General features: G+C 34.9%; 5 protein-coding genes, 2 long non-coding RNA genes and 1 pseudogene across 7 annotated transcripts; 4 read left to right on the top strand and 4 right to left on the bottom strand.

The window, feature by feature from the left end:
• Positions 1-1591, bottom strand: part of LOC142616637 (ethylene-responsive transcription factor RAP2-3-like) — a 4992-nt pseudogene extending 3401 nt beyond the window's left edge.
• Positions 1592-2962: 1371 nt separating this feature from the next.
• Positions 2963-6253, bottom strand: LOC142617589 (uncharacterized). Its single transcript, XR_012840994.1, has 2 exons — positions 6060-6253; positions 2963-3157 (listed from the first exon to the last, which is right to left on the bottom strand). It is a non-coding gene; the product is annotated as an uncharacterized LOC142617589 (long non-coding RNA).
• Positions 6254-19929: 13676 nt separating this feature from the next.
• LOC142615658 (hydroquinone glucosyltransferase-like) lies at positions 19930-21561 on the top strand. The gene has a single exon (XM_075788398.1). It carries the CDS (start codon positions 19996-19998, stop codon positions 21400-21402), a length of 1407 nt encoding a protein of 468 aa, XP_075644513.1. The 5' UTR covers positions 19930-19995; the 3' UTR covers positions 21403-21561.
• A 3473-nt stretch (positions 21562-25034) lies between these two features.
• Positions 25035-26606, top strand: LOC142615062 (hydroquinone glucosyltransferase-like). The gene has a single exon (XM_075787744.1). The coding sequence runs from the start codon at positions 25116-25118 to the stop codon at positions 25830-25832; it is 717 nt and encodes a 238-aa protein (XP_075643859.1). The 5' UTR covers positions 25035-25115; the 3' UTR covers positions 25833-26606.
• Positions 25911-26483, top strand: LOC142616636 (hydroquinone glucosyltransferase-like). The gene has a single exon (XM_075789449.1). The coding sequence runs from the start codon at positions 25911-25913 to the stop codon at positions 26481-26483; it is 573 nt and encodes a 190-aa protein (XP_075645564.1).
• Positions 26607-39314: 12708 nt separating the features above from the next.
• On the top strand, positions 39315-40994 carry LOC142615657 (hydroquinone glucosyltransferase-like). The gene has a single exon (XM_075788397.1). It carries the CDS (start codon positions 39449-39451, stop codon positions 40844-40846), a length of 1398 nt encoding a protein of 465 aa, XP_075644512.1. The 5' UTR covers positions 39315-39448; the 3' UTR covers positions 40847-40994.
• Positions 40995-50931: 9937 nt separating this feature from the next.
• LOC142617674 (uncharacterized) lies at positions 50932-52865 on the bottom strand. The gene is made up of 3 exons (XR_012841019.1): positions 52551-52865; positions 51217-51383; positions 50932-51141 (listed from the first exon to the last, which is right to left on the bottom strand). It is a non-coding gene; the product is annotated as an uncharacterized LOC142617674 (long non-coding RNA).
• Positions 52866-57509: 4644 nt separating this feature from the next.
• LOC142614545 (ubiquitin C-terminal hydrolase 12-like) lies at positions 57510-62749 on the bottom strand. The gene is made up of 6 exons (XM_075787079.1): positions 62706-62749; positions 59092-59221; positions 58842-59011; positions 58331-58616; positions 58060-58220; positions 57510-57892 (listed from the first exon to the last, which is right to left on the bottom strand). The coding sequence occupies exons 1-6, from the start codon at positions 62728-62730 to the stop codon at positions 57744-57746; spliced, it is 921 nt and encodes a 306-aa protein (XP_075643194.1). The 5' UTR covers positions 62731-62749; the 3' UTR covers positions 57510-57743.
• Between the last annotated feature and the right edge of the window lie 9340 nt (positions 62750-72089).

The raw sequence follows: 72089 nt of genomic DNA, 5'->3' as shown, positions 1-72089 counted from the left end.
TTCAGTTTAGATTATAGTTTTTTAATTTATTTTATTATCCCCTCTCAATCTATTATTATTTGATAATTTTACTAGAGGTTCAAGAACTATACTTTTTACATGTGAATATACAATGTATTAATTTATGTTGAAAATGATTTATTTTAGATCATTTTTTTTTTATTTGAAAGATTACTAAAGACCAATTTTTTTACACTTATTTATGCTTTATTATTTTCTATTAATCTTATAAAAATGGTAAAAATTCAAGTGAAAGTTGTTTAATTTTTTAAAACAAATTTCTAGTAAAATTTTGTTATTGTTTGTCATTTTAATACATTTATTTGTATTTTTTTTATTAAATTAATTATGACATCATCACGGTTCGACTGAGGTTCATTAAAATTTTGTTATTGTTTGTCATTTTAATACATTTATTTGTATTTTTTTTATTAAATTAATTATGACATCATCACGGTTCGACCTTGGTTGAACCTCGATCGAACCTTAAAAACTTTAAACCTCTCTCTTTTTTGGTTCATTAAACGATCCGGGTTTGAAAACCATGTTGGGAACTAAAAAACTTTCACTCTTCATGAGCCATTTTTGGCATAAATCTTTGACATCATATACTTTTGAAAAGTCATTCTAGATTTAATTTTTATTCATGGTTTTCCAACTTATAAACTATGAACCTAACAAAATTTATGCTACCAAAAGCCTTTTAGCACAACTGGTATATTTTAATGTTTCCAATGTAGATATTCAATGTTCTAATCTCTCCACTTCAACTATCAATTTATAAAATATAAAAAATTATTGATTCCATTATTTAAACAAACTAGTCCCTAACTCATGTGATGCATGGAAAATAGCTATTGGATCAGTTTAAGGAAAAAAAAAAGTAATGTTGTTTTATTTATTAGTTTTTTATGAGAAGAAATAAGAGACATAATGTTGCATTTCTAGTTTAGTTTGTGTTGTATATATAATATTAAAAATATATTAAAGGTGTTTTCAAAAAATATATATATGAAAGGTGTCTATTGACAAAAAAGGTGGCTATTTAACGAAAATGTGTCTATTGGCTAAAAATGTGCTTATTGAACGAAAAAAATGTCTATTAATCGAAAAGACACCTATTGAACAAAAATGTGCTTATTGACCCAAAATGTGCTTATTGAATGAAAAGATACCTATTGACTAAAAGGTGCTTATTGAATAAAAATGTGTCTATTGACAAAAAAATGTGTCTATTAACCTAAAGTGTGCCTATTGAATGAAAAATGTGCCTATTGAAGGGTCATAATTATTTGGGTATAAAGAGTGATTCATATTCATTTGGTAACATCTTCTCAACTTCTTCTCTTTCATCTTTCTTAGAAATTCAAGAAACCTATGCGTTTTCCCTAAAATTGTTATTTGTAAATCGGGTTTTTTGTTTTTTTGTTTTGTTAAATAGTGAAAAAAGTCCAGGAATCAATAAAATCCGTAAAACATTGTCTAAAAAGATTGACCACTCTCTTGGTTTTCAAACTTCTGTATTCCTTCAATTGCGCATAAATTTAAACTATTAATTCTAGCAATTACTTTCGGTAATCATTTCTTCCATCTCCTTGTGTTCATTTTCTTTAATTTGGAAACAAACTGAAAAGCAATCTAAGCCATTGAGAACGTGCAAAGGAACCAAGGAGGCCACCGACCAAAATAAAATTCATCAGATTTGAACTCAAATCTTTTCTTCGTTACTCTACCATCATACATTACTAAAATCATTGTCCATTATTTCATTTTGTTAATATTTGAAGAGGACATGTGAAATGTGTCAACCACTCAATACAAAAACCCAACAGGTATGTTATGGTTTCCGTTTATTTATTGTTCAATACAACATTACAAAGTCAATCATTCTACAAATGTCTCAAATCTACTTATGCTACGCAAATAAAATAAACTTCTATTTATTTATATATATATATATATCTTATGTGAAATGGTGAGTAGATATTGAAATTTAATGGGCAAAATGAAAATGCACAACTGTTTAGAGTTTTTAAATGTATATGTAGCATAAATTTCAATTGTCATGTGGTGCAATAAGGAGTGGTTAACAAAAACTGAAACGTGTTGGCTTTATATTATGAGAAATGCTAACGAATGCCCTTAGGGCATTAGTTAATCATCCATTTAAAGAAAGTTTTTATGGGAAAAGGAAATAGAGCAATTAATGTTTTGACAACTTTTTTCATTTCCCATCAAAGTGGTGTTAAAAGTTTTCTAAAATGGATTGTTAACCAATGTTTTAAGGGCGTTCGTTAGCATGCTCATATATTATATATAAATATAGATTAATTTAAGTAGTCATATGGTGCAATAAGAAGCAGTTAACAAAATGTCAAAAGGTACCTATTGACCGAAAATGTGTCTATTGGTTGAGAAGGTATCCATTGAATGAAAATGTGCTTATTAACAAAAATTGTGTGAAAAATGAAAAGTCACAATTGTTCGTGTTTTTAAATATATACGTGACATAAATTTATGTAGTTATGTGGCGTAATGAGGCGTGGTCAACAAAAAGTCAAACGTTTCGGTTATTAGTTATTACTAGTATGTAACTCGTGCATACGCACGGAAACATTTGAAAAATATTGATAAAAAGGGAAAAAAAAAAACACTAAAGAATTTTATCAATTATCTCTATGTCCTTATCAACTTCAAAAATTCTTGGAAAAAATGTTGACGGAGTGATTTCATTATAACACGTCCTCGTCTTTTTACACATTTATCTCTATATCCTCTTGAACTTCAATATGGAAATGTTCACACCTCAGCTAATCACCTAAATGTACAACTTGCCCTCAATATGAAAAATTTAAATAATAATAAATAAAAAAACAACAACAAACAAACAAAAAATAGTGTCAAGGTTTTCTTGAGAGAGAGAGAGAGAGAGATTGAAACAGATATTATATAAATCACAATCTAGTCTTGGATTTTGACATGATTTTTTAATTGAACACGTATGTGTTACAATGGCTAAAAAAAATTTGTTTACAATCACAAACAAATCGAAGTAACCCCACATAGTTATGAAAATTTCACCTTCAGAGCATTGGGGCCAAGGTCAAAGAAATTAATTGTATCATCCTTAAAGAGGTCCACAACACCACTTGCCTCTCTGAAATTACAAAACGCATATATCAAGTTTCATATGCTTTTAACTATGGCATTTAAGAAACCAAGAACAGAGGACATTCTGTTGATGACAAATTAATACAAACCTTTGACTTTGATTAAAATTTTGAATGACAATTTTCTATTAAATTGGATAGAGACAAACTATTCACGTATAATGAATTAAACAATTGCGCATAAGCTATATATCACGTGGCTAGATTTAGAAGATTCATTCTGAGTGACACTTCCAGTGGCTAGAAGATGCATTAGAAAACATGTACTGCACTTTCTGTCAAAAATTTTATTAGATATTTTGCATTAAAATAGGCTTCATGACAAAATTCTTATACATGGGTAGGAGCTGTTAGTTAACAATTCAACCACTGATACCTTCAGTTAATTTTTTATGAACACATGGAAGAAGAACAATTGAATGTGAAACCACATGACAAATCCAATTGAAACTTCTTGTTTTGATGTTGATGCCGCAACTAATGATTATGGTTGTGATATTATGATGTTTTATTGTTCTAAATGCTCTGAAACTCGCATGAAAAAAAATAGATTTGCGATGCAATCCTCCACTCTATTTACCATTCTAGTTATCCAAAACAATTCCATTAAAATTTTATGAATATGAATAAAACGGATAGTCCATCAATTAATCCAATTCAAAACACAAACTAATATCTCAGTGACTCAAATGTCCCCTATTTCTGGTAGTTTCAATATTATGACACCAATAATTTGAGTCACCGACCACCCTTTTACCACTGCAGTGCCAAATCCCACACACAAATATTAGATTGTGTCAATATAAATAAAACTAAAGCATTGAAGTTGCAAAGATCGTTAATTGACACAAACCCACCACTATTTCAAATAAGGGAATGAAAACTAAATGAGAAAATGAAAGAGATATGAACCTTAGTGACAATAATATTGAATAAAATCCATCCATGCTTTTGAAGGATAAATGTTATACATAATGGTCAGAAGCAGAACTGATTGAGTGATTGTGAAAATTTTGCAGATATTTGACAGATTCACCAATAAATTGTAAATCATTCCTTGAAATTTTCATCTTTTTCAATAGTTATGACAGAGATTCATAGACTGAATAGTGAAACCCTTTTTAGACATCCTTCAAGAAGGTTTTGTGATGGCCAACTATCATATATTTTATACATAAGTAGGCTAGAAAAGAAAAAAAAAAAAAAAATCGGAGGAAAGTAGCAAATCTTGGTGGTGGCGTTGATAAAAGGCAAAGATTGTGGGGGTGGACTATAGCGTGCGATTGAGAGAGAATGAGCAACGATCAATCTGATAGTCTCTATGAATTTTAAGCAATCTAACAATAAGAATCCAATTTTCAGCCAACATTCAAGAAACATTAATAGAAGAGACCATTATGTTCAAAACTCTAATCATTAAAAAATCAGACCTACTATCAATGTCCATTAAACTTTTAAATTGATAGTCTCAAAGGCCATTATGATTCAATTAATCTCCTTTCTACTATATGAACCTATCTCAACATCACAACCGATCTCAATTTCTAACATATTAATCATAAAGAATTCAAACATATAGCTCAGTTTCCACTAAACAAATTCAAATTTATTAAAGTTTTTGTTTCATGAGACAACTAATGATAACCAAAACAACAATAAATTAAATTTTCCAGTAGTTAGAAGCACCAACAACAAACAAGCAAAAAAATTTCAAAGTTTCAATTTCATACTCTTATTCAAAAGAATTATAAGAATTGTAGAAACATCATAATTGCTTTGACTCTAATTATATCTCTGTAATAGATTCTTCCACAATCTGAGAAGTTTTAAACTATATTTTATGCAAAGAAAAAAAGTGACTCAAGTGAGCAGCATCTTAGCCTCATACAATTCTCCTTTTTCTAGTTCATGAATGCAAAGTCAAAGCATGAAGAATGCGAGTCCAAAGTAAGTGATTTTCCTTCACAATAAGATACAATTAAGGACCAAAATGGGTTATGTATGAACTCCATATGCCAATCCAAGAATATGTCCCATCATGCTTGTTTCCTAATGAGATTGAGTTAGTTGAGAAGATATTTGCTGAGTATGTTCACTCAAAATTAATAAAAGTTTCTGCAATGACATTTGTGGCTTCATTAGAATAATCATTATTGATCTCCATCACATGAAATAGTATCTACACAGGGATAGAGTAGAAGCACTGCCACTCAAGTAAGCAATGTCTCCCCCATGTCACCTAAGCTATCAACAGCAAAACCTGTTTGTCTTAGCATTGTATCCATCAAGTAATACAAACCTAATTGATGTCAAATAATTACTCTTTTTGTATCTTTTTTGTGCTACACGCAGTTCAAACTTCAAATTTAAAAGTTAACCTGATGAAGAATCAAATATGTTGTTTACTACTGAGAAGTAAGACTTCCCACTGGTTTATGAGAAAGATCAACTCAGAGAGCAACAAATCAGAGGGTGTACATGATGTTAAAATTGAGCTTAATGCATCTAGTATTGATTAACCTTCCATGATGCTTGAAGTGACAAAGCTTGATTGTGTGATAAGCAAGAACTATTCCAAAACCAAAGACTCATCTAAACTAAAACTCAATCAAATCTAGAATACAAAACATACACATGAATACCCCTAATATCAGCATAAATTTCAAAATCACAAAATTATCCAACACATAAAATTCATTGGAAAACAATACTAAAAAAACCCATTCTGGGCCTCTTTTCGTTTTTCTCATCATTCAACCTTAATCAAAACCAATAACCCAAATCCCTAAATTAAAGACCATCAATCCAATAACCCAAACACCTAACACTCAACCCAAAATAAACAAACTTAAATCATATTTAACACCAATTTTTCATGTCTAAAAATACCTGCACTGCAGTGGTTCCGATGGTATATGGGTGGAGGCTAGGCTAAAGGTGGGGTGATGGTTTGACATAGTGGTCTTTGGTTTTAAGAAAGATAGGGAGCATCTGAAATTTGAATGCGTAAAGGTTCGCATAATACTTATAAGAGGAGTCAGGTAATAGGTCTAGAAAAAAAAATTAAGAGGAGTTGGGTAATAGGTCTGGAACAAAAAAAAAAAAAAAAACTGATTTAAAAAACAGAAAAAAATGCAGACATGGAAATTTGTGGAGCTTAGCAAAAAAGTTGGGATTTCAAATGGTGTTATTTGGTAAGTTTCAATTGTAAGTAGTAAGTTTCAATTTTGAGTGAGACTTTTTGTTAGACACGTGGAGTACATATTCTAAATGGGAATGGGAATGGGAATGAAAAGAATGTTTTACAGCATGAATACAACCAAAAAATTCACCTAAATTAACCACACGACATTTGAACATTGAAAGAATTGAAGAAAAAACTTCAAAATAATCCATAACGAAATTGAAGAAACATTAGTTAAAGTTGAAAAAGCAATCCCTTGGACTTTTCCTTGTATAACAACAACTTTAAAGAAATCAGGAAAGTAGACACATATTTTGTATTTGATTGTAACCCATGGCTTTAATCAAAGAAATTTTATGTAACAATGATCATAGAGTTAGATATGACTGAAGCTAAATTCTTTAATCTTTACAACTTCGATCTTTCACAACAATTCACAACAGGGTATATCAATAGTTATAAAAGATGTTGTCTCCATAGAGAATCATCCAGAATGTCATTGTTATACACTCAAACTGCTAATTAGCAATCCCTTTGCTAAAGTTTAAAGGATCAACTCTAGGCAAAGTAGAAAGCAACATTGAATCTTTTGTTGGAGAGAAAAACAAAATGGAGAAGATTCTAGGAAGGATGGTAACTTGGCAAATTTGTCTCTTTCTCTCACACTCGCTGGTAGGATTTACTAACTAAGACCCAGCATCAAACACCTATCAACCATGAACAAACCCTACTTCACCTATATTGGAACTCAAATAATAATTCACATCAAGTAATTTCTTTGCAAACAAACAGAAACTAAACACCAATTCAATAATTAAAAAGAAAACACAAACAGAAAAAAAGACCTCTCTTTTCGTGAATTACGGATCTCCTCTCTTTGGGTTTCTGAGAAGAGAGAAGATTTACGGGTTTTAATTTTAGTTTTTAGAAGAGAATTGGGTTTTGTTTTGAGGTAAACAGTGTTTTGATGGGTGTCGGTTGCGGTGGTCTAAGTCTGGGCAGAGGCTGGCAATGGTTGGCTGGACGAATCTCCACTATGTCGCAAACGTTTATTTTTTCCTCCTTCCCTTTCTCTGTATCACAGTATTGCTAGGTTTTTTCTTAGTTGCAACATTTTTTTTTTTTTTTACTTTAAACATTTTTTTAATATATACACAAACACTATCAAATGGTGTTAAGCTTGTAAAACAATATAATGTATAGTTTTTTTAAGTTAAATGTGTCCGAATTTTAGATAGGCACTTTTCCTACATGGCATTACCTCATTGATTGTAGGAATCAACTTTCTCTCAACTTCTGCTATTATATATAGTATATGATATAGATATATTAATTGTATTATTTATGAAAGCTCGATAGTAAAACTACTAGAGCTAATTAAGACCCCCAAATTTAAATTATGATTAAATTGCTTTTAATCTACTCTACTATATATGAAATTAGAGTAATTACTGTTGAATTAACCTAGACTACTTGCTAGTGCATGGACACGCATAATTAAAAATTAAGTATAAAAACACAAGGAGTAAGGGAAGAGATATGCAAACATAGGATAACACGATGATGTGTTATCAAAGAGGAAAACCGAAGTACTTGGCATAAAAACCTCTATGCGCTCCAAGCTGAATCAATTCACTAGTGAATAAGTTGGAGTACAATGATTACAAAATAAACTCTCCAAGCCTAGTCTATCCTATATACTTAGACCCTCTAAGTCCCAACTACCAACAGATTTCAACGAGCCTTGTCTTCGCTAGCTTTTTGGGTTCCGCAATTGGCACAAATTGCATCCACAATAGAATGGCTTTACCCAATGCTTCCTAAGACCTCCAAACAACTGACAACACTTAGAATGAGTGAGGAATGTGTTTGAGCTAAGAACCTTTCAATGGATATGGAATTAGAGAGGCAAGACTAGTATGAGGAAAACTAAGAGAAATGTGTAGAGGATTGTAGGTAAGAAATCTCTATCTCTCCAATGGATTTCTAGGGATTTCTCTCTAAAACTCTCCTTACAATTTCATGGGTAATGTGGGTGGGATTTTATAGTGTAGGCAAAGAAATGAAGAAGGCACACAAAATAGGCTAGCAATGCATCTTGCAAGTTAGGTTGCGAGTTGCCTAAGTCGCGAGCCACTAGCAAGATGCCATCCACACTTGAACCTTTGAACTTCCAGCATGTGCTCCTTACATGACCTTTCATGAGTTGCACCACTCACGAGCTAGTCGTGAGTTGCACTATTCTTCATAGTTCTTCGCCAATTTCTCACACTGAACTTGTTAGGTTATAAAAGTTTAGAACAATTGGCAAATCGTGAGTACAAACTTGTCTATGTATAGATCTTAGAGTCTATAGAGTTTATTAAACAATGCTTAAGGTGTTACAAGTCATAACACAAGAACATACAAGCTGTAGAAAGAAGAATTCAAATTCAATGAAATTCGATCGATCGAAAATTAGATCCGACCAATCGAAAATTGAAGCCATGAAATTTCTGCAGAATTTTATTTCAGCCTAAACTCTACTTAAACGCTTTGGGTTTCAAGTGAAACACTTCTAGTATATAAAGAAAAACCCTAACTATGTTTTCAGAGCTTTTTGAAAGACTTTGAAGGTGCTCTTATGAGATCTAAAAGGTATTGTGCCTTCCTCTTTCAAAGTTACTATCGGAAATCATTCTCATATCATTAGATTTGGTAGATCTAAAGTTGCTGTAACAAGATCAACAACTGCTGATAATCTAAACCTTCAAGGGTGGTCTTGGAGTCACAAATTGAAGAGTTTGTGTTGCTAAACCTTTGAATGGGATCTCAAAGTCACAAGCAAGAGTGCTTGCTTTGGTATAATTCTGAGAAAAGAAGGAGTTTGTGGATTTGAAGCTTGCACATGGTCATATCAGTAAGTTACTACATAAGGTAGTAATAGATTTAGGGTTAAATATGATTGTAAAAACTTTGATTCTCTTATAGTGGATTTACTTTACGTTGAGGATAGTTAGGTCAAATCTTTCCTAGGTTTTTGGCTTGAAACAGTTCGTTTCATCGGTTTTCCTAGGTCATCATATTGTGGTGTTATTTACTTTTCCGCCTTTGTACAAGATATGATATATGCTTGTTTAACCTAGATCTGAATAAGAAACCTAATAATCAACTTGGTTAATTAATTAACTTAGATAATTTGGTTTAAGAGGTCTAAACAAGCAAATAGAAGTAATGCCAGGGAAATGAATCCCACAAACATACAGGGAAATGATTGAAGAATTACAATCAAATTTGACATGGAATTAACGCTAGCAAAACATAATTGAAAATAAAAAATTTACATGATATCTTATACGAATTTAGAAGATTAACGTTTGTTCTTATGTAGTAGTTAGGGCTATCCACAAGTTGGGTTGAATTGAGTTTGGGCTTAACTAGCAACCAACCCAACCTAATCGAGTGAATAATAAACTCGACGTCGACTACCGTTAACCATGAGTCAAGTTGGTTTTGGTTCGGGTGGACGACGGTCGATTCCAGGCAAAATCAACAAAGCAACAACAGGCAAAATTAATAAAGCACAAGATTTCAACGGATCTCGACTAATCTGCTCTAGATCTTGGAGAGATCTTGATGGATCTAAAAGAGAGAGAGGAAGAATGAGGGTTAGAAGGAATGTCGGTTTGGCTTCCGTCGAATATCAATACCCAAAACCACCACTCGACCTGCTGTTGATTGCTAGCTGCTCGGATTGAGTTTGTTTCAGTTCGGGTGGCGACAATTCTGGAAGTTCCATTGGGTTGCCGGTTGGTCTGGACAGTCCTAGTAGTCGTGTATAATAAACCACTATTTAAACAAATTACATTATTTAAACAAGTTTAGAAGAGTAACTGTAAAGTTGTGATTTACAACTATGTTTTATGTTGGCTTTATTCCATAACAAAATGTGTTGTATTTGCTTTAATTTGTTCCCTTGTATTTTTGTGGGATTTTATTGTATTGGGTTTAGTATTAAGTTGGTGAAGATTCAAGCTAAATTGAAGATCAGTGGTTTTCGCGATTGTCTCGCTAGTAGCTAACCGGCGAAAGAGTCACATGAGAAGCACATGCTGGAAGCTGAAGCGTCGTGCCAGCCTAGAGGATTTTGCTAGTGTCTCGCGAGTAAAGCCTTCTCGTGAGGCACCCGCGAAACTTTCTGCTTAGAGGATTTTTAAGTGTGACTTTCTTACCCTTCACTCATACTATATATACCCTCATTACCCACAAATGTGTAAGGAGGCCCATTTAGAGAGAAAAACTCTAGATAGATTTTCTACAACACCTACACCCATCTTTTAGAGAGAGAGCTACTAATCCTTAGTGAGAAATCATCCTAGCCTCTTCTCCTTCCTTCTCCTATTGTCATACCTTGAGAGGAGATTTGTACCCAAACACAACCCACATATTTTTAGAGTGTAGAGAGTTTTTTGGAGATTGGGAAGTTTTGGGGATTTTTCAAAAGAAGCCGATGAGGCTTGGCGGATGCAATCGTGCGTATAGCGGGATCCGGAAAGCTAGAGAAGACATGACTCCGTGAAGTCCGTTGGTAGCAGGAGCTTGGAGGGCTCAAGTACATTGGGTAGACTAAGCTTGGAGGGTCTTTTGTTATTCGTGTACTCCAACTTTATTCTTTAGTGGATCAATTACTGCATGGAGGGCGGCGGAGAGGTTTTTCGCTGAGTTCTTCGGTTTCCTCTTCAATAACACATCAGCGTGTTATCTTGTGTTTGCATCCTTCTTCCCTTACTCTTGTGCTTTACTTGTATTGTTTGTTGTTCATGTTTATGTACTAGAGTAGTATCGGTTGTTTGCACTTCATTTACTCTTGTTTCTGCACTTAGATAAGTTAGAGTAAAATCTACCGAGCTATAATTTTTTATTTGGGGTCTAAACAAGCTCTTGTATTTTTAACACAATTCCGAGCTTTCAGTAACGTTAGCACTTACGTCACACTAACACATGCCGGTGTGTTTATGCCAATTAAAGACTAAATAAATAATGTTAAGGACATATTTTATATAATTGGCTAATCCTTTGACAAAACACACTTTATTTGTAATTGAGTAGATCTAAGATGTGTTTAATACTTCAAAAAACATGTTGTTCAAGCCAAGTATTAAAGTTATGAAGATTGGACCAAGAAACAAGTGAAAAAGGGTTGTTCACTAAAGCTGGATAGATTCCCGACAACTCTCGACAGATAGCTATCTATCGAGGTTTAATGAGTCTCGATAGCTCTCGACAGATTCTATCTATCGAGGTCTCGACAGCTGCTTGACAGATACTATCTATCGAGAATTACGAAATCAGAATTTCCAGATCTGATTTTCGGCCCATGCTGACTTGTATGTGTAAGATTTCTTTTCTCACAATCCTAGACATATATAAGGCTTATTTTAAAGGTCGTCACATATGAGAATACAAGGAGAACACATGCAAAAGGCGACTGATGCCTTATTCTCCCTAAAAGAAGCTACTGCGTCTTTTACGCCTTAGGGTTTTGTAACTAAGTGCTTCTTAATCTTCATTGTTGATGAAGTGAAGAACTTTGTAGCCAACATTCTTCTTCCTCAAGTTGGTGAGTAAGTCATGTACTGGGATTCGTGCAAAGGAGTTAGTCATGTACTGGTATCCGTGCATCAAACGGTGTCATTCATATATTGAAGAGTTTAGAGGTTTTGAAGCAGTAGAAGGTTTCTGCGGTAAGTTCATCTACGAGGATTGTAAAGTCTAGGGACAAAGGTTTTGCATTAGATCTGAAACTTTTTTTTACTATGGTGAATTGCTTTTCGAGAAGGTTTCCCCTTAGTTTTATTTATTTATTTATTTATTTTTTTTTTTACTGTGAAACTAGTTTGTTTCATTGGTTTTTCTGGGTCATCATATCTTATCTTATTTAATTTTCCGCTGTGCATGATATTGACATGATATTGATGTTTGTTTGTTTTAACAAGTTTTATTCATAATAAATCTAATTAACATTGTTTAAGATAGAGACAATAACATATTTATTCTTATCAATTTTTTTAGATAAAATAACAATAAGTGTTTTAACAAAACATGCAACTTGCATTTAAGTTTTTGTTGATAGAGACAACAACTTTTTTGTGATTATCTATTTGTTTAAATAAAGTAACAATAAGCGTTTTAACAAAACATGTAACATGCATCTAACTTTCAATTGATAGAGACAACAACTTGTTTTTTAAATAAAGTAATAATAAGTGTCTTAATAAAATATGCAATATGTGCCAAAGACCTTGTAGCTGAATTGACACCTCTCCATGTACAAAGTGCTTGTGGGTCTAGGAAGAAAAGGGTTTGAGCTGCGAGGTAAGCAACATGTTGTAATTATTTCTCAAAAAAAAAAAAAAAATGCAACATGCAATCTGAATCTAACTTTTAGTTGATAGCAACAACTTATTTGTTCTAATTTGTGCTTTAACAAAACATATAAAATTTGGAATTTAAATCCTACTCCAACTATAAATCTATTATCAAAATTTCAAAACTTTATATATAAATATGCACGGCCTAGAGGATCTCGAAGGAGCACAGCTTGGACTACAAATCACTCTCACCATGACTCGTTCACTGCCATCTCTTCATGATGTATTAACTACACTAGTTGCAACTACTTAGCTAGTTGCTTTAGTGGTTGATCCTTTTGGGAATGATGCTCTTGATGTTGCCAAGGAACTCAATGTCTCACCTTACATTTTCTACCCAACAAGTGCTATGTTTTTGTCTTTGGTTTTGCATTTGCCATGACTTCAATTGGTCTCTTCTTCTTCATTTTTTTTAATGAATATCAATGTGGTTTCTCAAAAAAAAAAAAAAAAAAATATCAATGTGAAAATGGATCCACCAAATGTGAGAAAAAAAAGGTATTATTGAATGTGACAAAAGTAAGTAAGATGTGATGGTGGTACTGCCTAATGTGACAATGGAATCATCAAATGTGAGAATAAATAAAGGAACTACTGAATGTGATAAAAATACAGTCACATGTGATGTTGGTACTGTACAATGTGAGGGTGGAATCGTCAAATGTGAGAAAAAAAAAAAAGGAATCACCAAATGTTACAAAAGTACTATCAATGTTATAATGGAACCATCAAATGTGATAATGGAACCATCAAATGTGAGAAAATAAATAAGAGAATTGCCAAATGTGACAAAAGAACAATCACATGTGATATTTGTACTGCACAATGTGAGGATGAAACCGTCAAATGTGAGAAAAAAAATAAGGAAACTACCAAATGTGGCAAAAGTACTGTCAAATGTGATGTTAGAATTGCATAATATGAAGATAGAACCGTCAAATATGAGAAAAAATAAGGGAACCATCAAATGTGACAAAAGAACAATTACATGTAATGTTAGAGCTATACAATGTGAAGATGGAATTGTCTAATGTGATGTTTTGGTAACCTAGTATAGCTGGTTGCCTACTAGCCTACTAGTGGGTACCGTACCCCCTTTTTTGGGGGTACCATAGAATTACCCTATAATTCGATAAAATTCAAGGTTTTGCTTAATTTTTCTTATCTTAAATTAAAGAGAAGTGCTATGTTCATAACATTTTCATAATATTTTACAACAAATCATAAGTTGTAAGTTATTATTGATTCTAATTTGAATTCACGACTTAAATTACTTTTTTTGCAGTCCATAACAACTAATAACAACTTACCACTTAGAATTTGTTGTAAAAGTGTTGTAAAACATAGTATTTCTCTAAATTAAGTTGTGTGAAAATTCCATGCAAATCCCTTAATTTAGGAGGATTGAGTTACCATTTTAAGACTTGAAATAAGAAATACTAAATATCTCATACTAATATATATTAGATTTCTTCCCCATTTATTTCTAAGAATGATGTCCAAAAATTTTGGAGCACCTAATTGTTCCCTTAAATGAGTAGTCTCTCATTCCAAACACACTAGATAATTACAAGAAGAAACCCATTAAGATTGGTCCCGAGATGTTGATTTGAATTTTTTGTTTACATTTAAAGTTACGTCACACTAGCAAATACATGTATGTCTAGGCTATTATTTAAACAAATTTTGAAGTTTTACGTTTTTAGTTATGTCACTTTTTTTTTATATATATTTTTAGAGAGTTTCAACCTATGACATTCTCTCCTGATAGAATTCAGATCTTCTAAAGTTCTTAGAATACTCTACCAAATAGAGTTCTTTTAATCTTGACCTCTCATTTCAAATTCAATGGTTCAAATTACACTATGTTATTAATTCTTAAACAAAACCTTAAAAATAGATTCCACATCAGCTATTAAAATGAACATGTCACATTTTGAATTTATTTTTAGTTTAAAAAAATTTTAAAAGTTAGATCTGAACCCAATCTCTCTGCCATGCCAATACCAACTTTACCAAACTTTTCTCCGGCGAGATCTGAGCTGGGAATGAATGGAGGGGGATGGTTACTCCTATTATAATCCAGATTATTCAAATCTGGCATGTGGTGTCAATGGCTATACTGTTTTCCGTCCCTCAAATGGGCAATGAAAGGAAACTATGACGGAGTATGCCTACGAATTTGTAGGTTCTTGTCCGTTGTAATAATGTAAATGAGGAAATTGTTAGGTCTTAGATTTGGAGTGAGGTTATATTCGTTGACAGGAAAACATTTTGTAAAGAGTGTTTTTGCATTTGCTTCCAGCTATGAAGTAGTTTAAAAATAAGGCTTTTGATATATCCCCTGAGGTTTCTGGTTGAAATGGGCATGAAATTTGCATCACAATAATTTGATCCACATAGTCATCTTGAAAATCCTGGTACCCAGCTCCGCTTAACTCATTCATTCCGGCGCTCAGATCTCACCGGAGGAAAGTTTGGTGTCGTTGGTATTGGCATAGCAGAGAGATTGGGTTTAGATCTGACTTTCAAATTTTTTTAAAACTAAAAATAAATTCAAAATGTGACATGTACATTTTAATAGCTGATGTGGAATATATTTTTAAGCTTTTGTTTAAGAATTAATGATATGGTTTAATCTGAACCATTGAATTTTAAATGAGAGGTCAAGATTAAAAGCACTTTATTTGGTAGAGTACCCTAAGAACTCTAGAAGATCTGAATCCCTCCTGATAATAGTTTTTTCTTATCAGACCAAGACACCAATCAGTTTTTGATGTAGGCGGAGATTGAACTCCAGATCTTTTATATAACCATCAAAGACTTTACCAGCCAAGCTAACTGGAACCCACTAGTTATCTCACGTTAGTAGCATATGAAAGTATATCTGTTCGGAAATTAGAACTTTAGTTGGGTCAAATTTTGCAACTACATTAACTAGTACTTACTAATATTACTAGGCCAAAATGGGGTTTTATTCATTTCTCACAAACTTTCCAGCAAAATGCCCCATGTTTGAAACTATTTGAGATATGCCCTTGTTTTGGAACTCAATTTTTAGAAAATCGAGTTTCAAATATAAGACTTGATTTTTGGACAATTAAGTTATAGCGAAATTGAGCTTAGAAATTATTTTTTTTTTGGAACTTGAATTCCATTCAAAGAACTCGAGTTCCACTTGAATATTTTCAAGGAACTTGAGTTCCACAAATTTTTTTTTTTTTTTTAATTTTCAGTTCGTTATAACTCAATTGTCCAAAAATCGAGTTTCAAAATAGGGGCATTTTTCTAAATAGTTTCAGACATGAGGTATTTTATTGGAAAGCTTTGGCGAAAGGGGCAATTGCCCATTTTGGCCAATGTTACTGCATACAGATCCAAATCCTTTGACACTTCTACTGTGCATTCTATTCATATGGAACGTCCCATCAGTGACTTCAAGAACCTTATTAAAGATTCTCACAGCAACAATTTTCAATGATTTATACGCAACAACTTTACGTTGATCATTGGTCTTTAGATCTTCTACTTTGGTTGACGATATGAGAGAACGTGGCTAAAATACGCAGCTCTCAAAACCTCCATTTGGTTGTTCTTATAATTCCTTTTATACTCTATCAATTAAGCACGAAATAGTAGAGATTGGATGACACAATGAGCCTTAATTGAATTATTGACATGTGATTCCTGATTGATTGACATTTGTTGAGTATGTGTTGAAAATTTAATAACTTCAACCTTCCAAAGCCCCTTAGGGCAGAAATCTTAGACATCACCAAACTCTTGAAAACTCATTCTAGATTTAATTTTAGTTCATAGTTTGCCAACTTATAAACTATGGACCTAGCAATATTTATGCTATAAAAAGTTTTTTAGCTCATCTGGTACTTCTAATGTTTTTGTTGGGTTTAGACCCCTCTAAAAACACTATATTTAACCAATTTTAAAGCCAAGTTTATTATTAGATCTGTTATTGATACTTTAGGTTAAATGCATTATCATCAATATCATGCAAGTGCGGAAATTTAAAAGAGACATGATATGATGACCTAGGAATCTAATGAAACAAAACAGTTTCCCATGAAACCTGGGGGGGGGGGGGGGACTTGAATTTGTTAATCCCAAGGTGAACGAATTCACTATTAGATAGAGATCTACAATCAGAATAACGTAAATCTAACTATACTTACCGAACTGAATACTGAATCTCACAGACGTCTTTGATAGTAATCTTCTACAATGTGAACCTCCAATCCACAACTCTGAGACCACCCTTGTGGGTTTTCTCTAACGTAGACCTCTACTATATGATTTCAAGATCACACTTGAAGCTTTAGATCCAACACTCTTGATGACAGTATGAGGTAACAACTTTCACAACACTAAATCTTGAGTTTCTTCAAAGAATATCACCAGTAGAAGATTTAAGAGAGTTTCGAGTACAAAAATCCTAGATATAGAATGTCATGTGTTGAATTATAGACATGTGATTCTTGATTGAATGATATGTGTTGAAAACTTGAAAAATTCAATCTTCTTGAGCCAGTCTGGGAAAATATCTTAGACATCATCAAACTCTTGAAAACTCATTCCAGATTTAATTTTAGTTCATAGTTTGCTAACATATAAACTATGGACAATATTTATGCTACAAAAAACTTTTTAGCTCAACTAGAACTTCTAATGTTTCTGTTGGGTTTAGACCCCTCTAAAAACACTATATTTAACTAATTTTAAAGCCAAGTTGATTATTATTAGATTTGTTATTGATACTTTAGGCTAAGCACATCATCATCAATATCATGCAAGCATGAAAATTTGAAAAAGACACGATATGATGACTTAAAAAAATAATGAAACAAAATAGGTTCGTAGGAAAAACATGGGGGGGGACTTGACTTCATTAATCCCGAGGTGAACAAATTCACCATTAGATAGAGATTTATAGTTAGAATAATGTAAATCTAACATAGTTACCAACTGAGCACTGAATCTCACAAACGTCTATGATTGTAATCTTCTACAATGTGAACCTCCATTCCACGACTCCAAGACCACCCTTGTGGGTTTTCTCTAATGTAGACCTCTACTATATGATTTCAAGATCACACTTGAAGCTTTAGATCCAACACTCTTGATGATTAGTATGAGGTAACTATTTTCACAACACTAAATCTTGAGTTTCTTCAAAAAATATCACCAGTAGAAGATTTGAGAGAGTTTCGAGTACAGAAATCCTAGATATAGAATATGAGGCACATAAGACAATTTTTTTCTCTTCTAAAAGCTCTCTAGGGTTAGTTTATGTTGTCCTTTAATTACCGTAATAAACAAATCATCAATTGAGCTTGGAACAGACAAGTTATGAACATTTTCACATTTGCTGATTTTTTATGATTCCGTGGATTTTCGACAAGTTGAACACTAATCAAATAGTTTTGACAAGTTGAACACCAATTAAAAAAAAGAAAAAGAAAAAGCAATTCACATCTTTCTTCATCCTGGACTTGTGTCTTTGTCTTGGACTTTGGAAGTACACAATTTAACTCAACAAGACTTACAGTTTGCTATGGTTTGCCAACACTATAAACTTAAATCCTAACAGTTTCCAATTGAGATATCTAATGTACAAATCTTACCACTTGACTATCAATTTATTAAAATAAAATTTTTAAAAATTAAGCCATTAATTAAACAAATGTATTTTTTATTAGAAGAAATTAAACAAATGTATTGATTGCAATATTTAAACAATTTTAGAAGATTAACGTTTCCACTGTAGTAGTAGCATATAATAAGCCATTATTTAAACAAATTTATCGATTGCACTATTTAAATTTTTTAAATAGTGCTAGTGTGATGTGGAAGTCTTGATGATGAAGAAGTAGCTTGGCAAACTCAACAAGAGGGATGAGATGCCCCATCCCTGGACTTGGTATAAGAGCTATATGGGGATTTTGTTCCATATGGACAAATATATAATTCAATTATGTTTTGAAGAGATGGGAATTGAAAGAGAATACCAATTGCGACTTGGGAGCTTGCGTGGTTTATATAGGCGTTAGGACTTAGGAATAAAAGTATTAGATTATTTCCAGCATCTGGAAACTGTGTGGGACAGGAAAGATGTAACCCCTCACCCACTAAAAGACTAAACCCAACCGGTTAGGTTCTTTTCTCTCTCTGGTTTAAAATTTTGGACATAGATTGTTTTCTCTCATCCAATAACGTTTGCACTTACGTCATGCTAACACATGCTAGTGTGTTTATGCTAATTAAGAAATAAAAAACTTCTTTTCAACTTTCATCTTTCCCAATTTTGACTTAGGTCCGTTTAGATAGAACTTATTTTGCTGAAACTGAAAACTGAAAATACTGTAGCAAAATAATTTTTAAATATATGAATAGTTTTGTGGGACCCATTTTTAATGAAAAAGTTGTTAAAAAGTGAAATTTGTGGGACCCATGAACAGTGCATTTGTGCACTGTTCATGGCTGAAAAGTCAAAATAAGCTGCTGGGTAAAAAAATAAAATAAAAAAAAAAAAAAGCAAAAACGTAGACGCACAAAACGGCGGATCCAAACGCCCTCTTAGTTAACTGTACCAGAAGATAAATGGGGTGTTTGATAGAGTAGTTTGAGATAAGATTTTTGTAATTTTTTAAAATACATATGAGTGAAAAAGCGTGTGAAAATATGTGTAATATTTTTTAAAATGTAAAAATATGAATTTGAACTTAGAGACCAAACAGACCCAAAATAATTAGAAAAGAGGAAAGTTGAAAACAAGATTTTTATTTCTTAATTAGCATAAACACACTAGCATGTGTTAACATGACGTAAGTGCAAACGTTATTGAATATATGTCCAAAATTTTAAACTAGAGAGAGAAAAGAACCTAACCGGCTGGGTTTAGTCTTTTAATGGGTGAGGGTCACGTCTTTTCTGTTTGGATACCACTTATTTTATTAAAATTAAAAATTTATTATTATAGATAAAGATAAAAGCTAGTTAAAATAGTACAATAGATCTATAAATAGTGTCAACAAGTACAGTGAGACATATAAATAATAGCAACAATAAACTAAATAAGAAAATAATTTATAATTTTCATGTGTACAGAGGCTAAGTTTTAACGCCTATATAAACCACGCAAGCTCCCAAGTCGCAATTGGTATCCTCTTTCAATTCCCATCTCTTCAAAACATAATTGAAATACATATTTGTCCATATGGAACAAAATCCCCACATAGCTCTTCTTCCTTGTCCAGGGATGGGGCATCTCATCCCTCTTGTTGAGTTTGCCAAGCTACTTCTTCATCATCACGACTTCCACATCACATGCATCATTCCCACAACAGGGTCTCCATCCAAAGCCATGAAAGAAGTCCTTCAAGCTCTCCCTACTAGCATAGACCATGTCTTTCTTCCTCCAGTGAGCTTGGAGGACCTCAAAGGAGCAAAGCCTGGACTACAAATTACTCTCACCATGACTCGTTCACTGCCATCTCTTCGTGATGTGTTAACTTCACTAGTTGCAACTACTCGGTTAGTTGCTTTAGTGCTTGATCCCTTTGGGATTGATGCTCTTGATGTTGCTAAGGAGCTCAATGTCTCGCCCTACGTTTTCTACCCAACAAATGCTGTGGTTTTGTCGTTGCTTTTGAATTTGCCAAAGTTGGATGAGACAGTTTCATGCGAGTATAGAGACCTACCTGAACCAGTGAAACTTCCGGGGTGCATACCTATTCACGGTCGAGATCTTATAGACCCGATGCAAGATCGAACAAGTGAGTGGTACAAAATGTTTCTTCGCACATCAAAACAGGTGCGATTAGCTGACGGTATTGTTATTAATACCTTCATGGAGTTAGATGGAAATGCTATAACAGCTTTGGAAGAAGAAACTAAAAATCTTTCACTTTATGCAATTGGACCCATCATTCAAAGTGGTTCAAGAAATCCGGTTGAAGGGTCAGACTGTTTAAGATGGTTGAACAATCAACCAAGTGGCTCTGTCCTATTTGTTTGTTTTGGAAGTGGTGGAACGCTCTCATATGACCAAATGAATGAGTTAGCTTTAGGATTGGAATCGAGTAAGCAAAAGTTCTTATGGGTGGTAAGAAGCCCAAATAATGAATTGGCTAATGCTGCATACCTTGCTGATCAAACCCTCGACAACAACCCTCTTGCTTTCTTACCAAATGGTTTTATAGAGAGGACCAAAGAACAAGGTCTAGTGGTGCCCTCTTGGGCACCACAAGCCCAAGTCCTTAGCCACAATTCAACAGGTGGGTTCTTAAGTCACTGTGGTTGGAATTCAACCTTAGAGAGTATCATGCAAGGCATACCAATAATTGCATGGCCGCTTTTCGCAGAACAAAGAATGAATGCGGTATTATTAACTGATGATCTGCAAGTGGCACTGAGACCAAAAGCCAACGAAAAAAACCTAGTGGATGGAGAGGAAATTGCAAAAGTAATAAATAGTCTTATGGTCGGAGAAGATGGGAAGAAAATTCGCAACCGTATGAAAAATTTGAAAATTGCTGCTGAGAAAGCACATAGCCCAAATGGGTCTTCTACAAAGGCACTCGCTGATTTAACATCCCAATGGACAAATCAACCTGACTTTTAGAACATGAAACATTTCTTTCTTAATTTTATACTTTATTCATCATTGCTTTTCTGCTTTTTTCCTCTCTTGCTTTTCATTATTCACTAGTTGTCTATTGACTCTATTGAGTCTATTATATCACTTTGCTTTTTTTGATAACAAGTTTCACTTTGCGATGTATTTTTTAACTGTATCATGTCTTTATTATACCGTTTATTTCATAGTGCTCATTTTCGATTTTTTAACTATATCATGTCACTATCCTAATTCCTAAGCTTATTCTCGGCTACTCCTCATTATGTTACTACACAAAAACTACATAAAACATTCGACAGTTGTCAGCAAGGGAACTACCGCATTTAGCCCACTTAACTACAGAACGAAATATCTTCTTTCGTCAAAAAAATAAAAATAAAGAACGAAAGGCTCTAGCCACCTAGCAGCCTCCACAAATGCCCTCAACCATTTTTCCACGCATTATCCCCAATTCCTCATAACATATATAAATCACTCTACAAACAATCTAGAAATAATAAGCATTGAGACTTAGATTTTTGGGATGTTGGTTAGAAGTCTTGTTTTTTCAAATTTCATTTTTCCTTAGATTGCTATTAGGAAAAAAGGGTTACACTTTTTCATTTTCATAGATTGTATTAGGAAAAAGATTAGTTGAAAACTTTCTCGTAGCCATTAACTATAATTCCTAAAAAAAAAAATTAACATGATTACATATATTGAAAATTTAACCACTAAATTTCAAGTTATTTATGTTCTTAACACAAATATTAAATTTCGTGTCAATCGTATACTATTTAATATTCGATCTGAAAACATATTTTTTTTTATATAATTTTAAACTATAAAAACTTGAAATTTAAACATGTAATTAATGCCGTAGTTATTAATCTTTAATTTTCTAAAAATTTCACAAATATGTGCCTAATAATGTTTATGTTACTTATTTTAATGTGGTTTATGTTATAAAGTTATTTTTTATGGACCTGATAATATTTATGTTATTAAGAGTTTTCTAATTCAACTGGTACCTATTAATGTTTCCAATGAAGACATCAAAGAATTAGATCTCTAAAAGCATGCATAGTTGATTCCAAAGATTTTGAACACAGGTGGCAGGTTGTATTAATTATTCTCAATCTTCCTCTTATGAAGATTTAGCTTAGTTGGCAAAACATTCGATTGAGCTCTGTGAGATGTTAAAATCCGTGTGGAGCTATGACTTTAGTTGGGTAAATGTTCCAGCAATTTAGTTTCATTCCATTGTTGATCTAATGATGTGGGTTCATGATAGACCACAGACTTTGGAGTTATTTGCGATCCCTACTTGGTCCGTTTGGAATTATAGGTATAAGAGCACGGTTAATGAATCGGTGGTACCTCAAAATGAGATTGCTGCTTTAGGCAGGAAGAACCTTTCAAACTTCAAACAATCTAACTTGGTACATGCGAAGTCGACTTGCTATGTCAATAAATAATGGATTCTGCTCTCTGGTGACTCCTGCGAAACAAATTTTGATAGGGCAATATTTGAGCTAGAAAGCATTGATGCGGCTACAAGGTCGCCACACTAGAGTCCGACGTGGGGTGCGATGGGCAATGCCGCTGCCTACGCGTCAGTGCCGTGTTAGAATTTTTTTTTTTTTTTTTTTTCGTTTTCGGATTCACGCCGACTAGTGCCGATTCAGCTCCAACGCGTGCTAATTCGTGCCAATTCGGGTCGAATCAGATCGTATCGGCCGAATATCAGTGTGTTTTGGCCGAAAAAAGGAAATCGGCCAAAAAAAAAATACCGAAAATACCAGTGGATATTGATGATGTCGCCGTCATGATTTCACTGGCCTTAACCCCTTTCTTCTTCTTCCTTTTTTTTTTTGCCGGAGTCTAGTCTTCTTCCTTTGCTGAATGCCTTTGTTAACCACCTTTTTTTTTTTTTTTTTGGGTGCCTCTTTGACCAGTGAGCCACATCTTTTTTTTTTTTTTAATGGGAAGCTACTTCAGTACTCCTTCCTTTCTTAAATCATAAATGCCTTGTTAACAACTTTTCTTTATTTTGTTTTTTGTACGTCTTTGACCAAACACGTGAGCCACATGTTCCCTCTTTTTTCTTTTTTTTTTATTATTATTTTGAATAGAAAGCTATACCTATTTTAATACCAGTCACATATATCATTTATTTTGTTTTTGGGCTGACCAAATACATGAGCTATTAGGCCAAGTCTTTTATTTATTTATGGGAAGCTTTATCTATTTTAATACATCTGTTAATAATTCAAGTGTCAAAAACTTTTGTGTACTTATTACTATCTATGTTTTTAATTATTATTATTATTATATAAAAAAACATGCTTAGCAATATATAAAATATATAAATAAAAATATTTTTAATAATTTTTTAATTGCTGCACTCCACTGCATCCACACCCTATTTTTTCAAAAATTGCCAAATCTTGCATCCATACCCGTACCTGCACTCAAATCTAAAAACGCACCCATACTTCTTAGTATTTGAGGAATTTGATGAAGGTGTAGAAGAACAATAGCGGTGATGTTATAGCCTCTTTGTTTGAAAGGATTCCAAAACCACCTCTAGTAGTTACTTTGGAGTTGTTATCAGCAAGAAGAGCAGTGCAGTTTAAGAGAATGGCTTCCATGAGTCCACCTCTGAAGGTGATTCAAAGATCATTATAAACTCTTTGGGACACGTTGATATGCTCCACTTTTATTTTCTTCCTTCATATTTGTAGGTAAAGCAATGCAATAGCACATGCTCTAGCTCATAAAGTAAGGTTTTTTTTTTTTTTTTTTCCTTTTCTTTATTTGGAAGGAGTTTGTTTATCTAAACATAAATAATGTTGTTTTTGCTAATTTACCAGCTATTCAATAAAACTTCTGATGGTCTATCTCTAAAATAAAGAAAAAGAAAAAGAATTTAATTTGTTTGGCAAAGATTATTTTTGCCAACTTATTTTACTATTTTGCTTATTTTTACTATTATTCACAGATCTTACTGCAATTTTTAATATTTTATACTATTTATGAGTTTCACTTTACTATTTCAGCTAACTTTTATATTTATCTAGTGCTAAATCTTTCCAATTCCAACTATTAATTTATAAAATAAAAAAATATTTATGGCATTATTTAAAAAAATATATTCATTTGATTATATATTTAAACAAATTTAGAAGATTAAGGTTTGTACTTTAACATATACTTTTTTTACACAAATTTGGATGAGTAATGCTTGTTGTTACGTCACACTAACGCACGCAATTACGTTTATGTGCCGATTAAAAAATATATATATATATACGCGTTATCTTCTTTTGAACTTTTTTTTTTTTTAATTTTATAAGAGTTATCTTCTTTTGAACTTATCCCTCTAGTTTCCAATTATTTCATTTTCACAGTCAACAAAAGTCAAACAATCAAATTATCATACGCGTATAGTCAGCCGACAACCCCATTAAGCAAATGAATTTTGACAAAAAAATAATAAATGAGCCAAGACTTTGAATTAGTGAGAGAAAGAACCAACCAAGTCCAAGCACCTAATAACTCCAAAAAAAAAAAAAAAGTCCAAGCACCTGTATAAATTATGCAGCCTCCCCAAAATACCAATAAAAAAAAAACATAGTATATACTCTTTCAAAGGCCATCACTTCAAAATCCATATAGAACAAAAACCACACATAGCTATTCTACCAAGCCCAGGAATGGGGCATCTCATCCCTCTTGTTGAGTTTGCCAAGCTACTTATTCTTCACCACGACTTCCACATCACATGCATAATTCCAACAATTGGGTCTCCATCCAAAGCCATGAAAGAAGTCCTTCAAGCCCTCCCAAATAGCATCGACCATGTCTTTCTTCCTCCAGTGAGCATGGAGGAACTCGAAGGAGTAAAGCCTGGAATTCAAATTACTCTCACCATGACTCGTTCACTACCACCTCTTCGTGATGTGTTAACGTCACTGGTTGCAACTACTCGGTTAGTTGCTTTAGTGGTTGATCTTTTTGGGACGGATGCTCTTGATGTTGCTAAGGAACTCAATGTCTCACCCTACATTTTCTATCCAACAAATGCTATGGTTGTGTCGTTGGTTTTGCATTTGCCAAAGTTGGATGAGACAGTTTCATGCTTGTATAGAGATCTACCTGAACCAGTGAAACTTCCGGGGTGCGTACCTATTCACGGTCGAGATCTTCTAGACCCGGTTCAAGATCGAACGACTGAGTTGTACAAATTGTTTCTTCGCAGCGCAAAATGGATGCGATTAGTTGAGGGTATTATTGTTAATACCTTCATGGAATTGGATGGAAATGTTATAAAAGCTTTGGAAGATGAAGAAGATAACAGTCTCATCCTTTATACAATTGGACCCATCATTCAAAGTGGTTCAACTAATCAGGTTGAAGGGTCAGGATGTTAAAGATGGTTGGACAATCAACCACGTGGCTCAGTCCTATTTGTTTGTTTTGGGAGCGGTGGGACCCTCGCATACGACCAAATGCAAGAGCTAGCTTTAGGATTGGAATTGAGTAAGCAAAAGTTCTTATGGGTGGTAAGAAGCCCAAATAATGAATCGGCTCAAGCTGCATATTTTAGTGACCAAACCCTTGGCAACAACCCTCTTTCCTTCTTACCAGAAGGGTTTAAAGAGAGGACTAAAGGACAAGGCCTAGTGGTGCCCTCTTGGGCACCACAAGCACAAGTCCTTAGCCACGGTTCCACAGGTGGGTTCTTAAGTCATTGTGGTTGGAATTCGACCCTAGAGAGTATCATGCAAGGTATACCATTAATTGCATGGCCACTTTTCGCAGAACAAAGAATGAATGCGGTATTATTAACTGATGATCTACAAGTGGCACTGAGACCAAAAGCCAACGAAAAAAACCTAGTGGATGGAGAGGAAATTGCAAAAGTAATAAATAGTCTTATGGTCGGAGAAGAAGGGAAGAAAATTCGTAACCGTATGAAAGACTTAAAGATTGCTGCTGAGAAAGCACTTAGCCCAAATGGGTCTTCTACAATGGCACTAGCTGATTTAGCATCACATTGGACAAATCAACATAACTCTTAGGACATGAAACACTTCTTTTTTAATTTTCAACTTTCTTCATCGTCGCTTTTCTGCTTTTGTCCTCTATTGTTTGCCATTATTTATTAGTTGTCTATTCTGTATTCTTTTGACCCTTCTGTCCTCTATGGTTTGCCATTGTTCATTAGTTGTCTATTCTGTAGCACTTTTGACACTCTATGATACCTACAAACTATATAAAAAGGCCAATAACTCTCCAATAACTCTAGCTACATTACATTTGGTTTATTCAACCTTTGTCTTTTGTAACAAGCCAAAAACGTGAGTTTCGTGAGAATGAAAAATTTTTAACATTACAAAAAATTATGCCTACAACATTTTCATAGTGAATCTTAAGTAACATGCCAGTTATTACTTACTATTATGGGTGAAAAAAATAATTTTAGTGATGAATTCAAATTAGAATCATTAATAACTTACAAAGTTACAATCGAAAATTTGTTGTAAATGTATTGTAGAAATATTATAGACATAACATTTAGTATTTAATGCTATTACCATAACTAAAAATAAAAATATTTTAAAAAAAGGTACACATCTACAACATTTTAATAATAAATTTTAAGTGGTAAATTGTTATTCTAATTTAAACATACCAATGCAATTACTTTTTTGCCTACTAATAACAACCCGTAACAATCCATTACTTATGATTTGTAATAAAATTGTTGTAAATATAGCATTTCTCTTGAGAAAATATTAAGACATCTTGTTGTTATCTCAATATTTTCACAACTGTTGAGGTGTCAATTTTTTACAATTCAAAGTAAAATATAACAAAGTTATAAAAGTATTATGAAAATGTTGTGTCAGTCTTTGTATTTCTAGAAATTGTTTTATTAGTCAATTTTTTGAGCCAAAATTCATTGTTTCATCTACAGTTTTCATAGGTTAATTTTTTGTTTTTTTGTTTTTGTTTTTTTTTTCTTTTTGCACAATTTTAAGTAAAAACACATAGTTTTACACACACACACACACACACAAATTAAATAAAACAAAAAAAAAACTTAGGATTAAAATACTTTTCATCCTTTATGTTTAGGGTAATTCACAATTCCTTTTTAAACTTTAAAATCAAGCAATTTCACTATTAACATTTTGAAAAATAGCAAAAATGTCATATTGCTATTCTCTCAATTAAATCCTAATGAAAGCTTATACTTCTTAAAATATTCCATTGTGTATTGTCTAAAATACTTGTAAGTACACAATTGCGCCTGGACCAAAAAACAAACGTGGGCTCAGGCCCAATAAGCCTTAAACAATAAAATTTGTAGAGTGTGGATTTGAAATCTAGTTTAGCGACGTGGGAAGCTTGATAAACAGACTAGAGTGTTATAATATTTGCAAAAAATAAACAAATATGACAAAGGAACCTCCTCGGACGTAAGCCGAGAACGATTTATGTATTAACTTTCTTTCTCTTTCAAAGATTACAGTTCTTTGTCATTGTCTAGCAAAAATGACTGACCCCCTTTCTTTACTCTCTTCCCTTCTTAAATACTTTTTCTTCTTCCCTCTTTATCCACGTGTTACACAAATCTTACCCTTAGATCCCCCCCCCTTTTCCACCACCTTCCTGAAGTCTTTAAACAATAGCAAGAAGGTGAATTCTACTGTTCAGGGGTCATTTCCCCATTAATGCAGCCAGGGAGGTAGATGCAGGGTCTTTAATGTGGAGGTAGCAGCCTTTTTCTAAGATATTTCTTTCACACCGTTGCGTCTAGAAGGTATTTAGATCCCCCTCTTAACCAACAGTTTGTCCAAAACACTGCCTATAATCTTCTTGGCAAATCCAAGGGTCATCGCGGGTCTTTCCGAGGGGAGATTAGTCCTCGGACGTATCCTCGGACCTTTGCCCTGTGGGCCGACTTACAATCTTAAAGGCCTTTAGTCAAAAACGGTCTGGCACCCGTCAATAAAGCACAAAACCCAAATACTTGCTCAAGTCCCTTTACTCCCCACAATAGTCCCTCAAAACTTTATTTTTCCCCATCCGTGGAGAAAAATGGAGTTTTGATCCGACCAGAATACCCTCCGCACATTTTGCACGTCACCGCGCGTGTGGGGATCCTTCCGTTTCCCAGAAAATGTCGTCTGGTGCTTCGAATTTCAAAATGCGCGCATTTATGACCGCAAGTTACACCACGTTCCCCACATTCAACGGTGAGATGAATATCCAACGGTCCGTGTCACCCCTTGAAAATTTAGGCGGGACGAATCCAATTTCGAGGCCGCCTCCCGCACGTCATGACGCTTGGACATCCGCGCCTTCATTCATTTCTTCAGAGTTTAATCACATCAAAGTATCAGTCATCGTCTTTTCTCTCCAGAAACCCGTGGAAACTCGCACAACTAAACTTTGTAAGTTCTTACTTTCTTTGCTCCTTTCTTCTCAGATTCTGTCCTTGGCTCCCTGCTTAACTACTTTCCCTCTCAAAACTTGCTTTTTCTTTCCTCCTAAATGGGTAGGTTTAAGTGCTTGGTAAACACCGCCGCTGGGATGGAAGGCTTTAGGGCCAAATACCAGATTCCCAATGACGTAGGCTTGAAATACTGTCCGACGGAAGCCGTAGGTGGTTCTAGGAAGACGGGAGAGGTTATCATCCCTATGATTGCCTTCATAGAAGGTGGGATGACCCTCCCTATGAGAAGTGTAACTAGGGAATACCTTCGCAACCATAGGTTGTGCCCAGACCAATGCGCACCCAATGTATTTAGGGTCTTAGGAAGTGTCGACGCTCTAAATGAGCAGATGGGCTTGAACCTCACATGGCATGATGTTGCCTTTATGTACGAATGCCACAAACTTAAGAGCGTAGGCTATTACATTAAATCACGGTCTAGTGTAGTTAGGTTAATTTCTTGTCTGCCCAAGTCCAATAAAGGCATGAAGGACGACTATCTCATCGCCTCAGGCAACTGGCATGACGGCCCTCATTGCCCAGTCGTATGGGGAGACCTAGGTGTGACTCCTTAGGAGTTAGTTTTTCTACCACGTGATTCAATCTCAGTACCGTTTAATACTTTATTTCTTATTGTACATTACCGTTTCCGTTTTTTTTTTTTCACATTCATCGCAGATCTGACCATGTTTGTCTTCTTGGGTGTCTTTTTTCACAGACAAACAGCACGTACACCCGCGATTGAGCCATTACAACGTCGCCGATCTAAACTGCGTTCTCCGCTCAAAAGTCTTTGTAAGTGAAGACCTACAAGTAAGGGCGGCTCATTTGATACTTGGATACGACCCTCTATCCTCAGACTTCCAAGAGATAGAAAACGCGATTATCGCGGGGGACATATGACACCAGAGAATAAACGTAGAAAGGCCGCACTTTCTCGCTGACCACGACATTCCTGACGAACTCAACACCATCCTATACACGCAACCCATCGCGGCGATCCCTCTCTCGGTGCACTCTCAGACAACCGCCGCCCTGGAGGAGCAAGTGTCCTCGTCGCACTCGTTGGATGAGGAGATAGACCAATTTCAGCTCGAGGACGTCGAAAGACCCCGAGGAAACTAGTTTGTCGTACTCTTTGACGAGGAAGACGAGCCCGCCGAGGCCTCCGGAATTACAGGTTTAATAGTTGAACGTCCTAACGACAGTTTCGAGGAGGAAGAGATGGACGTGCTTAAAGGCCTCCTAAATAAGAGAGGCGAGAGAGTCGCCAAAAAAGGAGCGAGGGGGTCTCAAGTTCCTCCGTCCTCGCCACCACCCCCTCCTCCAGCCGATCCTAAGCCTTTCGTCGAGGAGCCCAAGAAGAAAAGAAAGGGAGAGGCCGAGGAGGCTAGTGGCGAAAAACAGAAGAAACTAAAACAGTAGCCACAGCAAGCTCAGTAGCAGAAACTGGACAAAGGCAAGGAACGTGCTCGTTCAGTTGAAAGCGGGGAGATTAGGGACCTAGCCGAAGTGCGCCGAGCACCGGCTACCTGGTCTCCTGAGTTGAGACTGGACAGAGCACCAATCTCTTGCCACTCCAACATTAGGGCGTTCCAACAAGGCCATGCCCTCCACCTTGCCGATGTGTTGGAACGTCCCCTTCTGCTGCCCAAAGATATGGAAGCCTTGGAAAAAATGAGCCAGCCTCAACTGTTCCTTTCTTTAAAAAGGGACTTAGCCCTGGTAACTTTCACTCCTTTTGTACATTTCCTCATTCATGATATCTGACTATTAGTGAATGTTTTCCTGCGTCTAACCCTCTGATACTTTGTCACAGGTCGTTCAAGAGGTCTTTGTTGCCGAGAAGTTCGTGGAGGATTCTCGGAAGAAGGCTGGAATGGAGCAGGAGATTCGGATGGAGACTGAGAAGTCCCTAGGCCAGCCCTCGCAGAAAACGAGAAACTCTCCTCTCAGCTGGCCAACCTAAAAAGAGAAAGAGATGGCGCCGAGGCCAGCCTGAGAACCATGAGAACTCAGGTGGAGGAGCAGCGCAAGCTTCTTCATCAAAAGGATGAAGAGCTCTCCAAAGCTCAGAAGGAACGCTCTGACTTAGAGAAGGAGCTTGCGAAGATGAGGGAGGAAGCTCGCACCTTCAAGGATTCGCTAGAGGCTGCGAAAAAGGCTGGTTATAAGGAAGGAGTGGCGGCGACAGAAGACCAGCTGACAGAGGCGTTCGCGGCTTTGTGCCGAGAATACTGTCAGCAGGTCTGGGGCGAAGCCCTAAACGTAGCAGTGGTTTCTTCGGCTTCCGAACTGAGGAAGCCCAAGAACGTTTGGCTTCCCCTTGACATACAGGAGATAGAAGAGGCTCCTGCTGTCGTACTTGCCCTTGAGATAGCTCCTTTTGCTCTCCCTCCTGCGATCCCAGAGCCCATTCCGGATCCTACAGAACCTATAGGTTCCCATAAAGAGAAGGAAGTGGGTGGAGGCGCTGAGAAGGACCTAAGCCAAAGTGTTGAGCCTATCGTCCCTCCGTCAACTACTGCACACAAAGGGAAACAAGTCCTGTCTTCCTTTGAGTTGGAGTTAAAAAACACTGAGGCTACCAGCACTTCCCAACAAGACCCCCTCCAAAAGCTTAGGGCCGAACCTAGGGCTTCTTTTTTCTTTGTAATTGAGATTTTCCATGTAATGTATATCAAAACGATTAATGAAAGTCAGTTTCGTTTGATCTTCAACTGTCTTCTATTTATTTTATCTTTGTGTTTACTATTAGAGTTCTCATTAGCACACAACAAAAGAATGAATGGAACAACTAACTCCACTTTCAGTAGTTGATCAATTACAACTTTAAACAACAGTACACATACTTGCCTTGTACCTCGCAAATTACATCTTAAGAGTGTAGCAAGCATGACACAAGAACAAACGCCTAACAAGCTAACTTAACTTTTTGCTAAAATCTGTAAAGTAAAGTGTTCAAGAACCTGACAAAAACAAACTTAGTTTAGATAGTAAGTAGTGCCTCACTTTGCAAATCAATGTGATACTTAGAATTTGTAACCTGAAACGTTAATTTTAGTAAAGTGTGGGGTCCGAGGACCATACATTCCAGCTTTCTTCTTGATGCTTAAAAATTTACAACTTAAGACGCTATTTTCCCAAAGTAGAACCTGACATAACTAAGGTTCTGCTTAACAAATGATAAAATATCAATTTCCATAAGGTATATGGTCCAAGGACCATACATCGCCAAGAATCTATTTGATACTTAGTATTATATCAATTTCCACAAGGTATGTGGTCCGAAGACCATGCATTACCAAGTTTTTGTTTGATATTTTGGAACATATCAATTTCCACAAGGTATGTGGTCCGAGGACCATACATCACCAAGTTTCTGTTTGATATTTTAAGAGTTGTAATTTATAAACCCATATACATTCATAATTTAAACCACGAACGACAAAAGTACCTTTTATTAATAATAATACCTTCGAAGGTTGTTTACATTCCACGGGCGTTGTACAACTTTTTCATCTAGATCAACTAGTCGATATGACCCTATGCCTGCTACAGAAGTAATCCGATATGGTCCTTCCCAGTTTGGTCCTAGCTTACCCCAAGCTGGGTTTTTAGCAGTGCCCACAACTTTTCTTAGCACCAAATCCCCGGGCGCGAGGGGCCTTAGCTTCACATGAGCATCATACCCTCATTTAAGTTTCTGCTGATAATAAGCCATTTGGACCATAGCTGCCTCTCGCCATTCCTCAACTAAATCCAGGCTCTTCTCCAGGAGGCCGTTGTTATTTTCTAGGCTAAAAGAACTCGTCCTTAGCGTGGGGAAACCAGATTCTAAAGGTATCACTGCCTTGACTCCATAAGTCATAGAGAATAGCGTTTCCCCAGTGGATCTACACGGCGTAGTTCGATACGTCCATAAAACATGTGGTAGTTCTTCTACCCATCTACCCTTCGCATCGTCCAGCCTTTTCTTAAGTCCATTGACTATGACCTTGTTAACAGCCTCGGCTTGCCCATTTCCCTGAAAATAAGCTGGAGTGGAGTATCTATTTATGATGCCCATGTCACCACAATATTTCCTAAAAGCTCTACTATCAAATTGAACGCCATTGTCCGAAATGAGTGTGTGTGGTACCCCAAACCTAGTGATGATGTTCTTCTAAATGAACTTCTTGGAATCGACGTCCCTAATATTTGCTAAGGGCTTGGCCTCGACCCACTTGGTGAAGTAGTTGGTTCCCACGAGTAGCCACCTTTTGTTTCCTACAGCCCTCGGGAATGACCCTACTATGTCCAATCCCCATTGAGCGAAGGGCCAAGGACTGGAGAGAGGATTAAGGACTCCTCCAGGCTGATGAATGTTAGGAGCGAACCTCTGGCATTGGTCACACTTTCCTGCATAGTCCTGAGCTTCCCTCTGCATATTGGGCCACCAATATCCCTAAGTCAAGGCCCTATGAGCTAGGGATCTTCCCCCAATGTGGCTTCCACAAATTTCCTTATGCAGTTCTTCCAAAAGTGCCTCTGTTGACTCGGGGTGCACGCATAACAAGTATGGTCGAGAGAAGGATCATTTATACAGTTTCTGGTCCTCGGACAACCAGAAACGCGGTGCCTTTCGTTGGATCTTGTCTGCTTCAGACTTGTCCTCGGGAAGAATGTCGTTTTTCAGAAAAGATATCACAGGGTCGATCCAACTAGGTCCAAACCTTATTAAATGGATACGGGATGCACCAACAGTGGCAAGAGCTGGCTCTAGCAAATCTTCAACAAGGATAATCCTAGGCAAACCCTGAGCCGAGGATGTTGCTAAGGTAGCCAAAGAGTCTGCATGTGTATTTCCACTTCTTGAAACGTGCAACAGGATGAAGGAATCGAATTTAGATTGCAAACGTTTGATCTGGGTCAAGTATTCATGCATTCTTGGATCCCTGGCCTCCATGGTCCCTGTCACCTGGCCGACCATTAACTGAGAATCTGAGAGCATATGTACTCCCTTTCCGCCCATCCTATACACCATGTTCATTCCGACCAAGACTTCTTCGTACTCGACCTCGTTATTAGTAGTCAAGAACCCCAACCTTAGAGATTTTTCGAAGACGATTCCCTCGGGGGATACCAGGACAAGTCCGATACTAGACCCTCTCTAGTTAGCTGCTCCATCAACGAATACTTTCCAAGTGGGAGGTCCTATACCTGTGATCACGCCAACTGATTTTTCATCCAGGTGTGATTCCTTCACAGTTTCTTCCAACAATGGTTCAGTAAACTCCGCCATCAAATCCACAAGAACCTGGCCCTTAACCGAGGTGCGTGGCATGTATTTAATATCAAAAGCTCCCAAAATAGTTTCCCATTTAGCCACCCTTCTAGAGTAGTCCGCACTGCGTAACACTGACTTGAGAGGCAGTTGGGTCAAAACTACAATGGTGTGGGACTGGAAATAGTGAGGAAGCTTCCGCGTGGCATGAACTACAGCTAAAAGCACTTTCTCCAAAAGTAGGTAACGCACCTCGGCTTCATTCAAGGATTTACTGAAATAGTAGACCGGTCTTTGCAGCCCACTGTCGTCCCTTATGAGGACGAGGCTGACCGCATGGACGACCACTGCCAGATACGCAAACAGGACTTCATCTACTTCAGGCCGAGACATAATGGGTGGCCGGGAAAGATATTCCTTAAGTTGTTGGAAGGCTATAACGCACTCCTCGGACCATTGGAACCCCCTCCACTTATTCAACAGTTGGAAGAAAGGCCTGCATCTATCAGCTGACCGAGAGATGAACCTGCTGAGAGCAGCGATCATTCCAGTCAATTTCTGAACTTCCTTTGGATTCCGAGGTGGCTGTAAGGTTTGAATAGCTCTGACCTGTGCCGAATTCACCTCTATCCCTCTATGAGTAACCATATAACCTAGGAACTTCCCAGAACCCACGCCAAAAGAACACTTCGAGGCATTAAGACGCAACTTGTACTTTCTAAGTACCTGAAAAGTGTCGTCCAAATCTTTCACTTGCGCAAATATCGTCTTACTCTTAACTACCATGTCATCCACGTATATCTCAATGGTCTTTCCAAGCTGCAATTCAAACATTCTGGTCATCATCCTTTGGTAAGTAGCCCCAGCATTCTTCAATCCGAACGACATCACTTTATAGTGATAATTCCCCGTTGGAGTAATAAAGGCAGTTTTCTCCTGATCCTCTGCCGCAGTGGAATTTGGTGATAACCCTGGAAGGCATCCAAAAAACTCATCCGAGGATGTCTGACCGTGGCGTCCACTAGTTGGTTGATGCGCGGCATCAGGAACGAGTCCTTTGGGTAGGCTTTGTTTAAATCTGTGAAGTCCACACATACTCGCCATTTTCCATTTTTCTTTTTGACCACCACCGTGTGCGCCAACCACTCCGGGTAGAAAACTTTCTTAATAGCCACAGCCCTCTTGAGCTTGCGCACCTCTTCTTTAACGGCATCGGAGTGCTCCTTGGAGGAACGCCGAGGGGGCTACCTTCTAGGAAAAATAGCAGGATTGACGTTCAAATGATGACAAATGAAGCTTGGGTCTACCCCCGGAGCCTCATAGGGATCCCACGCAAAGACATCAATGTTATCCTTCAAAAACTCCAACAACTCCATCTTTTCTTGACAGGGTAAGCGTACGCCAACTTGAAAGAACCTTTCAGGATCATCCACTATTAGAAACTTCTCTAAGTCTTTGCATATGGCCTCCTCTGCTGTCACTACGTCGGGCGCATCCAGAGTCGTTAATTGCTATAAACCTTTCACAGCCGAGGTCGAGGACTTGGTTTCGGCTTGATACAGCACTGCAGCCAATATGCACTGCTTGGCCACTGATTGGCTGTCGAGAATCTCTTCAATGTATTCCCCCGAAGGGAACTTAACCTTAACATGCAAGGTGGAGGAGACAGCACCCAGAGTGTGCAGCCAGGGCCTGACAAGGATGGCTGTGTATGGGGAATATGCGTCGACCACAATAAAATCCACCTCAACCGTTTCCGAGCCGGATTACACGGGCAACCGAATCTGTCCCTTTGGTATGACAGCTTTACCTTCAAAGCTTATGAGTGGCAAGTCATACGGAGTGAGATCTTCCAATTTCAACTTTAGCCCCTTGAATAAGTCAGGATACATGATGTCCGCGCCGCTGCCTTGATCAATCATCACCCTTTTTACATCATAATTCCCTATCCTCAGAGTGACCACCAGGGCGTCATCATGGGGTTGGATGGTCCCAACCTTATCCTTCTCTGAAAATCCTAAGACGGGCACATTCACCTTCAACCTCTTCGGCTTGGAGCCTGCCTCATCAGCCTGGGAGTGCGAAACTGCCATCACCCTAGTGGGACATGAGCCGGTCCTGCCAGGCGCAGCGAAGATAACGTTGATTGTTCCCAAGGGCGGCATAGATGAATTATTCTTCTGATTATTCGAGCCGGACTGACTGCCCTGCCTGTTAGGTTGGTACAGGTGCTGCTTTAATTTTCCTTCACTGACAAGCTACTCCAAGTGGTTCCAGAGGGTCCGACAGTTCTTGGTAGTATGACCCACGTCTTGATGGTACTGACAAAAGAGATTCCGATTCCTCTTCGCGGGGTCCCCCACCATCTTACTAGACCATCTGAAGTAGGGTTCCTTAAGGACCTTCTCTAGTAGCTGGTGGACTGGTTCTCGGAATACAGTATTAATAGCCTGAGTCGCTGTCGAGCAAGACTGCCCGGAGTAATCTCTTCTCGGCTTGCTGTTGTGATATCTGTCCGACCTGAAATCCCTTCTCTCCTGCGGGATAACCTTCGGCTTAGCCTTTCCCTGCTGTTGGTCTTCTTCGACCCTTTTGTACTCGTCAATACGGTATATGAGGCGATGTACACTCCATACGGGCTTTTTGGTCAAGGACTTCCTCAAGTCTTGATCAGTAGGAAGGCCTACCTTAAAGGTATTGCTCGCCACCTCATCAAAATCACCATCTATCTCATTAAACATCTCCTAATACCTGTTGGAGTATGCTTTCAACATCTCGCCCTCCCTCATGGCCATAGATAACAGTGAGTCCAATGGTCGAGGAACTCTGCTGCATGTGATAAACCGTGACGCGAATGCTCTAGTAAGTTCCCCGAACGAACCTACAGACCCCGATTTAAGGCCGTTGAACCACCTCATAGCAACAGGTCCCAAGCTAGAAGGGAAGACCTTGCACATCAAGGTCTCATTGTGAGAATGCACTGCCATTCTCTGGTTAAAGTGGCTCACATGTTCCACCCGATCAGTCCGGCCGTTATAGATGGTGAAGGTGGGTTGGGTGAACCTCCTGGAGAGCCTCCCATTCTCAATCCTACAGGAGAATGGTGATTTGGAGAGTTGGTGTAACGCCCGGCTCATAGCATCGTTTCCCAAGCCCTTGGAGGGGAGCTTCCTGTGCCTACGACCTAGTGGGTCATCCTCTTCGCAAGAGGATGTTTTGCTGGGGGGCGACCATGACCTCGAACTGTAACTACTTCCCTGAGATTCCCCCGAAGAAGTATTAGATGAGGGTGAAGCACGCCTCCGCTTGACGCGACGCAGCTTCTTCTTAAGGTGATTAATCTCCTTCTGCATGGCCTTGGCGTCATCTTCATGGGTGGCCCTGCCTCCACCGTGAGTATGACTTGCTCTAGGATATTCAGTGTGAACGCTACCCTTTCGATCCTCCCGGTGTTCAAGACGTTCGAAAAGATCCTCAGGTTGCGATCCCTGAGATTCTGCATGGTACGAGCCTAAGCCTGCCATGGTGTTCCAGTTCCTCCAACACTAGATTTCCCACAGACGGCGCCAATTGTAAGTGCACAATTGTGCCTGGACCCAAAAATAAACGTGGGCTCAGGCCCAATGAGCCTTAAACATTAAAATTTGTAGAGTGTGGATTCGAAATCTAGTTTAGCGGCGTGGGAAGCTTGATAAACAGACTAGAGTGTTATAATATTTGCAAAAAAATAAACAAATATGACAAAGGAACCTCCTCGGACGTAAGCCGAGGACGATTTATGTATTAACTTTCTTTCTCTTTCAAAGATTACAGTTCTTAGTCCTTGTCTAGCAAAAATGACCGACCCCCTTTCTTTACTCTCTTCCCTTCTTAAATACTTCTTCTTCTTCCCTCTTTATCCACGTGTCACACAAATCTTACCCTTAGATCCTCCCCCCCCCCCTTTTCCACCACCTTCCTGAAGTCTTTAAACAATAGCAAGAAGGTGAATTCTACTGTCTAGGGGTCATTTTCTCATTAATGCAGTCAGGGAGGTAGGTGCAGGGTCTTTAATATGGAGGTAGCAGCCTTTTTCTGAGATATTTTTTTCACACCGTTGCGTCTAGAAGGTATTTAGATCCCCCTCTTAACCAACAGTTTGTCCAGAACACAGCCTATAATCTTCTTAGCGAATCCCAAGGTCATCGCGGGTCTTTCCGAGGGGAAATTAGTCCTCGGACGAATCCTCGAACCTTCGCCTTGTGGGCCTACTTACAATCTTAAAGGCCTTTAGTCAAAAACGGTCTGGCACCCGTCAATAAAGCCCAATGCCCAAATACTTGCTCAGGTCCCTTTACTCCCCACAATACTTCCACTAAATTTTAACATCTCAAAAATTTTCTTCACGTATTTTGGTTTTAGATAATAGTAATGCTTAGGAAGTTGGAATGGTAATATAAGATTTTTTATTTCCTTTCCTTTTGTTATCTCCCCCCCCCCCCCACCCCATTTTCTTGCCTAAAATGGGTGTTCATCAAAAACTGATTAGGCTAAAGATTGCACAACCTCTAGTATGGTTGAAAGTATTTGATTAAAAGTTTCAATTATAGCATATGACATCATTCATTGCCAAAATTTAAATATTGTAACAAGGTTTTAACAAAACTCAATTGCATATTGTTGGGAAATGATGATATTTTTTATCATTCATATAAGTTTTTAATGAGCGGACACCTTTATCAAATAAGTATTAAAATTCTTATACAAATGAGATTAGTTTTGTATGACATACATTTTTTATGTATATAATTTCATTCTTTATCAAATAAAATTTTATCTTAATTTTTATACTCAAGAGGTAGCGCGTGCCTTGCACGTGAAACCCCCACTAGTATTGTTTGACTGCTTCACGTCTTTATTATAATGTCTATTTCATAGTGCTCATTTTCTAATTTGTATGTGACCACACATTATAATACATCTTAATTTTAAAGTACAAGATTGGAGAAGGTGGGGCTCCCCAAGGCAGAAAGATTAACTTGTACGTCAGCATATACGTAACTTTTTTTGACTCAAACAATTATTGACACAACTTGATTAATTATTTAATAAAGACTAATACTCATCTATTTTATTGATCTAAATTATAGAAAACATGTACACACTTTCCATCCTCCCATTCAGAAAGACCCTATATATACAATGTAACCTTACAAGTCCCAACCATAAAAATCTTACTATTCTCTCTGAAAACCCATTTATTCAAGACTTCAAAGCATTATATATATATTTTACATATGGAACAAAAACCCCACATAGCTATTTTTCCAAGTCCAGGGATGGGGCATCTCATCCCTCTTGTAGAGCTTGCAAAGCTACTTGCTCTCCATCACAACTTCCACATCACTTGTATCATTTCCGTACTTGGGTCTCCATCCAAAGCCATGAAAGAGGTCCTTCAAGCCTTGCCCACCAGCATAGACCATGTCTTTCTTCCTTCAGTGAGCTCTGAGGACCTCGAAGGCTTACTACCTGAAGTCCAAACTATTCTCACCATGACCCGTTCATTGCCATCTCTTCGTGACGTGTTAAAGTCTACTCGATTTGCTGCTTTTATCGTTGACACTTTTGGCATGGATGCACTAGATGTTGCTAAGGAATTCAACATCTCACCCTACATCTTCTTCTTGTCAAATGCTTTTGCGTTGTCGTTAGTTTTGAATTTGCCAAAGCTAGATGAGACAATTTCAGGCGAGTATAGAGACCAACCAGAACCATTGAAACTTCCAGGGTGCATACCTATTCACGGTAGAGATCTTGCAGAACCGGTTCAAGATCGAACAAGTGACTGGTATAAAATGTTTCTTCGCACCACAAAACGGATGCGATTAGCCGAGGGTATTATGTTTAATACTTTCATGGAAATGGAAGAAAATGCAATCAAAGCATTGTTAGATGAAGAATCTAAATGTCTCCCACTTTATCCAATTGGACCCATCATTCAAACTGGTTCAAGCAATCAAGTCAAAGGGTCAGACTGCTTAAGATGGTTGGACAATCAGCCACATGGCTCTGTCCTATTTGTTTGTTTTGGGAGTGGTGGGACCCTCTCATATGAACAAACCAATGAGCTAGCCTTTGGATTGGAATTGAGTGAGCAAAAGTTCTTATGGGTTGTAAGAACTCCAAATAATGAATCCGCTGATGCTGCATACCTTAGTGACCAAACCCTTGAAAACAACCCACTTGCTTCCTTACCAAAAGGGTTTGTAGAGAGAACCAAAGGCCAAGGTCTAGTGGTTCCCTCATGGGCACCACAAGTCCAAGTTCTTAGCCACAGTTCCACAGGTGGGTTCTTAAGTCACTGTGGTTGGAATTCGACCCTAGAAAGTATCATGCAAGGCATACCATTAATTGCATGGCCGCTTTTCGCAGAGCAAAGAATGAATGCAGTGCTACTAGCTGAGGATCTAAAAGTGGCACTTAGACCAAAAGCTAATGAGAAAGGCCTAGTGGACCGAGAGGAAATTGCGAAAGTTGTAAAGGGTCTCATGGTTGGAGAAGAGGGGAAGAAAGTTCATAGCCGTATGAAAGATCTAAAGGATGCTGCCGAGAAAGCACTAAGTGCAGAGGGGTCTTCGACAAAGGCACTCACTGATTTAGCATCACATTGGACAAATCAAGCTCGCTTTTAGGACATGATAGCTTTGTTTGGTTTAAATTTCTACTTTTATTCCTTTTTGCTCTTCTGTCTTTGTTCCTCATTTGTCATTAAAATTTTGATTTCTATGCGTTTGGTACTATTCATAAATCATAATATCAACTCCAAATTCTCATAAGAAATGATAATAAAAAGCCGGTCCTAATCAATCGAATCAATAAATATATAAATATATATATATATATATATATAGAGAGAGAGAGAGAGAGAGAGAGAGAGAGAGAGAGAGAGAGAGAGAGAGGGGGTAAAAGCAAACATTTAATACTGGAGTGCATGAGGTTCTACAAAGTGACACATCCTTTGAAATAGTCTTTCAATTTTGTAATAATCTTTTTATTGACTTTCCTCCCACCTTCTCTCATCTCTCCATCTCCCCCATCAAATCCAATTGGCTAACATTAAATTGTCACTAACTTGAAATTGATAACCAATTACTCACGATTAATTCTTTTTCTCAATATTTTGGACTTTCCAAGTTAATTCATCATTCAAAAAAAAAAAAAAAATTCACTATCACTAAATTTACTACTATCTTCCCCACTTTATTCTCTTTTTAACCTTCAGTTGTCTCTTGAAATTTTCAAGAAACCTCAAGTTTTCTAAAACAGTCAAAAAGGACACATGAACGAAATTATCTATACATCACTAGCATCAACTTTTTTCTATTGGTACAATTCCACTTTATGGTAGTCCTTTCATATGTCATATCTAAGAATCAACTCTTATGAGTGATTAGGAAAGCCGTGAGTTTTCATTGTTTTCTTAATTCAACTAGTGTTTAAGGTAAAATTCATCTTTTTAATGAGTCCATTATATAGGTAGCAATCGGTTATGAAGAGTGATTATAAATACTGGGTTAGTGGGTTTGGTTTGAGGGGCACCACAAACCAATATAAGGGGTGAAAAAAAAAATAACCAAAAAGAAAATAGAAAACAAAAAGAAACTGATTTGGCAGATTTCTTCAAAAGTAAAAAATAGCAATTGCGTCACCTCCCACATGATTAGGTAGAAAACATGTGGACTTGCTTTTCAGGTCATTGCACTGCGGGAGAAGGGGACATCACTGGAGTCACCCTCTAGGCCTCCACTTTGCGGAAGGTGCTAGAAAATAATCGTAGTGGGGGGAAAGTTGTTTATTAAAGGCGGAAAAAGTGGCTTTGTAGAGGTTAATGGATTGCTTTAATTTGTTTTATTCAAGTAACTATTCAATTTAACTATTCAAATATTCAAGTAACTATTCAATATTAATAGCTGCTAATTATTATTTTTTATTCCAACTTACAAAAACTATTTTTGCTTAATTTAAGAAAGGACGGATCCAAAGAATACTAGACGGTAAAAGAAAAACAAGAAAAATGGAAATTTAAGTATTAAGGAAATAACTTTCAAAATCGGTAACATTGACCGTAAAATACTCCTCCCCACCCGTAAAACATTTTCCATCTCTATTTTACTTTCAAATAGAAATTTTCCGAATGTGAGCAACAAGTAAAAAATGTATTTTCTATAATATTTTTAAGATCACAACCAAACACTTGAAAATATTTTTCAAAATATTTTTTAAAATGCTACCAAACACCTACAAATATTTTCTTTTTCCGAAAATATTTTCAGCTGAAATCATTTTACACTTGGAAAAATATTTTACACCCAAACCAAACGCACCCTAACAGTAAAAGAAAATAGCATATAACCCATAATACCACCATCACCGAAACAATGACCAGAGGCTTGTTCCTTTGTTGTGACTTTTAATAGGAAATGACTAAAGGTAAAAGGGTTGTTTCCTTTGTTTCCTTTGTTGTTTCCTTTGCTTTTTATTTGTAACTTGTGGCCGTGGTTAACCAAAAAAAAATTTGTGGCAAAATTGCTATAAATTTTTTACCTTTTCTAATGCAAAGAAGTTTCAAACAGCATTTTAGGTGAAAAAAGTTTTTGTATTGCCAAACGTTACTGACTGTGATGTTATTATTATTATTATTATTATTATTATTATTATTATTATTATTATTATTATTATTATTATTATTAAAGAAGTAGGAACATCAATTCCCTATTATTATTAATATTACTTAGTTGAAATTTTAACTAGAGATTAACATATTAGATGAGATAAAGATTTATAAATTTAAACTTTTTAATAAATTATATGAATTTTGGTTATTTATATATATAAATTAATAAAATAGCGGTAAACCCGAAACGGTACACCGGTATTGACCGGTACCCGAAATATATCGTACCGCTGACTAAACCGATACAGCCTCTGGTACGGTATTGACTTCCTTGCTCCTGAATCTTTTTTTTATTTTTTATAATTCTATATTTTATTTGTGTAGTTGGCTCCTCTCTCTCTTCGATCAATCTATTCCTATTTTATTTGGCCAGTCCCTATTAGAAATGAATAATAGGATGAAATTACCCTTTAACTTTAACTCTTGTAATTTTACTTTACTGTTATATAAATCTCCACATGGAACAAAGTCTCACCGAAGAGTTACCCTTTAACTTTAACTCTTGTGATTTTACTTTACTGTTATATAAATCTCCACATGGAACAAAGTCTCACTGAAGAAGAAGCTGGGTTGGTTCTAAGTAGTAATGGAAGCCATGAAAGTAGAATTAATGCATGGATTTTTTTTTTAAGCTCTCTGATTTTTTTTTTTTTTTTTGCTTACTGTGTGGATGTTAAGGACTTAATGTCAAAACTTATTTTGTATAGGTACTATTGTTTTAGTTGTGGGCACAATTTGACGTGTTTTGATATTTGTGTTTGTTGTTCACAAGTAGAGGGATATTGCTCCACTGGATGTGAATGGCGATGTTGGGGAAGATTGTGAGGTACATATCTTTGATATCAAGGTTTCTGATTTCCTTTTATATCAAGTTGTAATAGTTAGTTTCTTTGAAAGCACACAACCTTAGTTTTGTTTGTAGAAAAAAAATTAAGCAAGAGGAGTGCCATATGCAATTTGTGTTTTCCTAAGTCTAACAATTTCTTCTTTTTTCTTTTTTCCTATTTTGTATAGTGACATTTGGTGCTGCCCTATTTAACTAAAAGTGAGTTGTTACTTCCTTTTTTTTGTTTTATTGAAGTTCTTTGTAATTTGTGGAGAAGAAGATAAATGTTACGTTACAAACACCGCCTAAACCCTTATTTTTTTATTTTTTTTTTGTAGTGGTTAATGGAAAATTGTTTTGATGTAGAATGTAACTTCTTTTTCTTTTTTTTCGCTCAGGGATAATTGGTGGTGCCCCTATTTAACTTCAAGTGAGTTTTGTTTTATTGAAGTCATCTACAATTTGTAGAGTTGTGGATAAATGTTATGTTAAATGAAAAATTCTATTGATGAAGCATGTAACTAATTAAAAAATGTCATTGGTATAATTCTAATTGAAAATTCAACTGCAATTTTTTTTTGAAGATAAAAATATGTTCATGTTATTACTTTAACATATGTTCCATATTCTACATAATATTCTCATATAATAGCTTATAACATTATCTGCGCATTGCACAGACCCTCCACTAGTTTTATATAATTGGAATACTTGACCCTTCTGAGAATGTTAGGCAGGCCTGACTAGCTGACTAGTCTTACTTAACCTTTTTAATTTTTCCCGAAATTGCATTTTCCCAACTATTTTATTTTTTAAAGAAGAAAGTTGTAAGTTTTATTAAGTAAGAGTAGCCAAATCAATTAAGATTACAGTATTAAGATATGAAGGAACATTCTCCATCCACACCAAATAATCACTAACATGCTCAACAAGGTTATTAGCAACACCATTAATTTCATGTCTCCAAGTATAACTTGATTAATTATTTGAAGACCAGAGGATAGATGTTTATGTTAGGGACATATTTTATGTAATTGGCTAATCTTTTGACAAAATGCACTTCACTTGTAATTGGGTAGATCTAGGATGGGTTTAGTACTTCAAGAAACATATTGTTCAAGCCAAATATTAAAGCCATGAAGATTGGACCAAGAAACAAGTGAAGAAAAGCTGTTCATTAAAGCTCAAACAAATACCTCAACAGAAACAGTATCTATCGTGATTTAAGAACAAAGCTCGATAGAAGCTGAATCTGTCAAGAACTATGAAATTAGAATTTCTAGATTTGATTTTTGGCCCTAATTGACATGTATGTGTAGGGTTTCTTTTCTAGATCACTGCCATTGAAGAAGTAAAGGACATTGATGAAATTACTTTGACTGAGCTTGTAGGGAACCTTCAAACCTATGAGATAAGATTAGGTTTAATGGGAAAAAGGTGGAAAGAGTGGAAAGACTAGAAACTTGGCTCTTAAGGGTATAGAGGAAGAGATTGGTGACTCTGAAGATGAAGATGAAAGCAATGATGAAGATGAAGATGATGATGAGGATGAGAATGAGGACTTAATGTTCATAGCTAACGAGATTATCAAGCTTCTCCAATATAGGAAAAATGATAAGAACAAAGCCCCTAGAAAATCTGAATCCTCTAGGAAGGGCAAGAATGAAAAACCCTTCATCCAGTGCCATGAGAGCAAAGTTTTTGGTCATATGAGGGTAGAGTGCCCAAACTATTTTATAAAGGAAAAGACCAAGAATTCAAAAGATAAAGTGTTGGTTGCTACCTTGAGTGATTCTGAGAGTGATCTTTCTGCTGAGTATGAGGATGAATGTGGTCATTATATAGCTTTCGCTACCACAACCGATAAGGTGATTGTGGAGAGTGCAAGTGATAGTGAGGATTCTTTTGATGATGAAGTACCCAAGAAGTTGACTTATCAGGAAGCCTATGATAAGCTATGTACTGAATTTATAAAATCTTAAAAGACTTCCCATCTTTGTAGAAAAGAGCTTAATAAGGTAAAAACTGAAAATGATGAACTGTTAGTCAAACTAGATGAGACTACAAGGTTAGTTGAGACTCTTGTTATGGAGAACACCTCATTAGAAGAGAAGGTCAAGAATCTCGAGGTTGAGCTTAGTTAAGCTAGAACTCAAATAGAGAGGATATCTAGTGCAAAGCTTGATGAGGTATTGGGTGCTTAAAAGCCTAGTTCTGATAAGTCTAGCTTAGGATATGCTATTTCCTCCAGCCATTCCTTTTCCATGACTTCTGGATCAAAGACTATCTTTGTGCCCTAATCTTTGAAAGGTGATAAAGGTATGAAATCCAAAACTAATTTGGCTAATTCTAAATTCTTTGTTAGACCTCATTCTAGGAAGTCTAGTAATTCAAAAACTACTCATGTTTGTCACCATTGTGGTGTTTCTAGAGACATTCGTCCTAATTACTTCAAGTTGTATCCTCATAAGCAAGTGTCCAAACGGTTACAGGTTCCCTTTCAAGGTTCAACACCTTTGTTTGGAGAGTTATCAAAAGTTTTGAGTTTTTTAACTCAATTTCAAGAGAATTCTAATTCTTCTATGTCCTTTAGTAGTCATACTAGGACACGTGCCTTTTCATCTTTACGGCCAAAGACTCGTGCTGTGTGGGTTATGAAGGATCCTAAGACTTAATTGTTTGTCCTCTGCTTTAATTCTTTCTATCTAAAGTATGACTTTCTTGCTTGATTTCTTATATCTTTCTGGAATCATGTTTTCATGCATTTGCATCTATCTTCATACTTTCATTTTGTTTATCTATTTTTGTTTAGTTGTTTAGTTTTCAAAATAAAAAAGGAGAAAAAAAATTAGAAAAATACAAAAACAGTACGTGTTTGTGTATATTGGTACTTGTGTATCTTGGATGGCCATTGAAACAAAGTTTCTAAACTTTGTATCTATTGTAGCCAAGATGAGCATTTTAATGCACAACTAAGCAAGTGAGCTTTGTGGCTCGTGTTAGTGATGAGTACGATTAAGTAAAGTTTTATATTTAAGACTCATATCACTCTTTCTGATGGGAGGGACTAGAAAATCCTAAGAGAAATACATAAATAATCATCTCACCACTAAAGCTCGCCAATTATGTATAACAGCTGGGTGATTCGGCATGGCAAAATTGTGATGTTTTGGCTTACATAATTAGGTATTTCTTTTCTCTCTTATATGCCCATGCATAATATGTTCAAAAAGAAAATATACAAAGAATATAAAAAGTAAAAAGAATCAAAATGCTTTTAAAATGATTGTTAGCGTGTTTCTAGGAAATGTGAGAGTTATATGATGTACCTCAATAGTGATAGTCCTCATCAAACAGTAATGATTGTGTGTGAGTGTATTAGATGTTCCCATATCTCAAATCGTCATAATATGATAAACTTGTACACACTCGTTATGTTTTCACACATAGCACGCACACTCTTTGCTACTCTTGATACATGTGCAAGTACAATATGTTTTGGCCATCACAAGGGATACGTGTGTTAATATATACTTGCTAAACTCTCTTAACTTGTTTTTTAAATATAAAATTGGTTAGAATTATTTAGTGTGTTTGTGGATCTAGGAATGCTTTACACTTGTTTGGGTAGCTATCTTATTGCATTCATCTTGTGTGTTTTTGCTTCCTTGGAAAACCTTGCTTCTGTCTTTTCGACAGTTGTTCGATACCTTTTCGACAGCATCTAAACAGCAGCTTGACACAAGTTTCTTCTATCAAGGTTTTTGGTTTTGACCTTGATAGCTAGATCGATCCATCGAGCCAAATTTTTGTACTCTCTGTCTGCTCGATACATTCTCAATAGATTCTCGATCCATCAAGATTTCTGGATAGCTTCTCTATAGATTTTTGACATCTTCTCAATCTGTCGAGACCTTCATGCATGCATTGTTTTTCACATGTTTTGCATCTTTCTATTATCTTGTCATCTATAGCATCTTGTTTCATTACATTCATGCATTCATATGGATTCCTTGTGCCCCCTTGATCATCTTTATGTTTCTTGGGTGAAGTTTTATAACTTCTTGTACCCTTTGTCAATCATGATAAAAAGGGGAAGAAAATGTGGTTTCTTTTTAAGATTATATATGTTAGGGGGAGAAATACATGCCTTTCTAAGGGGGAGTTGTGTTTCATCTTGTTAAGGGGAGTGTTTACCTCATTTGTTGTTATAGGAGCTTCTTTTAGCTTCTTGTACAACGGTCTTGTGACCATCTTATTACATACATTGTACTTTATATATATATATATATGATGATGATGATGATGATGTATGTTTTTTTCACATACCTCTACACATGTTGTTTCTTTTCTCTTTTTATACACACGTTTCTCTATGTATGCAACTTTTATTTCTGTTTCACAAATGATGCATTGATGAGTCTTGTTTAAGTGTTTCAAAAATATAGGTTGTGAAAGTCTACTATGTCATGAACTCTCTTCTTGCAAAGTTTTTCAAGAGTTTGTAGTAGGGTTAGATTTGTTTTGTAATCCAACAAGTGGTTATAAGTCTAGTGATTTAAGACTTCTTTCATGATTCATTTGTTTGTTGTGGTTTTGTCACGGATTGCGAAAGGAGGAGATTGTTAGGGGCATATTTTATGTAATTGACTAATTCTTTGACAAAATGCACTTTACCTGTAATTAAGTAGATCTAGGATAGGTTTAGTACTTCAAGAAACATATTGTTCAAGCCAAGTATTAAAGTCATGAAGATTGGACCAAAAAACAAGTGAAGAAAAACTATTCAATAAAGCTCAATAGATACCTCGACAAAAACAGTATCTATCAAGATTTAAGAACAAAGCTTGATAGAAGCTGAATCTATCAAGATCTACGAAATCAGAATTTCCAGATCTTATTTTTGGCCCTAGTTGACATGTATGTGTAAGGTTTCTTTTCTCACAACTCTAAACATATATAGAGTTTATTTTAAAGGCCATTATACAAGGAGAACACATGTAGAAAGTGACCTAGTACCTTATTCTCTTTGCAAGAAGTTACAGTGTCTTTTGTGCCTTAGGGTTTTGTAACCAAGTACTTCTTGATCTTCATTGTTAATGAATTGAAGAACTTTGCAACATCTTCAAGTTGTTGGTATTAGTCACGTACTGGAATCCATGCAAAATAGTGGCTTTTATATATTGAAAAGTTTAGAGGTTCTAAAGCGGTAGAAAGTTTTTACTGTAAGTTCATTTACGAGGATTGTAAAGTCTAGGAATAAACACTACAAGAAAAGAGTCTACTAGTGAGGGTAAAATGCCCTTGCAAAAATTCAAATATCATCGCAAAAGGTTATTAGTGAGGGCATATAGCCCTCAAAGGCCGTCGTATTTGCTCTTGTTGCTAAAAGAGATTTTGCGACCATACCTTCGCAAATAGATAATTTACGAGGGCAATCCACCATCGTTATTGAACAAATCCGCCCTCACAAATATATTACCAAACGACGAAAAAAATCGACGACTTATTTTTAGCAAAAAAAAGCAATCGTCGTTAACAACTATTTGTGAGGATCTTTATACCCTCACAATTAATTATTTGCAAATTTCAAATTGATGACATACTTTTTAGAGACGAATAGTGTTGTCGTTAAAATTTATTTGTAAGGGCTTTTAACCACTCACAATTTTAGTTAGAAATAATAGTGACGACATTAAGCTATCACTTAAAACGTTTTTGTAAGGGGTTAAGTGGCGTCGCTATTCTATAAATTGCAAGGGACTTTGTTATCGCTGTAAAGTTATTTATGACAAAATTTTTATGCCATCAGTGATAATATTTTATATAATATTTTGAATAATTTATTATTTATTTATTTATAAGTTATTTTATATCATTTTTGTTTAATTATCCTGTAACAATAGTATAAAGATTACTAAAAATTGATCCATCGAAACATAAAAATTCTTATAAGTTCAAACTTTAAAATATATAATATACAAAGAAATCCTGAAATTAAACCATGACATAAAAAATATTGTTTTAAACTTAAACAACTAAAATTATGACAGGATCTATATTACTTTTCCTTTAAGTCACCCTCCAAGTTGTTTTCGACCTCCATGTTATTGTTTAAGTTGTTCTCTTCATCTCTGCTAGTCCTTAAAAAAAAACATTAAACATGAGTTAAAATGAAACAATTAAAGTGAATTTGTATCTGTATCAATATTTCAATAAATAAAGACACATATTACTATATCAAATATAATCATATAATATATCATAAACAACGGTAGTAACTTTTTTTTTATTTTAATTTAACAATAATAATAACTTAATTTGATTACTTAAACCAATATCAAAATTATATATAAATTAAAATAATATAACAATTGTGAAAAATGTAAACCACAAATAATGGTTAGAAAGAGTGCAAGAGAGATAGAGAGAATTTATGACATGTATTTCATTTATACTCACCTTCCATTCTTCATCCATCCATTTATCCACCATCTTTTTTCCAAAAGGGTGTAGGAATGAAGGAAGGACCATTCTCGTAACGATCTTCTTTCTTTGTAAACTTCTTAAAAATAGGATTTTTAATGTGAAACATACAATCAGAATAATGGTGTTTCACATATTCCACAAATGCCTTCTTCACTTAATTGTAACCGCTTTATCTATATGAGGAATATATTTATACACACACACACATACATATATACATACATACATACATACATACATATATATATATATATATATATATATATATATATATATATATATATGTATATATAAAAGTATCCTACTCTTTTCATATAGAATGAAATTTAGACATCCCAAGGATTTTTCAGAAATATATAACATATTCCATTATCAGAAATGACACAACATTCTCTTTATTTGTAGTAGAGATGTTACACCCAACTTTACCATCACAGGATCAAACAACAAAGTTTGGTACCACATATATTTAGTTGGTTATCATCATAATAATCCACATATTTAACACTTCTAGCTATTTCAAATCCGGGTTCTTCAAAACAAACTTTCAATGACTTTCCCAAGTTTCTTTACTCTAATATGCATTTCTTTTGGCCCCCTCAAACTTTTTCTAATAGATTTTTCTTATTAATATATGTTGACATCCAAATATAAATTTCCAAATTATTCCAATCAAAAAATTTTGATTATATTTTACAAAAAAGAAAAAGAAAAGAACAAGATCCCACTTGATAAGCACATTAGAAAGAGCATTTGCATTGGAAGGAACATGAACTATATGACTGTTATCATTAGCATTAACAGCAGCAAGGAGGGCCTCCAGCTTCTCAGGTTTCTCATCATCCTCTTCACCAAAGTCAACGATATCAAGAGCTACACTGTTCTTTTTTAATTTCTTGCCAATTGTCTCCGACGCCTTCTTGTCATATTTGACAGGACTAAACACAGGGTATAAAATAAAAGGTAAGATATAAACAAAAATGAATGAGCTACTCAAAGATCAGATTTTTTACCTTCCCACAAAAATTATAATCCTCTGTTGCTGATGTTTGTTTTGGCGATGCTTAAGAGCCAACTGAGCATAAGTTTTTTACACCCAAAGAACCTTAATTACTAGAACCCCAAGCTAGTAAACTTGTTTCTTTGGTCATTAATCTAGTTCTTGTTCTTGTAATCATAACTATTAAATGAAGGAACAAGTACATTTCATGTTCAGATTTCCAACAACTTGCAGATTATGTCAGATGACACATAAATTTTTTTAAGCAACAAATACAACTTTACATAAAACGCTAACCCCTAAACTTCTCAGGAAAAAAAAATTCATATAATGAGCAATTCAGAAGTAGTTATCCATCTATTCAAATAAAATTCACTAAAGAACAACATATGATAAATCTATAAAGTTTGTAGTAGCTTTCCCTTACCATCCATTTTTGCTTTCTTGTTATCCTTCCACTACCAAAACTCAGAGATCAATGAAACTAAGACTGGGTTAGTTGAAACCTGTAAATCATTAGAAACAAAACGCCGAATAAAAAGAAACTTAAATGCACTTCAAAAGCTACAACTATGTAATACTGAGCGTGTGTTTGGATAACTTGGCGTTTGCGTTTCGATGAAAAATTTCTGCGTTTTTTTTTTTTTTTTTTTTTTTTTCCTTCTGCTGATGCACGATTCAGGAGGGACAGCGGTTACTGTTCATGCTACTGTGCATAAACAGTAGCCGCATTTGCTGACTTTTCAGCACCTCTGTGGGTCCCGTGTACTGTTCACGAGACCCACAAACTTCACTTTACAGAATTTTTTTTATTAAAAATAGGTCTCATGGTACTATTCACACATTTAAAAATTATTTTGGTACAGTGTTTTCAGTTTTCAGTTTTCAGCAATAAGCTCTATCCAAACGGACCCTGATTCTAATAAGCTAGCTTAAAATTTTCAAAACAAATTGCACTGAAAAAAATTTTAAAAAAAGAAAAAGAAAAATAGAAACCTATTTGTTCGTTCAACTCTAAAGTATGATAGGAAAAAAAAAGAAAAAAAAAGAAAAAAGAAAAAACAAAGCATCACATGCTCTACATTACAAAAGAGAGAGCGTTATGGAACATTTCGTCAAACAAATGGTAGGCATAACTTAAACCCACTTTTATTCCTAAATACAAAAGGAGAAAATCGAATTTCTCATTTTCTTCGTGCCCATATAGTGTTGTCCACATCAAGATTAATGCTTTTTAAAAAACTTTTTATCCCAATCGGGTTCTCTGATTTAAACCCACAAATTTTCAGTCCTAAACATAATTTTCCTACCCATAGATTCAAAGAAGAAGAAGAAAAAAGGACTTACCCTCCAACCTTGCTTCACCGAAAGGAGGAGTCTTTTTTCTTGCAAAAATGGTCTCCACCGGTTGGATACTTGGAAGCTAGATACAAGGAGAGAGCTAGTGAGTGCTAGAGAGACTTACCTTGCTTTGGGTAGGGTTTGTGGTTTTGTGTAGTATCTTTGTGCTTGAAATATTGGAAAAGAAATGGTGGGTTTTGAGTAAAGAAGAATAGAGGAGGGGAAGTGGGCTAAGGAAGATCCATGAGAGAGAGAGAGAGAGAGAGAGAGAGGGAGAGGGAGAGGGAGAGAAAATGTGGGCGAGAGGAAAATATCTGAAGTAAAGAAGTGGGAGATCAAAAATGAGAGGCCAAAGTGGTGGGAAGCTGAAAAAAAATAAGTGGGAAGTCTGAAAATTTTTAAGTGGTATGAGGGACTTATTGTGACGAAAATGGAACTTATTGCAGCGGCCAAAACCGCTGTAATAAGTTTGAAACCTATTATGGCGAATTTTTCACTTATTGCAACGAATTTAAACTGCCACAATAAGTCATGAAATTTTCAATTTTTTTTTGAAAATTTTAAAATCTTGGTTTTTTACTTTAGACCTATAGCAACAGTTTTAGAACCGCCGTAATAGCCTCTTAAAACCGCCGTAATAGGCCTTTAGGGATTTTTTTCCCTCCACTAAAAGTAATAAAATATAATTTAATACTAAAAATTTATAAAATATAATTTAATAATTAATAAAAATATAATATGAAACTCTAGGACCAAAATTAATAATATATAATTTAATAATCATTAAAATGACTGAAGTAACCCTAAGACTAAAAAAAGGCAAGATACCCCATAGAGGTTCAACCAAGTCAGATTTTTTATTTTTTGGATACTTACAGTCATTGTGGAAGCTTCCGTCAGATCTTGAGCTTGCATTCCCATTTCTTCTTCTTCTCTTTCTTTCTTTCTTTATGTATTTTTGTTGATTTTGCATTTTTGCTCTTCTGAAGTCTGCTATTCTTTGCAGATGAGATGATGAAGATGAACTTTTAGTTTTTTCAATCACGGTCTCCTATTAGACAGTAAATGCTTGGCTGTCAAAGTGTCAAGTGTCAACACTTACTTCTTTTACTTGTACCAAATGCTTGGCTGTCAACCATTTACTTGGGCCTTGTATTAGAATTCAGCTAATTTTTCAACGAGCAAGTTTGACAATCTTCCAGATTTTACGATTTTGTTTTTTAAATTTTAAATTTCATAAGTAGTTGACCGTTTAAATGGACTTTGGTTGTTGGGAACAACTTAAAGATTAATTTAAATATAGACTTGCACAAAAATGTTAAGGATATATATCCATCTCTTCCTAAATTAAAACAATTTCCATTATGTTATTAACTCCCTTGATTAAGAAACTTGATATCTAATTTATGTTTGCTTATAATTTAATATTTCGTATTTATCTTATGAAAGTTATGATATAAAAAATACATTTGAAAGATAAATTTCAATATTTATTTTGGCTATTTTAGTCATTTTTCTCCTTTTATTAATTTAATATATTTATTTATCTTTTAAAAAATTTAAATTCATTATGATGTCATCACGATTCAACCTTGGTACGACCTTCAAAACTTTAAACCCCTTTCTTTTACGGTTCATTGAATGGTTCGATACTGAAAATTATGCTTAAAATTGCAACTAATTTTCTAAGGATTGTATTGGTAGCTTAACGCATATAGTTCTTGAGCTACTAATTTAACTAAATTTCCCCTACTCGTCCAAGATAGACATTTGTTACTCCACCCATTTAATGTGGATTACATCTTCTTATTTAAAATGTCAAGTCTTTTGTTTTCTTGACTTTCACGTTTTTGAAGAAATAATTTAGTATTTTAAGCATATTTGGATTCTTCTTTCTTTTGATAGTGTTCTTCAATAATTAAAAGTCCAACCAATTAATTAAAACTAGTCCCATATGATATACTGGATAGTTAGCAAATGTTAAATATCTTCACTTTGTTCAATGTTACCATGAGTTAAAAAACAAATGAAAATCAATAATTCTAGTTTCAAAGGGCCAAATGGACCGAATAGGATCGGAGTGGACCAAATAAGACCAAATAGGACCAAAGTGAGCAGAATGGATAGAAGAAGATTGAATGGGGATTGAAGTATACATAATGGACCAAAGTGGACTATATGGGACCAAAGTGAACCGAATAAGATCAATGTGGGCTCAAAAGGACCAAATTCAATTGACTAGAACAAAAGTGGACGGAATGGACCGAATAGAACCAAAGTAGACTGAATAGGACCGAAGTGGACAGAATAGACCTAGTAGGACCAAAGTAAACCCAATAGGACCAATGTGGACTGAATATGATCAAAGTGGACTGAATAAGACCGAATGGACTGAATAGGACCAAAGTGGACCGAAAAGACCAAATGGACCAAACATGACTCAAGTGGACTGAATAGGACTAAAGAGGACCGAAGTACACAACAGAAATATAAGAGAAACATATTTGTAATGGTGGTAAAATTTAGTTTAAAAATCAAATAAATAAAGTAATGATGTTGTGAAGTTTTCAAAGTGTGGTATCAAATATAGATATATAATATATATATATATATATATATATATATATATTTATATGATATTTGTAAGTGCACGATTGCACCTGGACCCAAAGACAACTGTGGGCTCAGGCCCAATGAGCCTTAAACAATGAAATTTGTAGAGTGTGGGAATGAAATCTAGTTTAAGGATGCGAGGGATTTATTGAACAGGCTAAAGTACAATAATAATTGCAAATGATAAATGATTATTGCAAAAGGGCTTCCTCGGACATAAGCCGAGGATAATTTCTTTATTATTTCTCTTTCTTCCTTCAAGGTTACAATGCTAGGTTTCTTCCTTCGTCTCCCCTCCCCTTTTCTTAGGCCTCTACCCATTTTTAAATACTTATTCCATTGGTACTTTATCCACGTGTTTCCCAAATCCTTTCTTGCCTAGAAGGTTCCATTCTACTGCTCAGGGGTCACTTCCCCATTAATGCGGCCTGGGAAGTGGGTGCAGGGTCTTTAATGTGGAGGTAGCAATCTTTTCCTAAGATATTTTTCTACCATTGGCGCCTCTAGAGGGTACAGGGATCCCCCCTTTAACCAACAGTCCTTTTGGAACTCTATCTTGATCATTCTAGCGAGACTCCAAGTCTTCTTGGGCCTATTCGAGGAGAAACTCATCCTCGAATGTATCCTCGAACCCTCGGCGCATGGGCTGATTTGTAGTTTTAACAGGCTTTTTATCAAGAGCAGGTTGGCCCTCCTTGTTAGAGCCCAAAGGCCCAAAAATGCCTACTTGGGTCCTTTCACTCCCCATAATATTAATTAATTCTTATTTAAGCATGCAATTCATGCATCACAAATAAATATAGGACATTTAATGTTTGGTACCTTGTTGTCAGATTAAGTTCAGATATATTTGGCATCATAAAAAGGGTTCATGCAGTTGTTATTGTAGTTGAATTTCTGGTTTGATTTCATGGGCTCCACGCATATTTGGCATGTGAAAATTGGATAAATGGTGTGTTTCTTCTTCTATATGTCTCGTTAATGTTCCACGGTGGGTTTCCCACGGTTTGAAAGTTGAGACTACAACTACAATGTTGTTTAATTTTTCTAAGAGTATTCTTGCTTTTTATATGGATGTATGGGTCAAGTTTAGCTTAATTCTTTTAATTTTATATGTTTTTAGGAGAGTAAATCAACTACACATCCTTTACTGTGAAGGAATTTGTGTTGCATATGAACATGCTTCGGAAGCAAGTCAAAGATTTGCACGCCACTCTAAGAAAAAAATTCCTAATGGGTGTAAATACAAGCTACGTATTGGGTATTAAAAGGAATAGTTGACATTTGATTAGTTTTTGTAAAATAAAAGAATTAAAAAAATGTGTCAAATAAATAAAAATTAAAAAAAAAGTTTATGTGAAAAATTGTGAGGTTACCAAAGTTAACGTGGCATAATATGAAAGAGTCCAAAAAAAAAAAATCAAATGTTTTTGGCTATATATATATATATATATATATATATATATATATATATATATATATATATATATATATAGACACACATAAATGCATTATATAACTAGATAAATTATACTATTTAAATTAAATTAAAAAAGACAACATCATCTGCATAGAATTATTATGTGTCTGCATGTCTCCCATACTTAGAATTAAAAAAAAAAAAAAAAAAACCTATCGGATTTATAATCTTTCAATAAAATTTTACTTAATCTTTTTTGGGACCAACTAAAATTGACTTAAGAAATTCCTATGCATGCATACTAATGATAGTTAGTCTATGATTTTTGGTGCATTCAACCTTTGAAAATTCTCAAATAAAATTTTGAAAAATCACCACCAATATAATTTGTATTAGTTCATTGCAATGTGATCCCAAACTGCATTTGCAAATATGGGATTATGATGTTAATGAATACTAGCCTCATTACATGTGCTCTACACATGCGATGATACTCTTTTATTATTTTGAGTTTAATGTAATTTTTCTATTTAAATTTATCTATTATTAATGGAGTTACATGGAAATGAATTTTTAAGAAATTAAAATTTAGAATTTGAAATATAGTAATCTACTAGGTTTAGTGTGGGCTATTTATTAAGAAAAAAAAATTACGCATGTTTTTTTTTAGGAGCATTTTTGACATTTTCTGAAGGCATAACTAACTTTTTAAATCCTCTAAGTATATAGAGATAAACTTAGATTAAGCATCCCCCCCCCCTCCCCCTCCCTAGATTTGGAATATTTCTTAGCTCCATGCTTGAACCTCTGTAATTTCACTTGAGTAAGTGTTTAGCGATGGTCGTGCAATGTAGTTTCACTCGAGTTAGTATCTAACGATGGTCGTGGAAACTAACGAGGATAGACAATTATGCCAATTTCAATTAGTCACGTCTCATTGACCTCCACCCTCCCTTAGTAGAAAGTTTAAAAATAGAACTCAAACCTAAAAAAGAAACCTCAGACGAGGAAACATAACATTAGGTCCTGAGCCAAATAAACGATGAATATGTACGGTTATTAAGAGAACTTTACTTTACAGTAGACATAACCATAATCTTTGTCCCGAGCCAAACAAACTATAAATATGTAGAACTTTTCATCAAACTATAAATAAATATGTAGAGCTACTTTGCAGTAGACATAACCATAATTTCTGCTTCTACAATCAAGGTATCTTCAACAAGAAACCCCTTGGATGCATCCTCGAGATCTTTTCGTGACAAAAGTTGCGGAAAACCCCAGTCGATACATGAGGCAGAGAACCAGTGTTTAGCTGTGAGGGGAAAAAAATGTTAAGAAAGCTTATAATAGAGGAAAGCAAATAAAAGAGAACAAACAGCACATTCTTTTCTCTCAAAAAAAAAGAAAAAAGAAAAGAAAAAAAAAGCACATTCTTCTCTCAAGAATAAAAGAAGAAAATGACCAATATAATTCATCAACCTCTTTCTTCTGCATGTTTATTGTTAATTTGGTCCCTTATCCGCAGCTTAAAATCCACAAAAAATTTTCGCTCTGGTGCAACACAATCTATTGAGTCGAGGAAAACGGAAATCGCTTTGGGTGCTTCATTATGAAATCCATTGGGATAAATCAGTATTTTCCTGGATTCAATAAAAAGAGTTAAAAAATAATAGTTAATAAGTTTAGCATTTAGCAATGGTAGCTTTCCCTTTTATAACAATAAAATTTTAACTTCTAATAATAAAAATACCATTTTAATTCTCCAACAACGTATACTTGAGAGGCATATAATACTTTATCTTTTTTCGAAAAGTTTTCAATCTTCCAAGTCATAATTCGATTGGGAGGTTCATTTATCATGGTAAGACACTCTCGTTTTGCACTACGTTCATGAACAAAAACCTCCACACCAAATACGCAACAATCATTGACAAGGTATCCATTTGAAATAACATTGAAAGAATCAAGAGGGAGAAATTTGTCGAAACCCCATTCAGTCTTTATATCATGGAATCTTCTAATTGCCCCTTCAACATCTACAAAATTAAATATATGGCAATCAATTAGTCTTGTACCAAAACAAAATTCTTAATTTTTTTTTTACAACCGTAGTTAATGTGAAAGTGATATTATACTTAACTAATCTATCACCCTCAACATGTTATGAAAAAATTTACGAAAATTGTTGATTTGGTAGAATTTTTTGCATAGCAAACACGCGTGCATGTTTATGCATGTGTATAAATTATTAGAGAGAAAACCTTGAATGATCAAGAACTTGTCCCGTATCTGATCATATACAAACAATTTGAAGCTGGCATTAACCTCCCATCCGAGAGGAGATTTTTCTGTACCAACAATTGACAAATAAATGGAGATGTGACCAGTCCCATTCATTTTCTCATTTCCTTTTGGATAGAGAGACAACCTCCTACAAAAGAAGATATGGTAGATAATGAGGCTCAAATTCATATTTTAAAGAACATAGAATATTGAGGCATTAGAACCCACCATTTGTGGCCGCCAACTTCAAAAACACCAGAGTCATACTTTTCAACCCCAGTCTCACACAGTAAAGAGTATGACTGTATTTTTAGTAAGTAATGAGCTGGCCGAAAATGTCTTGCTATTCTTGTGATAGCTGCAATACATTAAGATTATTTAGACACAATTCTAGTAAATATTGGGCAGCCAAAGTATGATTGTTTCTATTAATTTAAGAATGAGAATTATACAAAAATTCAAGAATAAATTAATAAATAAAAAATAAAATTGGTGGTTTATTCAGTGTTAAAAATAAATTATAATAAAATAATCGATACGTTTTTTGTGTCTTAACACATTTCAACTCAATCATCAATCAAAACGTAACTTGATATCCCATTAGGTCCTAACATTCATTTATGATTGAATTTGTATTAAATTTTGCAGAAATGTCTCTCAACTCTAAATTCAATTACTACCCACCACCGCACATCTTTGATGTGATGGTCATTTCACAAGTATAAGTACTTGTGGGGTGTGGGGGGCAAATACCGAGGTTCAAGGTTCCAAGAGGAAACTTCACACACATATACACTTAGATTAGGTTAGAGTAGAATACTATATTGTATACAAAAAAAAAAATTCAATTACTATCCTAAATTATCCAATTTGAATAAAATTATGATGTTTTATCCCATTTAACACCTATTTCCAAACCCCCAAAATCAAAGAGAGAGAAAACCTTAAGAATTAAAAAATTAATTGTTAAATGACATTGACAGAAAGATATAATTTTAAGAAAATACAAAACCAAAAAAATAGCTCTTTTAATTCAACTTTGCCGAAATTTTTTAAGATTTTTTTTTTACTCACCATATTTACAGAATGAAAAAAAAAAAAGATTTTAAGAGAATGTTTTGTTTCTCATTTTTCTAAGCCATATTAGCACCCAAACATACAGACATCTTATAAGTGAAATTAGTAAAATAACTAGTAAAATCAGGAAAATGAAAATAAAATTAACTCTTCTGAAAGTTTAAATATCTTTCTAATCAAGAAAATAAAATTATTAAAAAGATTTTTCAAAAAATTTTATTTTGCACGAAATGAATTCAAAAGAGAGAACATGAATGGATGGGAGCATCTCAAGGTACTGCTGGTTCGTGGATGAGTTGACAACACTTCTTAAGGTGGTTAACATTTTCGTTATAATATAGCAAGACTTGATTTTAGGTAATTATTATTATTATTATTATAATTATTTGTTTTGGGGGTGAGCCAATGTTGTGGATTAGTTATTTATTTCCATTTTTTTATATCTTCGGATTAAACTTAATTCTTGAGAGGGACTTAGGAGTAACTTTTGGAGACCAAACTTTAATTTTAATTACCTCTACTATTGAAAGAACTATGCATACAATATGAAAAAAAAAAAAAAAAAAATTAGAGGTTGGGTGCCATGGCCCTTCTTGGTCTAACACTACAAAAAACGCATTTTTGGGCAGCGTTTTTTAGCCGCGTTTTTGTAAAATGCAGCTACAGACAGGGATTTTGAACCGCATTTATGAAAAACGCAGCTCGAGGAAAAACGTATAGCCGTGTTTACTAAACGCGGCTATAGACCCGCTCTGAAGTTGCGTTCTTGGGTGTTGAGGCTGCGTTTGGCTGGTAGGACTTAAGCCGTGTTTTTAGAAATGCGGCTCCAGGGATTTTTTTAAATTCTTTTCATTATTTCTGGAGCTGCGTTTAAAAAACGCAGCTCCAGACATGTTGAAGCTACGTTTTACTAAACGCAGTTATAACTGGGGTTCTGTCCAAGATTTTTTATCTCTTTCTTTAATCGTCCAACTTGAAATCACAATGAATCCATCCAATACTGTGATAAAACTTAAAATTTCAAAGTACCATATTTGTGAGTTACACAATTCCAAAATCATTTATTAAATCCAAAGTTGAACCATTTTCCATTAATAAACGGGTCTTAACTTTACTCTTAGATCTACCAAAAAAACCTTATATTTTTAGAGATAATAATAATAATAATAATAACTTATAGGATTTAAGATTGTTGCTAATGAAATCTTACAGATTTTCTGGTTTCAAATTAAATATCGAACTTTAAAAGTATATCAATTTAAAATCTAAACTTTTTAGGTTTGATCATACAATTTGATTGAGGGTATAAATTCATACAATTTTAAAAGTATAAAATTCACTTTGAAATTAATTAGACTTAGGGTTTAATATATCAATATTTATATATATATATATATAATTTAATTCCTGAATTGGAATTTTGGCACATCATACTTTCTTTAAATGGTAGATTATATAGTTTTATATACAAACAAGATCATAATAAATGGTTACAAATATTTACCATAGTTATCTAAATTTCATATCTAGACAAAATAAATAAAAAATAGAAAAAAATTATATTAAGTTAAACTCTTCCATCATGGCTGGTTACCGACTACTGTTAATGTATAACTACACTATGACACTATAAATCCGTTTGGTTGAAGGGATGAAAAATTGAGAGGATAGAAAATGGTAAAATGATTGAAAATTGGGAGGATATAAAAGATTTTAATTTTCCTTATTTTTGTTTGGTTGGGAGTGGAAAAATGGAGGGATGAAAAAAGTGAAATTGTATAAATTTACGCATATACCCTTATTAAAAAATGATGCACAATTAAAACCAAAAAAGTGAACTAAAAAAAATCAATCACCTAAATTTATTAAAAAAATAAAAATCATGTCCATAAAAAAATCACATCTAGAAAAGAAAAAAAAAAAAAAAAAACCCACAAAAGAAAGCAAGAGAAAAAAGAAAATACTGGACAAGCCTGGCCAATAAATCAAAAGGAAGAAGAAGAACAGGCAGGCAACGCCTGCCAAAAAAAAAACCAGGCAACATCCAAGAGGAAACAAAAAGAAGAAAAATAATGTGTGAAGAAAAGCAACGTGGATGCATTTTCGTCCAAAAATGATGCCCAAAGTATATGAATTTCCTTAATTTTACTCTACGGTTGTACTCAACCGTAGAAAATTAAGCTTTTATTTACATTTTTTAATGACTGTAGATATAAATATGTTGAAAAAATTCGAGTTTGTTGTAGTGTTCTCTCCATTTTGAAAATAAAACTTTTTTGTGAGCCTAGGGAAAAAACACATGGGTCACACAATTTATTTTCCTTCCTTTCCACCCAAACAAATACACTCAAAAAAAAAATTTCCTTACCGTTTTCTCTCCAAAGTTTTCCATTCACCCTACTTTACCTTCAAACAAATGCACCCTATCTGATTATATCCTTTCATTAGTGATGCTGGCGAAGCAAAAGATTGAAGAAAAATTATAGTTCTTCTAATTGCTTATTCTTTAAGAGGAGAAGTTAGGATTTAAATATAATAATAATAAAATAAAAAAAAAAGAACATGAACTATACAATCATTTCATGGATTTGGGTTGGGGTTTCGGAAGGTTTCTTTTCTTCCATTCAGGCCCTATGCCATCAAAGAGCTCCAACGTAAAGTAGGCAAGAAAATATGACAATATATATGTGTACCTTTATATTAAAATAAAATAAATAATAAAAAAAAAGTGTCAAATAAACATTCAAGAACGAAAAAGAACATACCGAATTCGCCGGACTTGTTTTCCATGAATTTGGGTTTTGGTTTGTCAAAATCCTCTTTATTTAAAGCTATTGATAATATGCACTATTTATAGAGGAATGTCAACAGGCTTGTGTGCTCCACAACAATACCATACCACTTTCCACACGGAACAGTACGTGTGGTTGGTTGGAAGGAAAGAATAGAGAAGGGTCGAGATGCAAGAAAAAAGAAGGATCTAAGCTTAATTTGATTGGAGAGGGGAGAAGAATTGGAGAATTGGGTTTTCTTTTAGTATGCATAAAGAAACTTTTTTTTTAAACAACGATGCATAAAGAAACTATGATAGTACGATGTTTGATCAAAGTTGATTCTAGTGGGTTTCGCAACCTCTTTTTTTAGTCGAGATACCTTTTTTTTTAGTCAAGTTACTTGTTTAAATCCACTTTTTAAGTGCAAGTTGAAAATAACATGAATCAAATTGACTATTATCAAAATATATAGGCCAAATAGATAGTGACTCCAAAATGATATTTTAACCACAAAAAAAAAAAAAAAAAGTTTCAATTTCTAGCTTATGTGTAAAAACGCTTAAGATTTGAGTTTGTTGTATTGGCAGATCATGACATATTGTAAGTCTTTTCCGATTGGTGTTTGAAAACTCAAATAGTGTAAAATACTACAGCTTGTTTAGACCCTCAATTCTAAAAACACAACTTGATTGCTTTTACTCTAATTTATCTAAGTGCAGAACCAAAATAAACTATACGCAATAACCAGAACTACTCTCTAAGCCATAACCACAAGCAAGCAAAAATAAATATAAAGTTTAAAGAGTAAGGAAAGAAAGATGCAAACACAAGATAACACCAAGACATGTTATCGAAGAGAAGACTGAAGAACTCAACGAAAACCTCTCCACGACCCTCTAAGTCAAAATCGATCTACTATTAAATAAGTTGGAGTACAAGGATATCAAAAAGACCCTCAAAGCCTAATCTACTGAATATACTTGAGCTCTCCAAGCTCTAGCTACCAATGGACTTATCACAACCTTGTCTTCACTAGTTATTCGGATCCCGCAATACCACCCGATTGCATTCGCCAAGGCCCACCATCTTCTTTTTGCAAATCCCAAATGCTTCCCAAGCTCAAAAACACTCTCTACACTTTGAATAGGTGTGGGTTGTGTTTGGGTACAAATCTTCTTTCAATGTATAACTATGGGAGAAGGGAGGGAGAAGAGACTACATGGATTTCTCTATTGAGGATGAGTAGCTCTCTTAACAAGGGTGGGTGTGTTGTAGAAACCACTCTAGGGTTTTCTTCTTAATAGTCTCATTACAATTTTATGGGTAATGAGGGTATATATACTAGGTTAGAGAAGAGTAAATGTCACACTTAAAACTCTCTAGGCAGAGAGTTTCATGAGTCACTCGTAACTTGGCTTAAGTCGCGAAGTGACTCACGAAATACAGTCTGTCACTTGACTCTTCAGCTTCCAGCATGTGCTTCTTATGTAAATTTTGCAGGTTGCACCACTTGCGAGCCAAGTCGTAAGATCAACTTCTTGGGCAATCTTTACCAACTTAATACTAAACCCATTACAAACAAATCCTACAAAATAAAAGAAAATAAATTAATCCAATAACAACACTTTTTGTCATGGAATAAGCCAACATAAATGTTATGTGAAAAACCATAACTTAACAATCTCTCCATTTGGCTATTCCGTGACAAAAACACCATATAACAGACTCTAGACTAGGCCTGCTCAGATTTCGCTCGCAGTCGACAAAACTGGCTTGCACCAATCTGAACCGCACCCTACAAAGCTTTGCCGAAGGTGTATGGTGCAGTGGTCAGAGGCGATTTCAAAGAACTAACGACAGTTGGTGCGGCGAACGGTTGTGGATTTTGCATTCCGATGAGTAACCGAACCGACCGCCATATATATGTATGTGTTAGGTTCAAAGAATTTAGGAACTAAATGTATTAGAACTTCACTTTGTATCAACGATTAAAACAATGAGTCTAGATTTAGGCTTGCTCAAAGTTTATTTGTTATAGTTTAAATCGAGCTAAATGCAGATATTTACTATGCAAAATTGCAAAGCTCGATCGATCGAAAGTAAAGCTCGATCGATTGAGAGTCGTATCTGTAGAATTTGAATTAAGCCTAAATAGTAGTTAAAGCCTATTAAGGATTATGGTTTCAGATCTACTTCTTCTTGTATATAAAGGAAACCCTAAGCACATTTTTATAAGGCTTTTCAGAGAGAGAAGAGTGTGCATCTTTTGTAAATCTAGGGTTTTGTACCCAAAAGCTCTCTAAAGTTGTTGTTGAGTTGTGTGATGAATCTTTTATGAGATGAACTTGTGGTTGCTGCAGATCAAAGAAAGAAGTAGTCCGTGGACTTAGAACTGTCACATGGTTGTTGTAGTAAGTTTTTTACTCAAGGTAGCAATAGGATGTTAGTAGACTAAGTTCTATTGTAAAAACTTCAATTCTTTCATCGTGGATCTGTTTTTACCTTGAGCATTGCTAGGTTAAATCATCTCCTGGTTTTTTACTAGCTTGGTTTTCCTGAGTCATTATATCGTTGTGTGATTTACTTTTTTGCTGTTTTGCATGATATGATTGTTTTGTTTTAACCTAGATCTGAATAATAAACCTAAGTATTCACTTGGTTAATTAATTAAGTTAAACAATCTTGTGTTAAGGGTTCTAAAATTTAACAAGTGGTATCAGAGCGGGTTAGCCCTTGATTTAGGTTATTATACCTAGAGTTGATTCTTAATCCTTGTTATCATGGATAATTTTAAGTGTCTTACTGTTTTTAATTGTTTCAGTTGATCTTTTTGAGGCTTGTGAAAGGAATTTGCAGGATTTCAGTATTTCTCAGAAGATTGGTGTAATCTCTCAAATACACTGTGCTTCTCATCGATTTCAACCTACAAAGCCAAAGACTCGTGCTATATGAGTGAGAAAAGACTTGCTAATGTGAGTGTTGTTTACTTGTCCCTGATTTAATTCTTTCAATTGTTTGTGGACATGTTTTGTTTTTGTTTATGGTTGTTTTGTTTTTTAGGTTTTTTTATTTAAAAAAAATTCAAAAACATTGAAAATTTTCAAAAGGACAAAACATTTTATTTAGTGTCTAGTTTTATTTTTCTTGAGGATTACATGAATTATGATCTCTCCCTCTTGATTTAGAACATGCTTAACATTGTGGAGAAATTTGAATAGTATGTATTGCTCAACTAAGTGCATGATTATTTTGAGATAACTATGATTTTGTATGAGTATGTACTAGTTTGTACATGTACTCATGGGTTAATTAAGAAATTGATATTTCTTGTTTGTGTACCCTGTATAACTTAGTTTAGCACTGTCATGCATTGTTTTTGCATTTTATTCATTAAGCATAATGTGTCCCTCTTTATTTTGGTCATAAAATATTTTTTGAAAATCCAAAAAGATTTTGTTTTTGTTTTGTATTACACATCATAAATGTGTAGTTGAGGTTGGCTTTTGAAATTTGGACTTCATGACTATGTACCTTATTTAGCTTGGATGAGCTTATTTTTATGCACTTTACTAGTTTGTGCTATGTAGTGCCTATTTGTTTGAGTGTTTATAGTGGTTAGTCAGATGCTCTTGATTTTGAAGTCACATTCTTTTGATTGTAAGGACTAAAAAATCCTAAGCGAAATGCATAAATAACCATCTCACCGCTTTTTACTAGCCAATCATGAACACCTTAGTGCATCTAAAAAGATTGTGTGCTTGAGAAAGTGTAGCACATACACAAAAAGAAAATAGGGTGTAGCCTTTAAAAAAAAAAAAAATGAAAAGAAAAATAATAAAATAAGACAAAAAAAATAAAATAAACATGATTGCAAGCTTTTTTTCTAGGAGATGTGAGAGTTATATGATGTAACTCTTTAGGTGATAGTCACTTTCAAATAGGGATGGCAATTTAGATCCGGTCCGCAGATACTCGAAAAAAATTGCCATGTTTCAAAATTTTTTTTTTTTTTTTTGTTGGGCTAGATTTGGGCCCAAGAAGATAAACGGGGCCCACGGGGCCTGTGGGGCCCGGCGGGGAGAGTATGGGCCCCGGGAAAAAAACTCGATTAATAATCGGGCCGGGTCCGGGTTTCGGGTCTTGGCCCGTGGGTCAGGCCTGGGTATGCAAAAACCCGGCCCGAACCCGACCCGTTGCCATTCCTACTTTCAAATTTATGTGATGAATAATGTAGAAATTTTGGTTGATTACTATCTACATATCACCTTATATGTATCTCATGCTCTTACTAGTTGCACACACATCACAAGTAAGTCTTTGCTAAAGCTTATACATGAGATTGTGTGTAAACTAGTGTGGCCATCCAAGATTATACTATTTGTGATGTTTGATGCAAAATTTGGTTATGGGTTGGTTCATTTTGTGAGTTGAGAGTTATGAAAAACTTTGCTTTGAAAACTTAAGTTGAAGATAGTGGGTTTTTCAAAACATTTGAAATCATTCACATGCATTTCATTTCATGAAATCCTGTTTTAAAAGTGTTTCTGCAAAAAAAATTTCAAGTTTTCAAAATATTCAAGTTTTTCAAGTCTCGATCGATCGAATCATATATTTGATCGATCGAAAATTTTCAAGTTTTACAGCAAAACTCTTTGCCTGATTCGATTGATACTTGAACGATTGAAACTGAAAAAAAAATTTAGTATTTAAGTTTTTGACCAATTTGTCTTATCATGCATCATTTATGTTTAGGATACACATGCATAGCATTGTTTTCTGTATCCATCTTGTAGTTTTGCAGTCATATCTCTCTTTGTTTACACACATAACATGCATATACTTTGCTGAATTGGGTACTCAACTTAATTTCAAAATTGATTAATTGATTTTTGAGTCCTTTGTATATTTTTGTATATGCTATTTTTCATGGGTGAACTGCAGAAAATATTTTTCTTAAGAGATATGATGATTAATCAATGTGCAAATATTTTCTCTACTCATGCAACTGTTTATGAGTCACATAGTGTCAAGTTTGCTTTTATTGAAAGAGAGAATATATTTCTTCATGTGTATCCTCAACTTAGTTTTTAAGTTTGGTTTGTGTATTTTTTTTCTCCCACCTCCTAAATTTTCCCCAAAACTGTTTTTTCCAAAACATGTTTTGTTTGTCCTATTTTTATAGGGGGAGAAAAGTTTTTTTTTAACCATTGTTGTTCCTAGAGGGAGTTGTTGCTCTTCATAGGGGGAGTTGCCTCTATTTTCTCCATTTTCTCTCGTGTTTATTGTCAATCTACTCTTTGTTTGAGTTGTCTTTGTTAATATGTGACAAAAAGGGGGAAAATAAATGAAATTTGGGGGGATCCTATTTAAAAAGTTTTTTAAAATTTTTCTTTAGGGGGAGATAAAATTGTTTTTGAAAGGAGGAGAAAATAAATTTTTTGATGTATCTAACTTAGGGGGAGAGTTAGTTTGCATATTTGTTATTTGCTTTAGTTTATTTATTCTGGCTTACTTGTATTTTCCACACATGCGTTTATGGTTTGTTTAGTGTTTCAGGAATTTACAAGTTAATTCATTCGAAGCTGCTGTCTACTCTTGCAACTAATAGGTATTAGTTAGTCTGAATTGTATTTTGGGCAACAATGTATGTAATTGGGCTATTTTTTACTTTGAGTATTTTATTTCGTGTAATGTGTTTTGTCATGGATTGCCAAAGGGGAAGATTGTTAGGTTTTAAGAATTTAGGAACTAAATGTATTAGAGCTTCACTTTGTTTATGTTAGTAAACCATGATCAAAAAAATGAGTCTAGGTTTAGGCTTGCTCAAAGTTTATTTGTTAAAATTTGAATCAAGCTGAATGCAGAAACTTACTATGCGAAATTGCAAAGCTCAATCGATTGAAAGTAAGGCTCGATCGATTGAGAGTCATAGCTGCAGAATTTGAATTAAGCCCAAACAACAGTTCAAGCCCATTAAGGATTAGGGTTTCAGATTTACTTCTTCTACTATATAAAGGAAACCTCAAGCACGTTTTTATAAGGCTTTCAGAGAGAGAAGAGTGTGCATCTTTTGTAGATCTAGAGTTTTGTACCCAAAAGCTCTCTAAAGTTGTTGTTGAATTGTGTGATGAATATTTTGTGAGATGAACTTGTGGTTGTTGTAGATAAAAGGAAGAAGTAGTTCGTGGATTTGGAGCTGTTACGAGGTCGTTGTAGTAAGTTTTCTACTCGAGGTAGCAATAGGATATTAGTGGTCTAAGTTCTATTGTAAAAACTTCAATTCTTTCATAGTGGATCTGTTTTTACCTTGAGGATAGCCAGGTTAAATCCTTCCCAGGTTTTTTACCGGTTTGGTTTTTCTAGGTCATCATATCGTTGTGTGATTTACTTTTCCACTGCTTTGCATGATATGATTATTTTGTTTTAACCTAAATCTAAATAATAAACCAAAGTATTCACTTGGTTAATTAATTAGGTTAAACAATCTTGTGTTAAGGGGTCTAAAAACGTGCAGTATGCATAATATTTAACATATGCATATCTGATTTATAATCAGGTTTCAGTTTTAAGAAATTTCCAGAAAGTGAAAGATAGTACCTGTGCAATGTGATTGAGAAGGGAGGCGTGATAACAGAAACTTTGAAAGGGAGAATGAGAGAGGCGTGAAAGGTGAAGGAAGAAGAAGAGGTGAATCTAGGGTTAAGTTAAGTGAGTTCTAAAACGACGTAGTTTCATTAAACTTTTTTTTAAAAAATTGATACAAAACGACGTCGTTTTGGACATAATATTAATTTTAATTTCAACTTCAAAAAGACGTCGTTTTAGTTGGAGTCTTGGTTAAATTCTGATATTTCTGGTTTAGATCAATCGATCCTCTTTCTACTGTTTGCCTCTCCCCCCCCCCCTCTCTCTCTCTCTTTCTCTCTCCCTCGCCACGACTGCCGTTTTCCAAGTTTCCCTCTTTTCTCTCTACTCTCTATCATGGTTATATCTAGAAATTTTTAGAGTATGTTTTGTAGCTCAATTGTCAATACCTAGTTACTATGCTTTCTACAGGTATGTAGGGTTATATAATGCTTAAGACCTAGGCTACTTATCTAGTTATCTTCTCCTTGCTATGGTTTCTAGAAAGATTGTAAATTTGTTTGAGAATTTTGTATGAGTATTAGAGAAATATTTTGAACACGTATTTTTGTTAATATTTGAGTTTTTTGAAATCTCTGTGTGGGTTGTTTGATGATTCTGATGTTTTTTTTTTTCGTACCGAAGTTACCGCACCACACTGCTATAGTGAACCGAACTTGGTGCAGACCAGTTACTACCATCCACATGTGAGGTGCGGTGAAGCATGAGGGAAAACCGTACCTTATAGGTGTGGTGTGAAAATTCCCCCCATAACCGGCCGCACCGCATGGTGTACATGTCTACTCTAGATTTAAACGTGAGTTTAGGAACAATGGCAAAACCTACTCACACCTAAATCTAAAACCTGTGATGAACTTGAAACAAAATACCTATATCCTGAAACACTTGCACAAAACACATTAGATCTTCAAGGTAAAGAAAGTAATAAAGGACAAGTATAATGAAACAAGTAAATTGCAATCAAGTAAATTGCAATCAAGTAAACATGATGTTGGGGACATATTTTTATGTAATTGGCATATCCATTGATAAAACGCGCTTTACTTGTATTTGGGTATATCTAAGTAGGTTCAAGATGATCATTACAAGTGGTTAAATTGAAGACATGAAGATTATTCAAGAACTGCTCAAGAAAAGTGCAATCTGTAGGTCTCGATACCTCATCGACAAAAGCTCGATCTGTCAAGATTCATTAAAGCTTGACAGATGTCTCGATTTATCGAGCTTACGGGATTTAGTCTATAGCCAGTAACGTTTTTATTCTAAAAGAATATTTGTTTATAGGTTTGTATAATTATTATTGGACTAGGAAAGCCCAAGATTTATGTAAATCTATTTGGAATAGGAGAGCCCATTAAGTTCCTATTTAAAGGAGATGGAAAAAGAAAAACCTAACCCTAGAGAGCTTTACAAGGTTTGTTTTTGAAACCCTAGCCTCCTCCTACAGAAGAAAGAGTTCTTGCTGCATTTCTTGTATGTCTTTGGGTTCTGTAAATAAGCAAAGACTCTTGCACCAACATTGAAGATTTTATTGGTGTTTCTATGTGAAGTTGCTGCAAATCAACTACAACAATCAAAGAGTTGTTGTGGAGTTAGTCATGTACTAGGATTCGTACAAAGGAGTAAGCCGCGTACTGGGATCCATACAATTGGTTAGTCACGTACTAGGAGTCGTGCATCAAAAGGAGAGATTGTCACTACAGAACAAGTCCAATTGGGTATTAGGGTAAGGGTTCAACTGTAGGTTGGTAGAAGGTACTGAGATTCTTTTACTTGTAATCGCTTGTTTTGATAATAGTGGATTCTCGGGAGTGGTGACCTTAAAATCACCCTGTGGGGTTTTTGCCTTGGAGGTTTTCCCCATTCGTAAATAAATTACCGTGTCAATTTATTTTCCGCTGCAGTTTAGTTTATTGATGATTTGTTTGTGCTACCACGCGTTTGCATGTTAAGTTAGTTAATTAATTAAATTTGGCTAATTAGTTAATTAATCCATCACAAGGGGTCAATACGTTTTTGGCCTATCAAGTAGTATCAGAGCAAGCACACTCTGATTAGGGTTTAATCTTTGTTGTGTGATCCATTGACCCCTGTTGTCATGGAAACTCTTGATTGTTTTGATTTGCATGATCTTGTGTTGAATGATGATGATGATATTCAAGATGTCTATTGCAAGCTTTATAATTTTTGTATGAAATCTCTTGAATGTTCTACAAATTTAAAAGGGTCAAGCTTGAAAAAGATTATTTGATTGCAAAATGGATGAACCAAATAATTTGAATGAGAACTTTAAAAATCAAATTTCATCTCAGATGGACAAAATTAAGAGTTTGGAAGAGCAACTAGTTGACTTTAAAATTGAAGTTGAAAATTTAACTAGTACCAAACTTGTTGTTGAGCCTTACTCAAAAGAAAAAGATTTTTATATTCTCCTATTTAAAAGGAATAATGAAGAGTTGAAGGCTAATATTGCTAGGATAGACAAAGGTAAACAATTTGATGTTAACGCTAAAATTTTCAAACCTATGTCTAAAACTCCTCCTAGGTTGAATAAAAATTCTGAATTTGTCCCCACTTGTCATCATTGTCATATAGTTGGTCATATTAGGCCAAATTGTCCTAAGTTAAGGTATCTGTCAACTTCTAAGGTTAGACCTCCTTCTAGGAAGCCGAGTAGCTCTAAAACTACTCATGTTTGTCACCATTGTGGTGTTTCTGGACACACTCGTC

This window comes from Castanea sativa, chromosome 11, assembly GCF_040712315.1.
Source record: "Castanea sativa cultivar Marrone di Chiusa Pesio chromosome 11, ASM4071231v1".
Lineage (NCBI taxonomy): Eukaryota > Viridiplantae > Streptophyta > Magnoliopsida > Fagales > Fagaceae > Castanea > Castanea sativa.
This window is presented reverse-complemented; position numbering and strand designations above follow the sequence as displayed.

Coding starts and splice junctions, on each gene's coding strand:
- LOC142615658 (XM_075788398.1), top strand. CDS start 19,996: ATGGAACAAAATCCCCACATAGCTCTTCTTCCTTGTCCAGGGATGGGG.
- LOC142615062 (XM_075787744.1), top strand. CDS start 25,116: ATGGGGCATCTCATCCCTCTTGTTGAGTTTGCCAAGCTACTTATTCTT.
- LOC142616636 (XM_075789449.1), top strand. CDS start 25,911: ATGCAAGAGCTAGCTTTAGGATTGGAATTGAGTAAGCAAAAGTTCTTA.
- LOC142615657 (XM_075788397.1), top strand. CDS start 39,449: ATGGAACAAAAACCCCACATAGCTATTTTTCCAAGTCCAGGGATGGGG.
- LOC142614545 (XM_075787079.1), bottom strand. CDS start 62,730: ATGGAAAACAAGTCCGGCGAATTCG. Junction 58,617..58,841: donor CAAGTTCTTGATCATTCAAG/GTTTTCTCTCTA, acceptor TTAATTTTGTAG/ATGTTGAAGGGGCAATTAGA. Junction 57,893..58,059: donor TAAACATGCAGAAGAAAGAG/GTTGATGAATTA, acceptor TTCCCCTCACAG/CTAAACACTGGTTCTCTGCC.